General features: G+C 48.4%; 1 long non-coding RNA gene across 1 annotated transcript; it reads right to left on the minus strand.

Moving 5' to 3' along the window:
- Nucleotides 1-23451: 23451 nt before the first annotated feature.
- LOC132245674 (uncharacterized) lies at nt 23452-50145 on the minus strand. The gene is made up of 3 exons (XR_009457376.1): nt 50091-50145; nt 33053-33388; nt 23452-24231 (listed from the first exon to the last, which is right to left on the minus strand). It is a non-coding gene; the product is annotated as an uncharacterized LOC132245674 (long non-coding RNA).
- Nucleotides 50146-72089: the final 21944 nt, after the last annotated feature.

Here is a 72089-nt window from a genome sequence, read left to right on the forward strand (position 1 = left end):
GACTCGGATCCACGACACGGATTGAGGAAGGAGGACCACAGACTGCTTCCCCCGAACCGCGTGGCACCAAACATAAGAGCTAAGAGACCTAATTTAAAATCTGTATCTGGGGGAAACGTTTGTTCACCAGAGCGCCCCAAGGGATGACGAGGTCAAATGGTCATAAGCTACTTCAAGATCGTTTCAGGCTGGACATAAGGAAGAAATTCTTTACTGTCCGAGCCCCCAAGGTCTGGAACAGCCTGCCACAGGAGGTGGTTCAAGCCCCTTCATTGAACACCTTCAAGATGAAACTAGATGCTTATCTTGCTGGGATCCTATGACCCCAGCTGACTTCCTGCCCTTTGGACGGGGGGCTGGACTCGATGATCTTCCGAGGTCCCTTCCAGCCTTAATGTCTATGAAATCTATGAAATCTCTAATGGGGTTTTGAAGGAAGGCTGCCTGTAGGCTCCCGATTTGCCCGTGGCGACTGGATCCGAACCTTATTGAAAACAGGTCAGTTTAGAACCTTACTGCCGGCTAGAATTGTCCGTCTGGTAAAGGATCCAATTTTGTGTCTGGCGACGTACGTTCTATTCGGGGAGAAACTGTTTAAAACACCTTCATCCAACAGCACATCAGGCTTGTAGTTAATTAAGTAAGGTGGTGCACGCGCATGCGCTTAGAAAAATGAGCCACTGACCAGGTCCGGGACTAAGGCTGGGTCTAGCTGCCCCGATTCTGCCCGATATGGTAGCGTCGAAAGCAAGGGGGCCCAGCTGAAACCTCGTGACCCAGTGGACAGGGCGTCTGAGTGATTTTGTCTTTTCCAAACGCCTTGTCCCAGTAGCTTCTGCTGAGAGCAGGAGTGAAAGGATCCCTCCTGTGTTTCCTCTCCCTGCTTCCACCGTATGAGCCGGTGTCGGGTCAGAAGCCTGTTGTCAGGGCGGTAAGAAACCACGGGGCAAGGCACCGAGTGGCCTGGACGTCCTAAATAAGCCTTTCCTGCGTCTTCCTGCGTGACTGAAAATGGGGATAGGTCAGTAAAAAACAGTTCCAGTCCCCCTAAGGGGACTCCGGCATACTTTATGTACACACACTATTCTCCCAAGACTTGCAAGTATCTGGATAAGTGGAACCGGTATACTAGGGATGATCCTGTGAAGCAATTTCCACAGGAAGGAGCATTTGATCAAGATAAAGTAGTGCACTTACAGGGGGGCTTTAACATCCTGGAGATCTAAGATGTCTCCTCATACCAATTTAAAAAAAAAAAAAAATTCCACTGACTTTGTGACATCTAAAAGATGCTCTGAATCTCAAAATCAAAGTTTGAAAGATTCTCAAAAAAATTTAAACAACAATTAAAGGCTGTTAGGGAGAAATTGGCTGCTCCTCCGAATTATATGCCGGCCATCGCTCCATTGTATCCAGCTTTGCCTGGGGCGCCCCCTCCACAGGAGCCAGCAGAAGACATACTTGATTTCTGCTCCAATCCTGCTCCCATGAGAACCCCACCACAACAGCCAGCTCAACACCAAGCTGCAACAAAAATTTCCTAAACTGAGAGAAGACCTGAAAAATTTTCAGGAAAAGTTACAAACTGTAATAACTTGTTACAACCCCACTTGGGCTGACAAACCAACTTTTACAAGCCCCGATACCTAAATTACCTAAACAAACCAAGATGCACCTTTATATTTCTTGTTCATGGCCAAACGAGGACCCGGGAACTGGTCAGGACTTTATTAACAAAAGAAAAGCTTTGGTTCAGGCAATTCTTACAATCTGCCCAAAGACGGCAGACTGGACCAAGATAAATACTTGTAAGCTACTAAATTTACGGTTTCAGGACAACGAGGTAGAAAAAGAAATGCAGTTGGTATAGGTGGACAATCTATCCCACATCCCGTCTCTGAACCTGTATCTGTCTCTATTGGCCCTTCATCTGAGAATCATGCCTTTCTTCTTAGTCCCTGTGCTCCTGTCAACCTCTTGGGAAGGATTTGCTGTGTAAACTGGGATGTGTGATTTATTGTAGCCCAGAGGGTGTTTACCTTGAGGTACCGAAACATAGGGAAACCGAGCTTGTGGCTTTGCTAACTCAGGAGCGCTCTGATCCCGACACTTCCTTCTTGCAAGAGGAACTGTTGGCACGGGTACCTCCGCAGCTGTGGTCCACCCATGCGAATGAAGTGGGGCACATGCCGAGTGCTGAACCAGTGCATATTACTTTAAACCCTGCCAAGCCATTTCCTCATGTCCCACAGTACTCTCTCTCAAAGGAGGCTGAAAAGGAAATTAAGCCTGTCATTTCCTCACTCCTTCAGCAAGGGATTATTGTCCCAATATACTCCCCTTGCAACACACCTATCCTACCGGTTAAAAAACCTGGTAAAGATACGTATCTTTTTGTACAAGACCTCCGAGCTGTAAATGCTGCTGTTTTACCCGCTTTCCCCGTGGTCCCTAACCCTGCTACTATTCTTTCCTGTATCCCTCCTGATGCTGTCTATTTTACAGTAGTAGACCTTTGTTCTGCTTTTTTCTCTATCCCCGTTCACGAGGATAGCCAGTATCCGTTTCATTTACTTATCAAGGACTCCAATATCAATATTATCAAGGACAAGACTCCCTCAGGAGTATACAGAATCCCAGATCCTGAAAAAGGATTTGGATCCTATCGCATTCAAAGCGGGGTCCACCCTTGTTCAGTATGTTAATCGTCTGTTGTTAGCCTCACCCACTTTGGAAGCCTGTAAGGAAGATACTTTGACACTCCTTACAGCCTTAGCTCAGCAGGGCCACAAGGCCTAAAAATCTGAACTACAGCTTTGTAAGCCTAAAGTACACTATTTGGGGCATGATGTTTCAGCAGGAGAACGCCACCTTTCCTCTGGTAGAATTGAAGCTATCCTTGGTATTCCCAAACCTATAACTAGAAAACAAATAAGGGGATTCCTAAGTGCAACAGGTTATTGTAGACAGTGGATCCCGAGTTATGCTGCTTTTGCAAAATCCTTGCAAGCATTTACCCGTGATACCACTCTGGAACCCCTACCTTGGACTCCTGAAGCTGAGCAAGCATTTGTGGCCCTTAAACAAGCCCTCACTGTTGCTCCCGCTCTTGGACTCCTTAATTACAGGAAACCTTTTACTTTGTTTTGTCATAAACAGGAAGGAGTCGCTTTAGGAGTACTTAGCTGCATGGTGAGAAGCATCACCCAATTGCATATTATAGTTCTGCCCTTGATCCCGTGGCTGCAGAATTTCCCCCTTGCCTTCGTTCAGTGACTACTGCCGCTTTATTAGTTGAAAAGGCCAATACTCTAGTTCTAGGATGCTCTTTAACTGTTGCAGTTCCCCATGCTGTAATGGCTCTTCTTCTGAAGGGCAAGACTCAGCATATTTCCAATTCCCGCCTTACTAAATATGAGAAACTTTTACTGTCAGCTGCAAATGTAACCTTAAATCGCTGTTCAATTCTGATTCCAGCGTCATTTCTGCCAATTGCCTCTGATGGTCAACCTCGTGATTGCCTATCTGTCACAATTCAATTGTTAACCCCTCAAACTGACCTCAAGGACATTCCTATCCTGAACTCTGACCTTGTTCTGTTTGTAAATGGTTCCTGCCTTAGAAATGATGCCGGCAAGTTGGTTGCAAGATATGCAGTATGCACTCAGTATGCCGTTTTAGAAGCCTATTCCTTACCTCAAGCTTGCTCTGCTCAAGTTGCTAAACTCATTGCTTTAACACGTGCCTGCATCCTTGCGAAAAAACAAATCACAACCATTTATACTGACTCTAAGCATGCTTTTGGTGTTGTTCACGATTTTAGACGAATTTGAAAACAAACAGGATTCCTCACTTCATCAGGAGCCCAAATCAGTCATGGTTGTTATATCAAAGAACTTTTGGAAGCTGTTCCATTGCCCTCTGCTATTGCCATTGTTAAATGTAAAGCTCATGAAAAACCCTTTAATGATGTCACACGAAGAAATGATCTGGCAGACCATTCTGCCAGAAATGCAGCCCTTTCTGGCCCACAGGCTCCTAACTCTGTTTTTGTTTGTTTTTCCGCAAACCAGTCTCCTTTGGCTAGCCTCTCAAACCTAGCCTTTCTTCGAGATCAGACCATAAAAAGGGAAAAAGATGGCTGGCTGTGTGCAGGGTGTTCACTGCACCCTGACTCTCTATGGCGCTCCCTCGACGGCTGCCTGGTAGCACCTAGAGAGCTTTTGCCATACCTTGCTCGTCTGACTCAGTCAGAAGCCCATACCAGCAAAGGAGGCATAATTGCTGCAGTACAAAAAGATTGGTTTGCCCCAAATTTTCCTTCCGTGGCACAAAAGTACTGCAGCTCCTGTGCAATCAGTTTAGCTCACAACATTGGGCAACGGGTAAAAATGACACCCGCAGCCCATCCCCCTCCACGGGGACCGTTTGTAAACTTGCAAATTGATTTCGTGCAGCTACCGAACTGCTGCTCTTATGAGTACATTCTTGTTATTATTGATACGTTCTCTGGATGAGTAGACACCTACCCATGTGCACATGCCGATTCCATCACTGTAGCAAAAAATTGCTCAAAGAATTCATCCCTAGGTTCCGGTTGCCATTTGCAATAGATAGTGACAGAGGCACCTAGTTCACAGAACAGATAGTAAAAAACATCTGCCAAGCACTCAACATACAGGAACACCTACACTGTAGTTATCATCCACAGTCAAGTGGTGCTGTAGAACGTAAAAAACTCATATTTGAAAACGCGCATTTCAAAGATCTGAGCTGAAACAGGTCTCAAATGGCCTGATGCACTGCCCATTGCCCTTATGCACATTGAAAACACTGTCAACAGAAAACGCGGTTTTACCCCTTATGAAATACTCATGGCACAACCCATAAGAATGCCGGCTACACCACCTGTTGCCCCACACCAAGCAGACCTACAATTAAACTGATAAAACTGTCCTAAATTATTGCAAAGCATTAATGAAGTATGCTAGGTCTGTTCATTCACAGGTCCAAGAAGCTTTACCTCAACCACCGGCTGTTCCTTGTCACAACCTTGAGCCAGGAGATTGAACCTTTACGTAGGCCCATCAACAGAAAAACGCACTTCAGCCCAGATGGAAAGGACACTTTCAAGTGCTTCTGACCACTAACACTGCGGTTCATTGCCAAGGTCACCAGACACGGACTCACGTCTTGCACTGCAAGAAAGTATCACCACCATTGGATCCCGAGGCCGCTGAGTTCCCACCAAAGTTGAAACCTTTCCTGAGGTCAAGGACAAGGACCCTCAGGACCTCACTCAAGCGAGTGAGGAGTATCAAGGCACAAGTGATAGTGATCTCATTGATGAGCCTAACACCCTGATCCAACTAACTCCATCAGTTGGAAAACCAAGGTATCATCCGCGTCCTCGGAAGACGTAAACGTTTCCATTTGGAAGATCATCGCTTCAACCAGATTAACGCTATTAACATCAAGATGAACAAATAGACAACGAAAACCTGAAGAATTGCCTGCAGAGGCAAGCCAAACAATACTTGCCAACATGTTTGAAAAATGTGTCATAACTGCTATCCGTTTAGCTTAATTGTTTTAAGTGCTTCAAATGTATACTTAAAATTCTTGCAAAAAGGTTACTGAAGCCTTAAACGCATCTGATTGTTGGGTCTGTAGACTTGTCCCCAGAACCAGTGATGAAGGATTTCCAGTGATACTGTGGCCTTTAACCCTTATAAATTTAACTGTGTGGTGGACAGACCCAAACAATGTCGCCCGGACTGAGGCAGGGTACCTTAAGGTGATACCTCTACAGGGAGAAATGTGTTGGGTACGCAACTACTCCCAGCAAAAAAAATATTCAGTGGGAAATGGTAGTTGCAAACATTGCGATATGGGAAGAGGGGTGCGGATGAACCATCACACCAAAGAGAGAACATGGTGCCAAAGTTTTACCGGATGGTATAACCCACATAACCAGACTAGCAGAGCTGGCTCGATATCCTGCAAACCAATGAAGTGGTCAAATATTACCATGTGGGAATGTTATAATTTAGGAGGGCATTGGTATAAAAATGGCACCAAAAAGTCAGAATCTCCTGATGTTTTGGGGAGGCCTTCTCCTTTTGGAGGTCGGTTTGCCCGAGACTGGCATGACAGCTCCTTTAGTAATAACCAAGCTCTGCGAGGAACCTATTGGGTATGCGGGACTAAAGCCTACCATCAACTACCGACAAATTAGTTTGGATCCTGCTATCTTGCCTGGCTAACTCCGACCGTCAGGATAACAAAGGTCTTGCCTCAAGGGGTCACCAAAGTAAGAGAGACAGCCCCGATTTAGCAAACCAAAAACAAAATGCAGTAGCTACCCTTAAAGCTTATAAAAACCCTTTAACTTTAAGAAAATTAATAGGGTGTTCTGTAGCAGGAATAATTCCACCAGTTACGGGCCCAGCTATCTCCTGTTTAGGAAGATATACCCTGCGACTACAAGCAGTAATTGAAATATTAGCCTTAGAAACTGAAACTGCTATAACTAGTCTGGGAAACGCTATAAAAATCATAGCTCAAAACCAAGATGAGTTACGACAAATAGTTATGCAAAACCGATTGACTCTTAGTTATGTTTTAGCTTCTGAAGGGGGTGCCTGTGCATTAATAGGGCAAGCATGTTGCACGTATGTAAACAGTACTTTCCAATTAGTAGAAGAGCAAGTAAATGATGCATTAGCACATGCTGCAAAATGAGCTGAGGTTGCCTTCCTTCCAAAAAATACTTCGGCCGACTGGTTCAGTTGGCTAGACCCTTGGGGACTATTCAAAGGCTTGCTCAGAAAAATAATGCCTGTTTTGTGCCTGATTTTAGTTTTAGGCTTAAGTACACACACACACACACACACACCCCCCCACCCAATTTTGTGTTGTGTCCGCATGAATGTCTGAAGAACTAAGCAGAGCATTTCTAGTATCTCAAAGGAAACTAAAATAATGGTGTTGTAAAGGTGTGAGCAGATTGAAAGTAGAAATGAACGGCTGCAGAACGAAATTGAAGGACTTATGAAATTGGAAGTTTAAAGCTAAGACGAGACTAATAGTCTCAAAGGGGGACTGTGGTATAAAAAAAAAAAAAAAAAAAAAGAAAGGCCTTAAACTTTAATCAAAAAAGGTTGTAAAGATAAAACAAAAGGCGTTGTGTAAAAGCGTGGGCTACAAAAAGAGGAAGAATGTCTGGCCTTGTAGTAATCAGCGGTTACCGAGACAGCAAGAAAAGAGTGTTTTGTAATAAAGAAATGAAAACAGTGTTTTTGTAACTGTTACCAGAGCTAGGTTTCTAAAAATTTCACTATATGTTCACGTGAGTTGTAGGTGGCTGTTAAAAAGGTATATAAGCCTTTTGCTTTAATGTTTAGGCAGGGAGCCCCCTCCAAGTGCATGGTAAATCCATGTCACTTTGGGGCCCCTCCTACAGCTGTCGCTCTATCCAAATAAAGCTTCTGCTAACCTGACCCAAAAGTTTCCTGTGTGTGTTTTCCACAACAAGGTGCTTTGTGAAGTTTTCATGGAAGATGCCTGTGGCTTGTGGATCAATCTTACTTACAGCTTTAAAAAGTATGGGATATGCTGATTGTCTGTTTGAAAAACAGGGGGAGTCCAGTCTCTGTCACAGTCGGTCCATTACTAAAGGCCACTCCTAGGCGTTCCCGGGGATGAGCCACGTGATATTTTAGTGGTTGTCAGTCTGTCCCGCGTGACACGTCCACTATGATTTAATTGGGGGTGAGGGAGGAAGGAAAAAGCAAACCATCTTGGCAGAAAGAACAAAATGGCTGATTTAAAAAGAAAAATGACTCGCTTGGGGAAAAAAAAAGCTTTGGGCTCAGCTCTCCTGAGCGACGCCTCACCAGACAAGCCTCTCCAGGGCACCTGAGCTTAGCAAAGATCTTTTGTGCTTTTTAAAATACAGGAGTGATTGCTGTCCCCCAGTTAAGATCCTGGTGTGTAAATGAGTGGACATTCACATGGCAAAAGGCTGTCCCCTCCATGAAGACCTGACACGCTAAAGACAAAACAGGTGGAAAGGGGGAACTTTGTCATCCCCAGCTTGCAGGCGAGGAATGCCGGGTGCGTCTACACGTGCCATTCACGTGCCTGAGCACACCTAGGACCGCAGCCCATTGAGTTGGGCTGGAGCAGCCCCAGCTGGCAGGGAACCAGGGGGTTGAGCCTGCCAGCCCAAGGCTGCTCCCACCCAGCTTTGTGTGCTGCAGAGGGGCTGGCTGGGGCACGAGGGGGAGCCAGCGTGGGGCTAGCCAGCGCACTTAATAACACCGCCATAGGCTATTACCTGTGTTTACAAATACTACTATCTTCTGGCTTCATTGATTACTTTATCGTGGCCTAATAGGGCCATTCACGTAGATGCCGAGACTTTACTGCAGAACTAATTAGCTCGGCAGCAAACGTCTCCTGTAGACGTGCCCACAGAGATGTGGGGCTAAGCAAGCAGCCAGCGCAGCCAAAATATTTTAGCTTGGGTTTTCTTTTTGGGGGGTTTTAGGGGGGACAGGGGGGGTAAAGAAAAGTTTTCATGTTCCAAGCAAATCAGCCAAATCAATTGCAAAGCCACAAGTGGCCCAAGAACCACATGTGGCCCTACTACTGGCAAACATCCTCCACCCCTGCATGGGGCTTCAGATGCTTCCAAATCCTACATGCAGGCCAAAGCCTGGAGGCTCGGGGTTTGGATGCCCCTCAGTTTCGCCTGCCCTCAGTTGCACAGGCGCAGGGACAAGCTAGGGAGGACTCTCCCATTTCCATAAAGCAGGTGTATAGCCAATATCTTCCCACTGGAAGAGAAAGTGGGAGACTGTGCTTGACCTTGGTCCAGGTACTACCCCATGCCAAGAAAGTGGCCCTCCTCAGCAACTAGGAAAACCGCCTTAGTGGTCGTGGTGTTTCCCCTTTAGCTCAGCTGTGGACTTTCAGTACCTTATCCAAGTCACGGCGGGCATATACGGCATAGACAAGAGCTGACCTCGGAGCTCCTAAGTCACAACCCAGCGCTGTAAGCACAAAGCCCATGCTCCTCGGAGCTGGGCTACATTCAGGACGTGGTGTAATATTTGCTGCGTGACCTCGGCCGAGTTACGCCTTCACCCTTCCGACAGCACATCTCCTGTCCTGCCGCTTTCAGTGAGAGATGATTCGACTTTGTCATTTCTACCATTTCCCCACTGTATCCGGTTACCCAGCTGATTTTACTTGCACCCACTGCACTTGCTTTTCACTTGTCACTCCTGCCGCTGGTGTCGTTGAACTGTTGCCATATCATCTGTCCACGCAAATGCGTTTGGAGGAGACGGTAGGAAGAATGGCAGGGAAAATGGAGCAGGGCTGCACTGAAAGAGAAAGGAAAAAAAAAAAAAAAAGGTGTCCTTTATAAATGAGCAAGGTTCTTTGGGGGAATCTGATAGCTTTCATCAGAGCATAGCTAATCATCTTGATCAACTGTCCCTTTCTCTCTCAGCCACAACTGCTTGCCACAAAGGCAGAGGATGCCAGGGTACTCACGACCCCCACTTAGAGAGTGCCCACAGGCAAACGGTACCAGGAAGCCCACAAGCAGACCGTGGCATCAGGGATAAACTGAGCCGCTTATTTGGCTTCATACAGAAGACCACCACCGAAGGCTTAAAAGGGAAATGCCAACCCAGATAAAAAAAAAAAAAAAAAAAAAAATATATAGAAGTAGCCAGAAGTCGGACCATGCCAAAAGGCTCGGTAGAAACTCAGGGCCAGATTTGCAGAGAAGCTGGTCTCAGCTGGGTTGGGAATGAAAAATGCCAAGCTGCCCTCGAGCGGTGCCCTCTCCCTTCCCAATGTAGCTGTCGGGCTATTAAGCCAGCTAAGCAACATTCCAACATCCCAAAGTTGACTTTCACTACCATTGGTAGCCAGGATCCTTCAAGAGACCACTCCGACAGGTCTGGGTGACAGATGCAGCGACGCCCGGGGCAACCCCCTTTCTCTCGGCCAGACCCCTTCTTCCTCAAAAGCCAGGAAGCTTTTTGCATGCAAACTTACCCAAAGTCTTGGTATGACCAGAGGAATCCCCGGCTCAGAAACAATTCTTCCTCACTCGGGTTCTGCCAGCCTTTAAAAGCTTCTTTGCGTGGCCCGACTGGGTTTTGAGTCCGCTACGGTGGCGTGGGCTCCAGCCTCAGCTGGGCCCTCTAGTAAAATACGACGCTGAAAGTATATTGTGAAAGGACAAAGCGATGCATGGACAGTAGCAACTCTGACACGTTTAAGACTAAGGAAAATGAGGGAGCCTTTAGCAGAGACTGGCAAAGAGCATACACCATCCGCCTCTGGGACCGTAACCACACACCTGCTTTCCCACGCACCCAGCTGCGAGACACGCATGTTGGAATGAGACGGGGAAGCGTGCACGGGCCGGGCTCCCCCAGACACGGTTGTTCAGACTTTCAGGCTGCTGCTGCTGCGGCCCTTCATAAAAGGTGGGGTGCCCACGTGTGAAAGAGTAAATGCAATCCAGTTCTCCTGTAGGATGTTATGAGGCTCTGTTATAATAACGGATGCAAGGGAAGGGAAGAACAGCATGGGAAGACTGTTCTAGCCTCCTTTGGAGAGTTCGGGATTGAGAGTACGGTCGGGGGTAGAAGGCTAAGAAAGATGTATTGATTTCACAAAAACACAACTACGCATAGTAATGAGACAAACCGTGACAGACAAGAATAATTTGCATCAGCAACTTATTGGCAGTCCCCTTCAATGCCTGACGCATGACAAGTTTCTCTTTCTCTAATCTTTACAGAGCCTTCAGAAGGCACCTTTATCACACAGACAATTTTCAGCTGTCACAGAAGACTGTATTTGGAGTACAGGACAAAGCCCCTTTCCTTGAATTCAATCAACAGAGGACACGAGTCAGGGACGAGACACAGTGGAAATGTCAAAAGAATTTTTTACTCCTCAAAACCAGGACACCTGTATAACACGTTAACCATGGGGGCAATGGGGAACGTAGCTCTTCAGATGACACGTGGCTGGTACGGGAGACCTTGCCAGTGAGGGCCACGTTCAGAAACACCAGCCAGGCTTCGGGTCTGCTCGTGCCAGCACGCCTCCTTCTCTTCCCACATCCATTTGTTGCGCGCGGCATGCCTGGCAGCTCACACCGCTTCATGAAAGGTAAATATGTCTGCTTTACGGCGTGACTCCAACCAGAGACCTCTGCGGGGAAGGAACTGGGATACGGGCGAACAGATAACGGAGAGAACTTTACTCCGTGCTCGCAAGACGCTGTCAAACCAAATAGAGCCATTTCGGGCACAGAACATAAACTCAAGATGCACTAGAGAGAAAGCATACCGGATTCTCTCTCTGCTGTTTCCGACGTACTGCTTTTGAAATGTCCGTGCAGTTCATACAGGATAGGGATAGATGCGATTGCTTCACCTGGCATCCTTTGGGATCGATATCATGCAAGTTCAAGGAAACATACAAGAGACAGTCTACGGTGTACCCACACACAAAAAAATACGCGTTGGTTCGAGAACCTTTCCGGTAATACTTGGGAACAACAGGGAAGGGTGTCCACGTGCTTTAGGGCATGACACCATTGTTGGTCAGGGTCAGGAGGAAATGGTTCCCCGATGAGGGTGCAGTGGAAATCAGGCAGCACACTGGCTAAGGTACTAGAGCTGGTGATACCCTGGGGAACCCACAGCCCTTAAAAAAGGTAAGCCAGCTGGGAGTGCAGTCCTGCCAACAGAGTAGCACGTGCCAGCTCAGGGCCAGTCTTTTTAAAGCAACTCAGATGACAAACTTCCTGTGATTTTAAGGGGAGCTGTGGGCCTAAATACCATTTAGAAATCTGGACTCGAGTGGCTCAGTTGCATGAGGTGTGACAAAAAATACCTTGAGAGAGAGAGAAAGAGAAAGAGAAAAAGAGATAGAGGAGAGAGAGAGCTCCTGCCCTGAAGAGCACGCAAGCTAACTTAGACAAAGCACAAGGAGTGAAAGGTGTGGGAAGAGAAACCGTTGGCATCAAGTTACCAAGCAGACAGAGGCAAAAGCCAGGAACGCTCACAGGGGTTGGGGTGCTGAGTGGCATTTCCCAAGCATCCGTGTGTCTCTAGCTCCTCCTTAAAACTCCCTAGGCACCCTGGAAAACCTGTTCCCAGCTTCCTAACTTCTGTTCCGGGACTCCATGCTCCCTTCCCGGCTTTTCCCTTTTGTTCCAAGGCAGACAGGCTCGTGAGTAAAGCAGTACAGGCATCCCCCACTTATCACTCTCCATCAGTCCCTGGAAAAACCAGGGTGAAGCTAAACGAGCGCTCTGCAAAACTGAAAGTATCTGACAACCCCAAATGACACCCATGATTGTTTTTCCTGAGCCGTCATGGTGACGGCGAGCGTCATCACAAAACACGCCGAGCGCAATGTGAAATGGTGTATCCATCCCAAAGTAGCTTCCCAGGGAAATAGCGCCAAGTGAAATGGCGTGAAGCAGGGGCTGCTCGTACGGACAGCGCCGCAACCTCTCTCCCAAAAAGGCACAAGCCCAATTTTTTCAATGCCGCATGCAATCTCTCTCTTTTGAGCAATGCACATTCAGGATGGTGAAGCCAACAGTTTTAAGCGGAGCCCATTCAGTGAGGTAGCTACGTGAGGGTGGGCGCAGGGGCAGGTGAGCAGCATGGCGCTTTCTAGCTGTTACTTTGCTCCATTAAGATATATTCCCTTACCTTGTGAACATCATTTATTTTTCCAAATGTTACGGGAGCAGCTTCAGATCAACCCCAGATATCAGTTTATGGGCTCAGCTCTTTACCTTGACTGAAAAGAAAAGAAAGGAAAGGGGTGATGTCGCTTAGCAATGCATCAGTAGCATTGCTTGAGATAAGAAATTGCATCTCAAATTTCCTTTTTCCGGCACCTGTGCATTTGTTCCTTTCAGCGGTGACTGTTCATCCATCAGGCATCAGATCTCAACAGGCACATAACCTCGTGAAGAAGAGAGATCATCTTGCTAGGCAAAACCAAGCATAGGTAGTGTGTGAAGCTATGATTTGGTGATCTCTAACAATGGGACCAAATATTTGAGTCTATCCAGGGGAACAAGATCCTTAATCTAATCTCAACTAGGCACAGGGCTTTGATTAAGGGTGCCTTGAAAGTGGATTTTCCTCACCTCTGTTTTTAAGCAGGTCCTCAGAAACATGTTGCCATGTTATAATTAGAATTAGATTCCTGGAAAAAAACAAACTAACCATGATTCTTCTCTTATCCACATTTGTTCTAACTGGGTCACGATGCTCAAGACTATTGCTGGCTGCCCCAGTAAAAATGCCGGGTTTTCAGACCTATTTCAGCTTCCCAAGGAACAGGTCCAAAGCCTACGTGGGCAGGCTTGCAAGGGCATTGACACGGTATTGGACATTCGGCAGGTGTTAGCCACGGTCTTTTGGGCACGGTATTGCTGTTTTCAGCACGTCATTTCCAAGGCCATCTTTTCTTCCCCATTTTGACACAGCCTCAACTAGAGGCCAGATTAGATGCAGCACCCAGGAAATTGGAAACAGAAAAAACCAACAGTGGGACCAGAAAAACTTACTTGACGAGCTCTATCGGTTAAGTGTACAGATCACTCTCGACTGCTCGTGTCAAGATGCATCGCTGAGGCCACATCCACGCAAGCACGAACGTTTATTTCCCCGGGAACAAAAAGCAGCGGCACACCTTGGGCCACCGCTACTGGAACAGTTGCTGGCCCCAGCAACCTTACTTGGGGTTCTGGGGGATTCAGAGAGCTGCAGCCACAGCAATCCTGCTGCTCAGAGCCTGGCTGGCAGCTGGAGCATGGGGGGGTTCACCCACGGCTGATCTACGTGCCCGGGGGAGGAGATCCCCCCTGCAGCCCATCCTGTGATGCTGCAGCCACTTCCAGGAGTGGCTGCGGCTGCTTCTGAGAACGGCTACAGCGATCAGCCGGTGCTTGCAGCAATTGCAGCCAGTCAGGGTGCGCTGGCACTCAGGGGGTGCACGTGCGCCCCCATGCACCCCCTACAAGTCACCACTGTCCCAGTCCCTGCCCAGGTAGTCTGTTAGGCATTGCTCCCTGCACCTTCCTGTGAAAAAACAGAGGTAAGGCAGAGATACAGACCTCTTCTCTCGATAGCCCAGTCACCAAGGACTGCACTGGTCTAAGAAGGCCCCATGGGCCTTACGGGATGCGCCTTCCGGCGTGCTTGCTAAGAGACTAAACCTCACCCGTAAGAGATGTCTGGGAGAGATGGTTCTTGCAATTTCCTCCTTGGGGCAGGAATTAGCTGGAGCCTTTGACAACACCCTCTCCCCCCAGCATCATTGCTGTTGCTGCCTTTAGCTCAGACAAATTGGCACGAGCATCCTATTTTCCCTACCACAGTCAATTACTTGCTTGGGCAATGGTGCCAGGGACCAGGTGCGCTCGGCACACAGCACCTGGTGCCCCGCCAGAGAAGCCTGTTCCATCCCGACGGTACATTTCTTGGAAAAGATGTCACACGGCGCAGGCCTAGGCAGAGCAGCCCCTCCCTCTGTGCAGCCATCCCCCGGGGTGGGTGCAGGGGGAGGTGGCATTAGGAGCATTTCCTTGTGCTCACTTTTGGAAGGTTCCACATTTTAAGATCATGCCCTTTCCTCCCCTGTCCCAAGGGAGGGAAAGACAGGAGGCCATCCTGCCCCCATGACCTCTCTTCCACAGGCCCAGAGGATGGAAAGTCCTACAAAGGGTGGCCTAAATAATGCCTGCTCTCCTGGCTCAGTCTGCCCACGCTCCCAGTCTACTGAGCATCAGCACCAGCTCAAAGTTGTAGGGGATGTCCAGACAAGCTGATCCTCAGGTTTAAACTATTTGCACTTCTGATGGCATCGGGTATTCTCAAATTCCAAACGAGACAGCTCATCAGCAGTTGGAGTGGAGAGACTGCTCTGGAATTAAAAGGGTGAGAATGTTTTAACAGGTCCGTGCACAGAGCACAGCTTAGAAGTAGCCTGGATGAAGATACATTGCAGCGTGAAATAGTTTCTTGCCTCGGATCAAAATCATCCCCCAAGGTCTCGCCACTAGAAGATTCCTATAGGGATGAAATCCAGCACAATGAAATTAAAAGCTCATGGCTCATCATAGAAAAAGAGAAGTGATCTACAGGGGGGTTTAGAGATCCTCTCAAGGTACATACCAGGGACTCCACTTTCTAGTGCATTTCATAGACATTAGGGCTGGAAGGGACCTCGGAAGATCATCGAGTCCAGCCCCCCGCCCAAAGGGCAGGAAGTCAGCTGGGGTCATAGGATCCCAGCAAGATAAGCATCCAGTTTGCTCTTGAAGGTGTTCAATGTAGGCGCTTGAACCACCTCCGGCGGCAGGCTGTTCCAGACCTTGGGGGCTCGGACAGTAAAGAAATTCTTCCTTATGTCCAGCCTGAAACGGTCTTGAAGTAGTTTATGACCATTCGACCTAGTCGTCATCCCTAGGGGCGCTCTGGTGAACAAACGTTCCCCCAGATACTGGTGGTCACCCCTGATAAACTTGTAGGTGACCATCAGATCACCCCTGAGCCTGCGTTTTTCCAGGCTAAAGAGCCCCAGGGCTCTCAGCCTGTCATCGTAGTGTCTGCTTCCCTGACCCCTGATCATGCGCGTGGCTCTTCTCTGCACTCTCTCAAGCTTCTCCACATCCTTTTTGAATTGTGGAGCCCAAAACTGGACGCAGTACTCCAGCTGCGGCCTCGCTAAGGCCGAGTACAAGGGGAGAATGACGTCCCAGAGTTTGCTTGAGAAGCATCTATGGATGCAAGCCAGCGTTTTGGCTGCTATACTAGCCGCAGCATCACACTGCAGGCCTATGTTCATCTTGTGGTCGATGATGACCCCCAAGTCTCTTTCTTCCATAGTGCTAGCCACATAGCACTGCCGAGCCTATAAGGATGCTGCGGGTTTCCCCCCCCCCCCCCCAACAAGGTGGAGAACCTTGCATTTATCGGCGTTGAACACCATCAGATTCTTATCCGCCCACTTGCTGAGCCTGTCCAGGTCAGCCTGCATCACCCGCCTGTCTTCTGGTGTGGATGCTTTGCCCCAAAGTTTGGGGTCATCGGCGAACTTGGCCAGTCCGCTTCTGACTCCAGTGTCCACATCACTAATGAAGAGGTTGAACAGTATGGGTCCAAGGACAGAGCCCTGGGGGACCCCACTGGTCACAGGACACCACGATGAGTGACTTGCATCAATTACTACCCTCTGGGTCCGACCCCGGAGCCAATTTTCCGGCCAGTGGATCGTGGGGGACCCAAGGCGACAATTGGCCAGTTTCTCCAAGAGACGATCACGGGACACCAGATCCAAGGCTTTTTTGAAGTCAAGATATATGACATCAATCTCATCTCCCTTGGCCAGGTGATAGGTCACCTGGTCATAGAAGGACATGAGATTGGTCAAGCAAGACCTACCCGCAACAAACCCGTGCTGGCTATCCCTCAAGATGTTGGCGTCGGCCAGTCCATCAAGGATGGCTTCTTTAATAAACTTTTCTAAGATCTTCCCTGGGATAGAAGTCAGGCTAACGGGCCTATAGTTAGCCGGATCCACTTTCCTCCCTTTCTTGAAGATAGGCACCACATTGGCCTTCTTCCAGTCTTCGGGCACTACACCAGAGCGCCAAGAGTTTTCAAAGATCCGCGCTAGAGGCTGGGCTATGATGCTCGCCAGCTCCTCGAGTACCCTGGGGTGAAGATTGTCAGGGCCGGCTGACTTGAAGGTATCCAGCTTCTCAAGATGTTCCTTCACGAAGTCAGCATCAATGGAGGACAGGGGATCACCCTCACCCGGACTTCCCTGTCCCGTAGCGGGCACGGGCATCCCATGGGACTGATGAAAGACCGACGCAAAGTACCTATTTAATAGGTTGGCTTTTTCCTGGGCGTCAGTTGTCAGTTGCCCCATCTGGTTCAGCAGGGGTCCAACGTTGCCCCTGCTTTTCCTCCGGCTCCCCACATATCTGAGAAAGGACTTTTTATTGTCCTTGATGCTCAAAGCTAGTTGGAGTTCAGTTGCAGCCTTGGCTTTCCAGGACCGGACCAGTGCAGAGTAGTCCTCCTTGGAGGTGACTCCCATCCTCCATCCTTTGTAGGCCTTTCTTTTTAGCCTCAGGAGGTCTGCTAGGTCCCTGGAAAGCCAGGGGGCTGCTGTGCCCCCTTGCTGCCTTTCCTCTGAGATGGAATAGACTTAGTTTGTGCATTGAGGATTGCTCCCTTGAGGAGCAACCACTCTTCTTGAACTCCCCGTGGTCATGGTCCCTTAGGGACCCACTGACAAGCCTCCTGAGCTTGTCAAAGTCGGCTTTCCTGAAGTTAAGGACTTCCGTGTTGCTGACCGACTTGCCAGCTTTTTGGCGGATGGTGAAGGTGATCAGCTCATGATCGCTGTCACCCAGCTTCCCATCGATCACTAGGTCGCCGACTAGGTCATCCCCAGTAGCCAGTACTAGGTTGAGCAGCGCTTTGCCTCTCGTTGGCCCATAGACTTCTTGAGTCAGGTAGAGGTCATCCACGCACGAGAGGAAGCTTTGACTGAACATTGACTGAAACATTTGAAAAAAAAAAAAAAAAAAAAAAACCAAAAGCAAAAAAAAACAAAACACACCCATCCACCAGCAACCCTCAAGCCAGCCAAAAGACTGGGCCAGTCTAGCTTACTGAGGAAGCAAATAAGTTGGGACACGGTAAAGTATGGCCACAGAAACAGAGGGCAGAGAAGGTCGGTAGGGTATTTGGCACTACCAGTTTGCACTACACCAAATCTGGGGTCATGCCATTCCACATGTGTCACTATCGGGGATGTTAGCAGTACAACAGGCTTCAGAAGTCATTGGATAGTTACCAAGAGTATCCACAGCTACAATACTAAGGGTCAAAATAAACCAGTACATAAACCCCTAATAGCCAATCTTCTTGAAAGGGTTATAGGCTCACACACTTGCTATCTTTAATTTCTGGAGGCTAGAAGACACGTCTCCTTAGGGTTTCTAATCCCATCGTTTCCTATTAGGATGCTTCTTGCACAGCCTCCTGAGGACTCTGACCATCAGAGGCAGGTTAATGAATGAGATGGACCACAGGGTTTGTTAGTCCAGCAGTTCTTGCTTTACAAAGGCCGCATCTTCCAGAAGGGAAGAAAGAGAGGAGGGCTCTTAGTTAGCAGCCAAAGTTGGGAAGGCTGAACCAGACATCACTTAGTTCTTCGCGTAACTATTTGGGAGCAAGGCTGCAATAGGATTTGGCAACATTGTTCAATGATGATTTCCTGAAGAAAAAGAAACAGACGGTTCGGTTCGACATCTGCAAATGTAACGAGGCTGCTCAGGAAACGTGCCAACAATTCCTTACCAAAAGGAACCGTCACATGCATCGACACACGGCAGAGGTTTATATTTGTCTAGCAAGCGTTCGGCGCTATCAGCCTGTTTCTCGTTGATGCTACCGCCGCTTTCCAGCGGCCTGGCCTAGTAAAGGAGCCTGAAACTGGAGATAAACTACGGAGTAAGGCTCCTTTATACTGCCAAGCTAGGGCCATGCTGTAAATCAAAAGCAGGACCTATCTTCTTCAGAGGAAAGCCCCGAGTCAAGATCCTCCAAGTGGCATCAGTCAGCGTAGCTCTGTTTAACGCACTGGGAAAACGCTGAGTAACGGCGGCTGAAAGCGTGGCCCTAAATAGTTAAGAACTCTGAGGCATCCATCCTGAAAGTCCAAATGGGGGCAAGCCGTCCTTACTCGCCAGAGGAGTCCCATGGATTGAAAGAATGATGGCTTGAAAATCCAGCCCTTACTTCTCAAGCACCTTGAAAGGCAAGGAAAGGACAGAGCCCCATGTCAGGCCACTGTGCCACTGCTAGAAATCCAAAGCAACCCTGCCAGAGTCACACTCTTACACAGACTATGTGAAAATGGAATCAGCTCCTATTCCCCCTCTGTTGGAAAGAGAGATCTCAATTAAAGATAGGTGCTTATCCCCTTCTTCCCCCCCCCCCCCCCCCCCGAGGCTGTACATGCAGACAGGAATGTAGGAAGGCATTACATTGCAGACCAGATAGGGTTTTTCCCCCCAGTTAATATTCAGCTTATCTCAGTTGGCACCTAATGCTTGTAGAAATTGAAGTTAAGTAGAAGCGACTGCAAATTAGGTTCAGGGATGAAGGGACAGAAAGCGCCCGGGGGGGGGGGGGGGGGGGGTCAGATTCAGTGCTACTTTGCACCTGGGCAAGTCATTTGCACTTCATGCAAAATCTCGCTCAAGCTCTGGAGGGTCTAACTCAGGCGTAGACCATTCTGGGTACGGGGTCAGCCTGCAGGGTGGCTCTGCAACCTGGCAAGCCAGAACAAGTGTCCCTTGCAATAGGGCCAACTCCTCCAGGTTAATGGAGCAGAGTGGGAGCTGGCTCAGAGACCTTAACTCAGGTATGCCGGCTGGTGCTTGGCTGAAAAACTAACCCGCCTTCAAAAGCGGAGACAAGTCTTGGCCAGCATTCAAATGTGGGGGACTTACCAAACGTGGAGATGGCTTCGACCTTCCTGCCTTGCTCTTGTTTTCTATAACGACATGACCAAAGAGCAACAATGTCATTCCTGGAGTTGGGGGGCAGGGATGGCAATCATGCCCAGGAGAAAAAACTGTGGGTGGAATCAATGCAGAGTGTTGGTTACACGCACCCAGAAAAAGTGAGCAATTGGAAGTCAGACCCTTAGTCGGTGTACAATGGGGTCATTTCCCATGACTTCTGTGAAACACTGTTCTTTTACACCAGTGGAGAACCTAGCCCTGGATGCAGGGGTGTCTAGGGTAACATCTGACCCATTTTGCAAACGTGCCCTTCCCACCTGACTACACCAACCCTCCAGCCACTACCAAGTTCTTGACCTCATCACCCAGCGCTCGCAGCCAACTGCTGGGCTGTCTGAATGGTTACAAATGGCAGGTATAGAAGAGGGCCACTTTGGCAGAACACAAGCCTTTATTATCGTGAGTGAGCTCTAAGCCAGCAGCAGGCAGGGAGGGAGGGACAGGCTCTTCTGTCGAGGAAGGAAGATGTTTCAGACATGTGAGAAAGCTACTCGCTAGTCAGAGTTCCCTCTAACATACCAGGGAGGAGTTACATGCAAAGTAGAAGAGTAAGCTTCTTAATGGAGGCCTAGGACTCATGGGTTTGCTGAGTAGACAGTGGGTGTGGGCAGCAACAGGAGCTTGATTGCTTGCTCAGAAACTCCTCTTCGATGGGTCGATGGTACCAGCTGTCCTCCAATTTGCACGCATGACCCTGGCTGATGCTCAGTTTTGGATGGGCTATGAAAGCGGGCTCCCGAGCCCTCACGGTCCTTGAGAGAGCCGATGGCACGTAGTAGACACAAAGTTCTCGACCAATTCCAGTCTGCTTAGTCACCTCCTAGGATCTCTGCCTCCCAAACTGCTTAGAAACTACAGCTGTCTGCATTAGAGAGGGGCCCGACTCTTGCAAATTGGAGCCTTTTCCTCTTCCACCCCCCCCCCCCCTTCAGACTTTGAAAATTTCATAGATTTCTTAGACATTAGGGCTGGAAGGGACCTTGAAAGATCGTCGAGTCCAGCCCCCTACCCCAGAGGCAGGAAGTCAGATGGGGTCATAGGATCCCAGCAAGAAAAACATCCAGGTTTCTCTTGAAAGCGTTCAGTGTAGGTGCTTGAACCACCTCTGGCAGCAGGCCGTTCCAGACCTTGGGGGCTCGGACAGTAAAGTTCTTCCTTATGTCCAGCCTGAAACGGTCTTGTAGGAGTTTATAACCATTTGACCTTGTCATCCCTTGGGGCGCTCTAGTAAACAAACATTCCCCCAGGTCCTGGTGAACACCCCTGATAAACTTACAGGTGGCCATCAGGTCACCCCTGAGCCTGTGCCCACGGCTCTCAGCCTCTCATTGTAAGGTCTGTTTTCCTGTCCTCCGATTATGTGCGTGGCTCTCCTCTGGATTCTCTCACGCTCCTCCACATTCTTTTTGAATTGTGGAGCCCAAAACTGGACGCAGTACTCCAGCTGCAGCCTCACTGAGGCCGAGTACAACAGGAGAACGACATCCCCGGATTTGCTCGAGAAGCATCTATGGATGCAAGCCAGCGTTTTGCTCGCTTTACTAGCCGCAGCATCGCACTGAAGGCTCGTGTTCGTCTTGTGGTCAATCCTGACCCACAAGTCACTCTTGTCAGTAGTGCTAGTCAGCGTAGCACTGCCGAGCCTATAGACATGCTGCAGGTTTTTCCTACCAAGGTGGAGAACCTTGCATTTTTTGGTGCTAAACACCAGGAGGTTCTTGTCCACCCATTTCTTGAGCCTGTCAAGGTCAGCCTGGATCACCCTCCTGTCCTCAGGTGTGAATGCTTTACCCCAAAGTATGGTATCATCGGCAAACTTGGCCAGTCCACTTCCGACTCCAACGTCCACATTGTTAGTGAAGACGTTGAACAACATGGGTCCAAGGACAGAGCCTTGAGGGACCCCACTGGTCACAGGGCACCATGACGATTGACTTCCATCAACCACCACGTTCTTGAACATTTTTATTGTAGTCAACTAGAACCTCAAGGCCCCAGTGAGACCAAGCCCCTACTGTATGACCGTTTGTCACGCCCCGAGGCAGGAAGACTGTATCCTCTAAATGAAGGCAGGCACAGCTTAGAAGCAAGTAGGTATTGTTATCAGGAATACGTACAAGGGGGCAAGTGCGTACAGAGAGAAAAAATTGCCAATGGCTACCCGAGACATCTGTAGTGGTGCCAGGACCAAACCCAGATCGGGTGAACCCCGTGCGATTATGTTAATCACAAAACCAACAAGCTGGGCACTGAAAAAATGTTTAACAATGATCACAAGGAAACGCTGTGACCTTTCCTAGTTTCTTTTCTTCAGGGGCCAGTTTCAGCTGGTTAGAGGTGACAAGAAAATCACAAATGCACCAAGCTGACAAGTTAACAAAAGCCATTGCTTGAACCAGGATTTAAGTTAGACTGGATCTGCTTCTTCCCCAGAACTGCACCTTGCCCAACATTTGGTGTAACCAAAGCTAGTCTGTGCCATTGGCCCAATGCCAGAGCTCACCAAAGCCACTCCCTTTGCTGCTTGCAGAATTCACATGAAACCGTTCAAAATTAAAGTCCAATTTTTGTGCAACAGAAGACCGGCATTTTTCCCCCACACACCTCGCTTTGGCCTCCATTGGGGCGATAGGGTGGTAGCACCTGCCTGTCTTACAGAAGCAGTGGAGAAAAAGGTATGTCTGAGATTGCAAGAAGAAGGTGACAACAGAGTGTCTGAGACTGCAAGAATAAGGAGTCATGTAGGGGATCTCCTCTGATTAAAATGCCCTGTTCCCAGTTTCAATGGGGACCCGCCTAAGACTTAACAATTCTTCACATGTTTTTTTTTTTCTGCAGCAAAATGCGCCCCTTCTGGATCCCTCATTTCCCAGCATCCTTATGTTTCCATTGACATGAGAGAGATTTGGAGGGGCCTGCTTTACTGCGATGATGTATGATTCCCATCTGAAGTGCATCCCCAGGAAGCCTACAGAGTCAGTTAAAAGGCTGAAAGTGTTTAACCTTTGGAAACCCTCTCTACAATATCACGTATCAAATGCTGCAAGAAACCCAGCCAGCCAAAGAGGAGCTACCTTGAGGCAGGGCTGGGGACTGGTCTGGATGGAATTGTTGCTCTTCCTTTCACTCCAGCTATGTGCACACTAGTCCCGCTCAGAAGGCTTCAGCTCAAAGGTTACCATTCATGAAAAGAAAAAAAAAAAAAAAAAATATATGTCAAAAGGATAGATATCTCTAGGCAGGCATTTCCCCCCCCCCCCCCCCCCAACATGCACCGATAACATGTTTCCAACCCCAGCAATAGCAGCAGACAATGTTTGTGATGACACGCATTCAACCTGCTGCTTGTTATAGAAGGGAGCCAAATGTTGGGCATGATATTGTTGTGCCTGTGAAGAACCCCGTGCTACCAGCTACTGCAGGCCTTTTACAGGAAGTGTGTTTTCCCCCCAAAAGCAAAGGACACTTCCAATAGATGCAAGAGCCACGTCCAGACGAGTGTGGCCATGTGGCATGGGCCACATCTGCAGTTCCACACACTGCACATTCAGCTCTTCCCCATGCAGCAAGGGAGTAAGGCAAGGTATTGGGGGGGGGGGTTGTGTGTTGTGGGCCCTGGATATCCAGGGGTCACATAAAGCTGCCCAAAACAAAAGCACAACAGTGCACGTGGGGGTAGCATGCACCGCTGAGAGCCAGAGGCTGGCTGGCTGGAGCCACACTGTGGCTGCCGGCTAGTCTCTTAGCAGCAGGATCACCGCCGCTGCACCCCAGGAGGCACCTGGGACCCCAGGTTAGGCTACTGGGGCCAGCCCAGTGCTGGCTGCAGTCTCCCTGGCCCCACCGGGGGTAACCTGCCGCGCACCTCCGCTGGAGACTTCAAAAGCATGACAGTTATAATGCAAGAAGAGAAACCGTAAAGCAAACATTAACGGAGACAGACCTGCACAACTACCAGTCTCTCTGCAGGTTTGGGAACTTCAACTAATGCTCAGTTGAAGAGATGTGTTGGGGCCGACTTGTTTTCCCCTCCGTTCCCCTTTGACTTGCAAGAAGCAAAATGGCTACACCACCGCCACAAACACCGCTGCGCTCACTGTCGCTCCAGGATCCAACAGAATACAGAAAGTTGACCTTGGTTTGCTTGAAACCTAGCGTCTCTGCTTCTCCTATGTCTTTGGAATGGAAGGGCACCGATACACGTGGCGGACCTCTGCTCAGGCACAGGCTAAAGAGTACACATTGGAGCACGCTCAATTCATCGAGTCTGCTAGAGCGTGCCAATTAGTGTGCTCCGGCAGCATCTGCATCATGCGTATTCAGCCTCCCTGCAATTCAAAAGGGTGGCGAGGGCCCTTTACAGCTTGCTAAATGAGCTTTAGTTGAGCTACCTACCCCAGCTGCTGCTTTGAAGGGTGGGATGCCAAATACAAGGGAGGCTGCGGGTGCTTTACTGCATAACTTTGTCTGGGCCTCTTACGTACAAGCCGTTTACATCTTCCCGAGCATTTTCCTGCTGACAGGCACCATTTGCAAATATTGTTTGCCTAAGGGAGGGAAAAAGAGTTTGACCAAGGTAACGGTTATTTTAGCAAACACGGGGCAAGCTTTGCAATACCAGTCTGGCATCTTTAAGGTCTTTCCATTGCTGTTATCAGGTTGCACTTGGCTGATAAGCATTGCCCCTTTTTTCGCATCCTGTTGTGTGACCCGATTTATTCAGGCCAACACAGGGCCTTGTCTGTGCCATTACATCCCTTTCCCGTGGCCTACAAAGACCGGGGCAAGAACGAGACTCATACCCAGCAAAGATTTGGCTTGTCAAAACTGCAGGCTTCCGAGTGCCAGTTCCGTGCCCTAATGCCACCTGGGAATTACCTTACTATAAGTGACTGCGAGCCCACCTTGTCTGCTACCTTGTCTCTGAGAGAGACAGCTACTAGATTGAAATTCAGGCCCAGGTAAGACTGTCTGCATTACTCTTGTTAGTATCCACGCAGGTCAAGTGACTCAACCTAAAGGAACAAAGGATTCTTCTCTCATCTTTTGCGATCACCGTGACTAATCCCTGGTGAACACTTAGTCTTTACTGGTGTTACCAGTTCACAGTTTGACAGCACTGCTCCTTTAGTGGCCTCCCCCAAGTACCCAAGTGTTATTTCTGTAGTACATAGGAATTTCTGATTTATTGAGCACTGACTTGCAACAGAGACAGGCTGGACCATGTGACTGTGTCAATAGAAGACATCTCATAGCCAACCACTTGGGATGACCTGTTAAGCATTTCCGGTTCAATGGCTAAAAAAAAAAAAACCCGCCCAGGTTACGCACAGTAATAATATAATGGTAATCTTTTCATCAAAAATCCATTCCAATGCTCCATGCAGTTCATTTTTCCAGGCTGCCTCTTTGTCCACGGTACCCCTCTGCATCTCTTCCCGTCATTGCGTTATCATGCCCTCCCAACCCGTGTTGCTCAGCTTGTTGCTTTTCCTTCCCTGTCCTCTCAGATTGTACCTACCTTGTTTTTTGGGCCGACCTCTAGCAGAGTGGGGACCTGGAAACTAGAGCAGTTCAACCCCAAATCCTTCCCACGGGGCACGTCTACACGTGTGCATTTACTGCACGACAACCAAAATCACCACACGGTATGAGCATGTGTCTACATGCGCATGCCCATACCGTGCAATAAATATAGCAGCCTACAGCAACGTGAGCATCAATTTGAGACTTTTATCACATTTCTGCCCGGCGAGTTACTGCATGGGTCGACTCCTCGCTGCAAAGTAATCCTATGTGTGTTGACTGACTTGGGACTACCTTTAGTCACAAGTCTGTCCACATGCAGCGTCGACGAGCTCGAATGCCTGCGTGTGTAGACGTCGGCATATTCCCACTTACCACGCAGTTACGTTAACCCGGTGCACGTGCACGCGCAGACATGCCCGCAGTCAAGTCATGCCAGAAGCATGACCGAGACTGGGTTCCAGGACAGACACGCGGTCTCCCAAGAGAGATTCTCCCAGGAGCCATTTTGCTCAGCTTGCTCCCAAGTGACTCTTCTCCATGAGCAGCACTTTGTGCTGTGGGCAAAGAAGAATGAATGGGCTTTCACGCCTGGGCTTTCACTTAGGAGATCAGCGCCTCCTCCAGGAGGAAATCCACGTCTGTACCTAGTCTCTGCTGTCCCGGTCTCAGCTCTGCCACCCAGTCCATATCCTCTGCGTGGTGAAATCCCCTCGATTCTCAATTTCAGCAGCGTCTAGGGGAGGGGCGCCATCAGCCAGCCCCTCCCAAATGTTCCACGGGCTGTGCAACGATGCTTGCAACGGAGTCAATACTCGGGTTTTTCTTTCGGCTGCCTCCCAGAAACCTAGCTCTTTCGTTCCAGATGACTTCGGCAATAAAACCTCGTTGAACTCCCTGACAAAGCTTGGCTTGTGATAGAAAGCCATTCTATTTATTTGCTGGTATTTCTCTTTGTTTTTGAGCGTGTCCAGATGTCTAGATCACAGGCGGATTTCCACCTCTCGTGGCCGTACGTCAGCACGAAAGCTGTATTGGAACTGAAGCATTGCAGTCTGGGTGTTAAACAGTCGACTGTGACCAAACCCCATTTAAGCCAGTAAATGCATCTCATGCACTGCCGAGTTGCAAAAGAGACTTGTCTTCCTGACCGACCTGCGTGGCTCTGCCAAGTTTTTAAAATGGATTTGCTTCTCGTGCTGCCCTGCCTTCTAAAGCAACGTGCTCCCATTATACAAAGACATACTAAAACAAAATGACAGCGCATCTGCAATATTCATAGCAACCTTTGTGCCAAGTATAGGGAATGCCATTGCAGCTACTGTAAATGCTTTGGGGATACCATTCCTGTTTTAACAGTAAGCACCAAGGAAGTCTCTACAAGATGGTTCCCCACAGACCCAGCCATTTCATACACTCCACTCAGGGCAAGGAGGGCTCCACAGAGGACATTGCTGATGGACAGCAGATCAAACTGACAGTTTAAGCGCATCGGGAGCCCACTGAGCCTAAGGACCGGGCATTCCAGACCGCCTCTCAATAACTCCCAGTAACCCAGGCTAGCAAAGCACCCACACCACACACAACAATCTACAGCGGGTCTCTTGGAACAGCCGTTTCCTGTATATTTCCCCATTCATAGCAAGGGAAGCTTTAAATGGTTGTTGTTCATCCCTGAGGGCCTCCTTACTCTGCGTATTCAAGCCTTAAGCCACCTGGCCTTGGGCATCCTCCACAGGTGTGAAATCAAAATAGTTTCGCATCCTGACAAAGTGCCAGGAAATACTACTTGATTGGAGAAAGGGCTCAGTCATTAACATCTTTGATTGCAAGGAGAAACGGCGGGATTTGTCAGAACACATTTTAAATGCAGTCTTTTGCATTCAACATCAGGCAGAGGAACGAAACTTCCCACAGTAACCAGAGGTGCCACTCAAAGGTTCACGACTTTTCCAGGCCACCGGGCACCAAAAAAATGCGAATCACGAATTCAACACCCACGTTCCTTCTCCGGTCAGAAGGAAGGCTTATTTTGTTCATGAGACAAAGGACTGTTACGCTGAAGATCTCGACTACCGTTATCAGGGGGAAGTATTTAAGTTGTGGCTGTACACACATAGTCCAATGAGAGTTGGACACTACTGGGCTAGGCCCCGGGCAAAAAAAAAAAAAATCTCTCGTTTGTCCGTAGGACTCGCACTCTGAAGAGGATCGAGTCTGATCTTCTGTTTTAAGACCTGGGCCAAGGAGACAATACTAGGATTATGCATATCATCTCTGACACAAGAGTGATGGCTCTTAGCATCACTTCCTGTGACACGGCACAAGTTACTTCATCTCTCTGCACTTCAGCTCCCCAGTTGGAAAATAGGGACAGTGATACTTCCCTAAATGACTCCTGACATTCAGCTAGTCCACACGTACCAAACTTGAACAATTTAAGTAGTGCTGGTCTTCTTAAGAGCCCCAGCTCTACGCTAAGAAAAGGCGTGAGTATTGAGCAGTCAAGCCAATCACTTCAAGTCGCTATCGATGCTCCCGGTCCCCAGATCCCACAGCATCCCAGCAGCTAAAAAAAACTTCTCCCCGTTATAGAAAACCTTTGAGAACTTCCAAGCGTAGTTCTGCATCGGATACCCGATTAACACGGCTCTGGCCTTTACAGACCCTGCTTTGCCACGGTCAGGGAACAGGAGACATACCGAGATGGCTATCTAAAGGCAAGTGGGTACTAGAAACTTTCTCCAATATAACGAGGGCTGGAGATGCAGCGTCTTCTGCTCCGTACCGGCAAACGGCCCTCCTGCAAACAACATTAAATTGGCAGACTCTGTTGCTGGGCAGCTCGGTTCATCTCTGGGGCTGGTATAAACCTCTATGTGCTGCATGTCCACTAGGGCAGGTTGCCTGCATAAGCTTTACACGTGAATATTTTCAGCATAGCTGAGGCCTTCGGCAAAACAGAGGCCTTCAGAAAGAAATGGTTTGCTCCCTCTTTCATCTGGCTATCAGCCGGAAAATAGTCACTGGACCAGAACCCAGAGTTGATTTCAGCAGGGATGTCAGAGGGGAAAGAACACAAGAACGAAGGCGAGAGCACTCGCAGCCACAGAGAAGAGCTGCAAAATGCTCTGAGGGGGATAGAGAAATATTTTATGGCCAGACAGAGACTAAACAGCTGAGCCTGTTTAGCTGATCTCAAGAAGCTAGGTAATTTCATCGTGGTATACAAGTTCATTCACAAGGAGGAAACACCAGGTCCTAAAGGGCAAGAAAGCAGAACTGAACCAAAGATTACCAGCCAAAGAAGTAATGTTGTATCTACAAAAAAAATATAAAAGTCAGCCAACTAAAATATAGAGGGAAGTCTGGATGACAGCGACCGTGAAACCATCGCGTTCTCTGTCCAACCTAAGGCAGACCAATCGGACAGCAGGATTGGAGTCTTGGACTTCAAAAATGCAAACTTCAACAAGCTGACATCACCAGCAGGGCAAGTGCTGCGGGACCAGGGACCAAACGGGAAAGATGGGCACAAAGATTGGTTGTTCCTTAAGGACATGATCCTTAAAGCACACAGCAAGTCCATTCCCAGGTGAAGGAAAGGTAACAGAAGGGCTGGGAAGCCCTCTTGGCTAAACAGATGAAAGAGGCTTCTAAAGAGGACTGCAGGATAGCGCCCAAAGAGTCGCAGCGAACAGATCCATGTCGTCCTGGTGACAAGTGGGCAACCATGTCCCACAGGGGTCGGTACTCAGTCCGGTACTTTTCCACATCTTTATGAACGATCGGGATGTTGTTACCTCTCGGCTCCGTGTTCTTGGGGAACCCTGGCACAGGACGCAGCCTGTCTGACTCGCAAAGAATACCCCACCACCACCTGAACAAGAACGGATTATGAAAACAATGAAGATGCAGTGGGAGATGTCACCCTTATCTGGAGGGCTTTAGGTGCAAGAGAGAAACAACTGCCCCAGGTCTCATTTGCATCTGACATGGAACCAGATGACAATTCAGTTACATGGGAGATGGAGAACAGAAATCCTGAAGCAAAGGCCGCAGTGAATTCTGGGATCAGAAAAGCAGAGGAGCACTGCATGATGGGAAATATGTGCTCCAAAAGCTAATCAACCCACATTTACAAACACCCAGCTCAGCATTTATCAGACCAATTCTAACCTGGATTTACAAAGGACCTTCCCACCCCCCACCTCATCTACCCAGAACTAAGCAGAAGTAAAGTTCAATAGGCTTCTCGGGCCGTACCTTCCCCAGTCCCACCACGGGAGGCCTCGTTAAACTCGATCGACTAAAACTTGGTTGCTGGGTTAGGGAACGTCGAGGCAAAGAGACCGAGTCAGAGCAGGTATAGGCAACATTTGAACAATGGTTAAGGGTTCATCACAGCGTCCAGCCCGTTGGAGCCCTGACCACAAGTGTTGTCATACTTTTCCCAGGAGGATTGGTGGAAGTCCTCCCCACAACGTTTATGAATGCTCCAAATAATCCCCTTAATTCTGTTAAAAGACTACAGTAAGATCTGGAAAAGTCGTGCTACTTGTTCACAACAAGTAAAAATCCAAAATCCTGATGCTGCAAGCTATCTATTGTTTCTGAAGAAACAATGAGGTATCCCAATCAGTATATCTGATATCCATAGAAATTTCAAGCTGGTTCCTAAGCGTCTGGTTACCCCTTAAAAACTTGTATTTTTCCTGGTGGTTAATCAGTTTCTTGAGCTGTTCCAAACCAGATACCCACTTCTCAGTAGAAAAGACAATTATTTACACTATTAAGAATGCTGTCACAGTGGGGTCCTCCAGGAGGGCCGTGATCTCCTTAAGGCCCCCTCTCCGTGCCTATTCGGTCCAAGGGCAGCCTCTATTCTCGCCCGCCACGTCTTGGATCTTAAGTTAAGTTGGGAGGCTGCCTTACGTCTCCTAGGCACGGTTAGCCGGGACCTCCGTCCCCGTGTTCTCCCGGACCCACCGGGGGTCTCCCTGTACACTGGGCGCTGCCCCAGGCACCCTAGCCTTACGGGCTACGCATGGCTCCTACCAACCCCTAATACCACGCCCCAAGCCTCGCAGATGTACTGGACGTTGGTCTGTCAAAATACATGCCCGCTCCCCCGGGCCGCCTCCATAGTCTAGCCCACTCTGGGCCCTCTCTAAAATAATCTAGCCCGCTACGGGACTTCCTAGCGAGTCTCCAGTCTTTTAGGCCCACCGCACGGCTACCCTCTCTTACCCAGGCTCACTGCACTGCTATCCCCTTTTGCCGGGGACCACCGCAGCACCTTGCCTTTCTCCTGGGGCGTTGTACTACTAACCCCTTCCGTTGGGGTCCACCGCAGCACCCTCCCCCTATCTGAGGGCTATCGCCGTACTAGCCTACAGCCGGGTTCGCTACGCCCGTCTCGGGCTTCTCGATAGTCCCCTTTCTCTGGGACCTTACCTGCCCGCGCCGGGCTTCCTGATAGTATCGCCCCCTCTCTGGGGCTTGCTGTGCCCCTGCTGGGCTCCTTAACAATGCTGCCCCCTCTCTGGGGCTCGCTGTGCCCATGCTGGGCTCCTTAATAATGCCACCCCCTCTTTGGGGCTGGGGTCTACGCACCCCGCAAGTTGCGCCTCTACTGGTGCCAGGGTCCCCTCGCTGCTGGGGTTGCCCCTGAGAACACTACGCCTTCCCGGGCGCTAGGGCCCCACACCCTGTGGTTCCTTATAACTACGCTGCGCCCTCCTCGGGTGCTGGGGCCCCCACTACTCTGGGGGTCCCTATGAGTACGCTGTGCCCTCCTCAGGCACTGGGGCCCCACCCCTCTGGGGTCCCTATGAGGCCTCCTCCAACCCCTTATAGCCTCACCCTTGCCACCGGTGTAATACACACACTAACAAAACAAAACAAAACACAAGCTTCCTGGCTATAACTTAACTCAAAGCCGCCTGGCTATAACAACATTGCTCCAATCTCCCGGAGCCGCCATCCTTTACTCTGCTCAAGCAGTTCTAGCATCTCAGCTTCAGGAGCTCCTCTCCCTCTGGCTGCTGGCAGGGAACTTTATAGGTTTTTAGGGCTTTATAAAGGGCCAGGCCCTGCCCTACATTACCAGCTGACCGCCGTCAGGTGCAAGTCAATCTATCTGGAGTTGCCCTGGCAACTCACAGCTGCGCTCATTATCCCTGCTAGGGCTTTTCCCCAGCAGTTTTCCCCTCTCTAGGAGCAGGGCAGCAAGGTGCCCCGCAACAAATGCTTTGAAGAAGCTGAACGGAGGGTATAAAAATCTGTAAAAAAAAAAAAAAAAAAAAAAAAAAAAAAAAAAAAAAAAAAAAAAAAAAAAGCAGCAAAATGCATGTGTGCGCTTCAAGAGGAGAAGTCTCTCTGACACTATCCACTCTTGTTCTTGAGAAGCTGGAAGAAACAGATCATCTCCCTTCAAGGATCGTGCTAAGAACTTTACCCATCAGCATTAAGAACCAAGTGCCTTGGACTGGTGAGATCCCAGCTCTCCCTCTTTCTTTTCTCTCTAGGCATACATTTCTGAACCTGAACTGTATTAGTTAAGCTTGAGCTAAGTTTGCCCAAATAGCTAGTGAAACCAGGGTAGTATTGTAATTGTTTGTGTTTGTTTCCTTTGCATGGCTATTACTACTAGTACCATTATACATTTCATATATTTAGCAATAAATAACAACTTTTATAGTCAACCTGGTAGTAACTGGGTATACTTTTCCCTCTCTACTTCTTCCCCACTTCCTCTGCAGCAACGCTTCTTTTACCCAAGCTAAAGATCCCTGTAAAGCCCAGAAATACTGCGGGGTCTGCTCATCAAGAGGCTAAAGATCAGGATGTGCCGAATTTGAAACACATAAGGGGATCAGCTTGTACAGGCTGATTGACCCAGTTTGGCTCAGACAGGCCCTGATAGACTGAATGCTGGCCCACGAGGGTGTCAGCTGCACACCCAGCTGGATGCAGAGGTACTCTGTTCACCTGCATGCTTGTGTCTGACTGCAGTTTATTGTTGCTCTGATGAACTGATTCTTGGCATAGGAGGGTGTCGGCCTGTGCATGCTGATCAACCCAGCCGGGTCAGGCGTGTCATATTAATCTGTGTGCGTATGACCGATTTGGTGACTGGAGGACCCCAGCCCCTTTGAAACCGAGTCCTGCAACATATCTCCATTGGGGGTGAGGACTGGCAGAAGGGAAAGATACAGCTCTGTGTAGAAACACAAGTAACACAAGCAGCACACGGACAGAATGACAAAGACCCTAGAAACGTATCCCTAATAAGTGATCACACCCCAAGGTGAGGGGCAAATCTGGTAACACTACTACAAGGTGGAGACGACATGGAAGTGGGCCCAGGGACTGTGCCACCGCTATCTGGAAAAGGACACGCGTTCACAATGAGAACACTTCCTCACATCTCCAAATTATCACCATTCATCGGGGCAGTGTGGAACATCTCAACAAAAACCCCTCATATTTCTTTACCTCTTACAATGCTATCTTATTAAACATAAAACTGATGTTTTCATATACAGACTAATTAGCCTCGATTAAACAGCTTTTCAAGCAGGTTATTAGTTCCGCGCAAATTCCTGGGCAGCCCAGAATTCATTACGAATTGAAAACTTAAAGGACCCTAAAAATAAATAGTAACAGGGAGTACCAGTACTGCATTTTAAATCTTCCAAGTGCTGTTGCAAACATGAATGAACTGAGCAAATGTTAATTCATGAATTTTCCCCCTTAAACAGAGATCTGTGTTAGCTTCATCTTACATCAGGGGGCGAAAAAAGGAACCAGATCTGAATGCAAAGTCTGAAGACTTACAGTTATGAGTTGCGTTTCTCACGCGGTAAACAGGTCCAGGCACGGGCGAGAAACTGCCGTGCAGTTCGGAGGTGGCTTGGGGAAGCGGCACGGATGAGTCGATGCGATGCTGTTCCTTCCGAGTCTGTAAAATATCAGGGTGCTGCTGGAGCGACCGCAGCTCCGGGACAGGACGCGAGACCAGGCTCTGGCCACTTGCATTCGTGAAGAAGCTTACAGTGCTGCTTTTTGGTGGTGTAAGAGTTTCAAGGCCAGGGTCCGTCTGGAGCCATCATGTTCCGCTGACCTAAATTCCTCTGGAGTCCAAAGGGACGTTAGGGAAAATGCCTGAAGAGTCTGGAAAAAAAGGAGAACAGGAGTCAGTCCTATCTTAACCACCTCTGGTTGGTGGCCACTAGCTCATCCTAAACCCACTGAAATTGTGGCGGCTTCCCACTGTGGACTCCAGGGAGCAAAGCAGTTGCACGATTGACAAGAATCACGTCTATCTGTTAGGAAGAACACTCCGCCAGCTTTCCTTGAAGCCTCATCTTTTGCGGGCTCACTTAACGCTCCTTCCTTTTCACACGCAGACAGTCTGATGACTCTGAAACTCATGCTAAGCTTGGGCCTATTCACAAAAGTGAAAATGCAGAATAATAATGCTAACTGCATATTGCAAGAGGATGCGAGTTTATGGCTAGGCCATCTAAGAAGGACTAATGAAGTGTCTCTTCCAGCTTATCTTGCTGTATTCAGAATGATTTCAAGCACGCTCCTAGGTGTCTAGTGTAGAGCCATATGAACTGTCTATCCTTGATTAATTAGCATGGTAAATATTTCTTTTGCGGCTAACTCGTGCTTATGTGCAGGAAGAGACATTCTCCATACGTAATAGATGTCTCCTCCTACTTTAGTATGTTTTTCCTGGCTGTTAATTGGTTTCTTGATACGTTTCAAACTGGATCACCTCTCGTTACCGAAGAAGGTAACTCATTCAAACTAAATATTTCTGATAACCAGTGATGAGCAGGTTTTTCCTGCCGGTTACTGCTTGGGATTCTGTCTTGATTTGCACAACTAAAAGGATGCTTTGAAGATGCTGGACTAAGGGTCTAAAAAGGAAGTAAAACAGCAAATAGCACACGCCCTTCTAGAGTGAGAAATCTCACTGACCCCAGTTCCTGATGCGCCCAACTTACTCGAGAGGTTGAAGAGAAGGAGACTGCCTCTTCGTCACCTGTTTGGTGAAAAATCACCACCTTATAGCTAATTACTGGACTTTGATTTGGTTTGGGCTCACTTGACTTGATTTTAAATACCTGTAGTAAATAAAGCCTTTCTGTCGCTCATCAAACGAGGTGTCGTGTCAATTCCTGGGCTACTCCGGGATCCTAGATTTTTATTGCTAACGAGTCCTACTGGAATAGGTGAGCACCCATATCCCAGCCTCAACAACAGCCCCGTGGTCCCCTCATATATGAAGGCATGTTGCCTTTGTATACTCTCAAGGGGGCACCACAGCTCCACGGAGCCAACTCTTTTGGGATGAGCAGAGCCAGAGAGGGCTCAAAGTGTAAGCCGACGTAAAAGAGGGCTAGTGCTTTTGCTTACGCAGCTCCTCCAAGGCAAAGGCCAGGGATGGAGCTCAGTGTGGGATTGCATTGCCAGATGTTGTTCCTTAAAACATTCCCGCCTAGTCAGAAGGGAACAGCTGTGCAGGGAGCATAAGAGGCAGTGAAAGCAGACTTGACAAGTCAGAATCTACTCGTCAGCTTGTCTAACTTGGTAGCTCAGCAGTAACAAAGAAAGAAAACCCCTTACCCAGGCTCTCCTAACCATCTCCGAGAGGTAGACTTGCAGCATCGTTTCTTTTCTGAGCGTATGCTATGCAAAGAGAGACCATCTCTAGCACCCGCAACAAATTAAAAGACAACTTTCCACACGGTCATTCACACCCTCAGGCTTTGTTGGGCCTTCACCATTGAGATTCAAGCTGTAGAGGCTGATGGACTACACCGAGGGGCACGAATGGGAGCTGGTATCTAGTATCCAGAACTGTCCTAGGATCCGCACTCCCATCCGCACAAAAACCACATCAGATTTCTGTCTTTAAGTTTAAGCTGCGTGCACTGCGTCCCCTCCTCCTGGCTACCCCTGACACTGTTACAGCTGTCAGCCCATGCCCTTGCCTTTCTCGTGCAATCGGTCAAGATCTGAGCATTGATGTTGAGGGGTCAAGATTCAAACCTGGCCGAAGACAGAACTGAAGGTGGGCGATTACACTCACACATCAGCTGTGCTTGTAGAGTACCACTGAAAAGCAGGAAAGACAACAAGAAGCCAACGGAACAAGGAGATGTGTCTAGGACTGATGGTTTATCATTAAACCACACACAAAAAGAACTTTAAAAGTTGCCAAGTAAAGAAGCAGAAGTGAAGAAATGCCAGGCTGAAGATGGCCTGTTCACCCCCCTCTTTCCCTGACTCATGCATGCCAATCCAGTCTTAAGTCACATGGTAACATGCTGGGGCTTTTTCCAGGTGACCCCTGCCTCATTCAGTCCAAGAGATGGGCACCGCTCGCTCTTGTGAGTGGGCATTTTCAATTCTGGTTTTGCTGCATTATTCAGGGTGGTCCTGGGGCCTTATTTACTGTGCGCTCTTATTCAGACCCTGCTCTGCAGGTTCAATTATTAATTTCCCGATAGGTTTTTCCATAGCAGTCATCACGCCACATTTGTCAGAAAAAAAACAGATGAGTTTTTCAGCAGCTCTGTAAGGTGAGGGGATATCGTCCTCGCTTTACAGATGAGACGCTGAGCAAGAGTGATTAGGGTCGCAAGTGTGCGCGAGTTGTGGATGCCTAATTCCCAATGCCTAGGACTGAACTTGCCAGAACGTGAACCATCTTACAGCATTTTCTCCATTCATAAAGGGCCTCCTTTCAGGGCAGCTGCAACTGCGAGTGCACCACACTTCTGCTCTTGTCCTTGCAAGGTTACAGTTGTTCTTTTAAAGCATTTTGTGCATGCGTGCATGCATCATCGCGCACTTCCAGAGATCACTTTCCAAGCACAGCTCCTCTCAGGGTATTAGCTAGGGTGAAAGCTGTCACGGAGAGAGATCCAGCACTAAGTCCTGGGATCCGCTCCGTTCTTCTTTGAAGATGTACATGGCGCACGGTGTGTACCAATGCTCTCACCATGGGAGACTTTCATAATATGAACAGCTCCATTTTCCCTACAGGTTTCCAATCACCCTTCTTTGTACAGCTAACAACTTATTTCAAAAAGAAAAAAAAGCCTTATTTGGGACAGAGCGAGCACAATAATATGGAAGGAAATGATCAGGGATGGTCCGCCTACCGGTGCATGCCACGTTATGTCTGGAGCTGAAGACGTACCATGCAGCGAATGACTCTGGCGCCAGAAGGAAGCGAATATAAGGTCAAATTATGGGAGGGCACAGAGACAAAGCCAAGCTTGCGATCCAGGGAAGGCTTTTCACTTCAGCTCACTCAAGATAGTAAGCCATGTCAGCTCCCTCCACACAATGGGATGCAGCTTCCTCCTCACATTTCCTTTGCTGCCCGTGCAGAAGCGTTCTTCACTGACGTCACGAGGAGACGATGCAATTTTGCGCGTAATCGCATAGGGCAGAACCGGGTTTTGAACCCTAAGGTCCAAGTCTGCCGCTTTCACCGCAAAAATATACTTCCTCTCAGGCCCTCAAACTGGTCAAACCAGGGGTGGACAACTTTTTCGGGCAGAGAGCTGCTTCCTGAGTTTTGGCAAGCCATCGAGGGCTGCGCAGCTGTCAGCCGGGGGCAGATAAATATGCATTGTCTACCTTTTTAGGGGCCCTGCATTTTGCTCGCCCCTGGGTCAGACTATGGCTGACTCAGTAAAGAAGCAGGGTCAGGGCAGGGGAAGGATTAGGACACTGCCCATACAGAGGCAGTCTTGATTTGCCTCTAAGGGCTGGGGATCACAATCAAAGGGACAGCTAACACTGCCATCCCCACAGTCTAGCTGGGAAGAAGCAGGGCAGCAGGGAAAAGGCCAGGACTCGGAGCAAACTTCCCAGCACTTCCCGAATGACAGATTTCATTTTGAAAATGAGGGCACTGAATATTTTGGCATTTTTTCTCTTCCTTTTTCCAGCCAAATCTATTGGTTTTTGGCATGTCCTCCACCCCCGCCCCTGAAATCTAGTTTTTCAGGGAATTTATTGCTTCTCAAACAAAATTTTGCTATGCGCCAGTGCTCGAGGGCATGGGGCATGACACAGGCAAGCCCAAAGGCAAAACAGCAAGCCCTGACCCATCTGAAGTTCATGGGTGCTTGCCCCTGACAGCACTCGGGCCAGCACTGGAGGCCCACACCAAAGAGCTTGCAATCTGATGCGAGAAGACCTTGAGCCCGAGTCTGGTATAAGTTCTAGTAACTAGTGACAGGACAACTTAGTCACCCTGCCGCCACGCTGACCATGGCCAACATAGCCCAATTCTTCTGCAAAGCCACCTTAGGATTCCAGTTTAGTCGTATTGACCGTAGTTTCATTTCTCTAGACTGTAGCTTTACAACCTAAACTACCCGGACATCTGCTGGGAGACGCAGACAGCAAGGTCCCATCGCTCACGCAGGTTTCTAACTTGTGTACAGGACCTCCACCTGACACAGGAGGTGTATGGTCCCACTAGGGGGAATGCCATACTGGATCTGGTATTGGCAACGGGAGATGACATGATAGGGGACCTCCAAATCGGTAGCTATCTGGGAGACGGTGATCACCTTATGATAGAATTCAACATAAGACGGCGAGTGGGTAAGGTAACTAGTAGGGTGAAAGTGCTAGACTTTAGGAAAGCTGATCTCATTGCACTCAGGCGATTAGTCAAGGAAGCACTGCAGAGTAGGAGTTTTGATGGGATGGGTGCCCAAGAAGGGTGGCTGTGCCTAAAGGAAACGATCCTTTGGGCACAAAGCAAGACGATCCCCGAGCGAGGCAAAAGAGGGAAAGGGGCCAGGAGGCTTCCCTGGCTGACCAGAGAAATCCAGGGCAGCCTAAGGGCCAAAAGGGGAGCACATAAAAAGTGGAAACAGGGTGAGATCACTAAAGATGAATATACCTCCTCTGCTCGTGCTTGTAGGGAGGCAGTTAGGCGGGCCAAAGCTACCATGGAGCTGAGGATGGCAACCCAAGTAAAGGACAACAAGAAATTGTTTTTTAGATATATTGGGAGTAAAAGGAAGGCCCAGGGAGGAATAGGACCCCTGCTAAATGGGCAGAAGCAATTGGTGACAGATAGGGGGGACAAGGCTGAACTCCTCAACGAGTTCTTTGCCTCAGTGCTCCTAAGCGAGGGGCGCGACAAGTCTCTCACTGGGGTTGTAGAGAGGCAGCAGCAAGGCGCCAGACTTCCACGCGTAGATCCTGAGGTGGTGCAGAGTCACTTGGAAGAACTGGATGCCTTTACGTCGGCAGGCCCGGATGGGCTCCATCCGAGGGTGCTGAAGGCACTGGCCGACGTCATTGCAGAGCCACTGGCGGGAATATTCGAACGCTCGTGGCACACGGGCCAAGTCCCGGAGGACTGGAAAAGGGCTAACGTGGTCCCCATTTTCAAAAAGGGGAGGAAGGAGGACCCGGGCAACTATAGGCCGGTCAGTCTCACCTCCATCCTTGGTAAAGTCTTTGAAAAAATTATCAAGGCTCACATTTGTGAGAGCCCGGCAGGGCAAATTATGCTGAGGGGAAACCAGCACGGGTTTGTGGCGGGCAGATCGTGCCTGACCAACCTAGTCTCTTTCTATGACCAGGTTACGAAACGCCTGGTCACAGGAGGAGGGGTGGATGTCGTATACCTGGACTTCAGGAAGGCCTTCGATACGGTATCCCACCCCATACTGGTGAACAAATTAAGAGGCTGTGATGTGGATGACTGCACAGTTCGGTGGGTGGCGAATTGGCTAGAGGGTCGCACCCAAAGAGTCGCGGTAGATGGGTCGGTCTCGACCTGGAAGGGTGTGGGCAGTGGGGTCCCGCAGGGTTCGGTCCTTGGACCGATACTCTTTAATGTCTTCATCAGCGACTTGGACGTGGGAGTGAAATGTACTCTGTCCAAGTTTGCAGATGACACAAAGCTATGGGGAGAAGTGGACACGCCGGAGGGCAGGGAACAGCTGCAGGCAGGCCTAGATAGGCTGGACAAGTGGGCAGAAAACAACAGGATGCAGTTCAACAAGGAGAAGTGCAAAGTGCTGCACCTAGGGAGGAAAAATGTCCAGCACACCTACAGCCTAGGGAATGACCTGCTGGGTGGCACGGAGGTGGAAAGGGATCTTGGAGTCCTAGCGGACTCCAAGATGAACATGAGCCGGCAGTGTGACGAAGCCATCAGAAAAGCCAATGGCACTTTATCGTGCATCAGCAGATGCATGACAAGTAGGTCCAGGGAGGTGATACTTCCCCTCTATAGGGCGTTGGTCAGACCGCAGTTGGAGTACTGCGTGCAATTCTGGGCGCCACACTTCAAGAAGGATGCGGATAACCTGGAGAGGGTACAGCGAAGGGCAACTCGTACGGTCAAGGGCCTGCAGACCAAGCCCTACGAGGAGAGACTAGAGAAACTGGACCTTTTCAGCCTCCGCAAGAGAAGGTTGAGAGGCGACCTTGTGGCTGCCTATAAGTTCATCACGGGGGCACAGAAGGGAATTGGTGAGGATTTATTCACCAAGGCGCCCCCGGGGGTTACAAGAAACAATGGCCACAAGCTAGCAGAGAGCAGATTTAGACTGGACATTAGGAAGAACTTCTTCACAGTTCGAGTGGCCAAGGTCTGGAACGGGCTCCCAAGGGAGGTGGTGCTCTCCCCTACCCTGGGGGTCTTCAAGAGGAGGTTAGACGAGTATCTAGCTGGGGTCATTTAGACCCAGCACTCTTTCCTGCTTATGCAGGGGGTCGGACTCGATGATCTATTGAGGTCCCTTCCGACCCTAACATCTATGAATCTATGAATCTATGAAACTCCCTTCACTCAGCTTAGCGTGATCAGCAGCATTGCTTGGATTGTTTGAAATCCTGAAACCCCTTCTATACAATAGCACTGATGCTGCTTGTCATGAGTCGCACACTCCCCACCCCTCCCCCCACCTTCCCCAGTCTTCATGAGTCACCGATTCGTCTTGCAGACTCGCTGAGCTATCGCAGGTCCTACACTTTCCCATGGGGCAGAGCACTGTTGGACACTCGCACAGTCTCTCGTGTTTCCATCTCAGCAATACTCCTTGCACATATGCAGGGAGTTGCACCTCGTGCCCTGTGCAGCTTTGTATCCCATCCCAATCCTGGGCTCAGTCTGCCAGTCAGCCAATGCAACTCAGAGCAAACTGCTCCTGGCCTCGGTGACAGCCTTTGTCCTCTGCCACATCCATCATGCTCCGTGCAGCAAAGTTTTTGGCAAGGGTGCTTTGCGTCTCTTCAGTGCTGCCTCCGTTGCGTCCAAGCCGACAAGGAAGTTCCTATCGCTTAGTCCAGATCACGCCTTAGCAGAGCTTGGCAGAGGCAAATACACACCGTCCACAAGCATTCTATAAATAACAGCGATGAGCCGGAAGAGAAACATCGAAAATGAGGGTGGGAAGAGACCTCAGGAGGTCACATCTAGTCCAACCCCTCTGCTCAATGCCGGTCCAGTTCCAACTAGATCATCCCAGCCAGGGCTTTGTCGAGCCCGGCTTAAAAACCTCCAAGGACAGAGATGCCACCATGCCTGTTCCAGCGCTTCACCACCTTCCTCGTGAGAAAGTTTTTTCCCCCTAATATCTAATCTAAAACTTCCCTCGCTGCAACTTGAGCCCATTGCTCCCGGCTCGGTCATCCGCCACCACCGAGAACAGCCCAGCTCCATCCTCTTTTGAACCTCTGTTCAGGTAGTTGAAGGCAGTATCTGAAGGCCGTCCCTCAGTCTTCCCTTCTCCCTATTAAATAAGCCCCGTTTCCTCAGCCTGTCCTCACAAGTCATGCCCTCAGCCCCCTCACCGTTTTCACTGCCCTCCGCTGGATTCTTTCCAATTTGCCTACGTCCTTTCTGCAGTGGGCGGCCCACAACTGGACACGGGGCTCCAGATGCAGCCACAGCAGTGCCGAATAATCACTTCCCTCAATCTGCTGGCAGTGCTTCTAACAGGGCAGCCCAGGATGCTGTTAGCCTTCTTGGCAACAAGGGCACACTGCTAGCTTATATTTAGCATACTGTCCACTGTCGCCCCCCGGGTCCTTTTCTGCAGAGCTGCTGCTTCAACAGCCGGTCCCCGGTCTGGACCGGTGCACGGGATCGTTCCATCCAAAGTGCCAGACTACGTGCAATGACCCCATCCTCCCTAGAGGCAAGCTCTGAGGAACTTCCCGCTGGGGTGCCGTTGGCTGCGGCATCTCTCCCGAGCCAGACAAAGCCTCTGAACCAAGCACCTCCGAAATCTGGGGGCAGTTCAGATATGGATACAAACTCTGGCTCAGGCCCATCGCTAGCAATGGGAGTCCACCCTTTGTGAATATGCCCGGTGATCTGGGGTACTGCTATTTCTAAGGCACACAGGCCCGATTTCAGTGCCTACATCACCAGCAAAAGTCAACAGGCTGTGGATCCTCCACCCTTCCGCATACCAGGTGACTCTGTTTCAGTTCTCAAAACAATGATAATAGTAGCTTGACAGATATCGCATTCTTTAGGTGGATAATGATAAGATGGCCCAATCCAGGCCAATAGGAGCTGGAACAGGTCCATAGCTGTCATTTGTGGTGTTCTCAGCTTCCTCCCGCCCAATGTGATGCTATAAGAAGGCCACCCATAGTGAAACAACAGGAAGGATCTCCGAGCACAGAAGAAGAGTGGCATTTCTCCTTAGCGACTCTTTCCTAGTGACGGGCCCTGAAAGGAAGAATTTGCTCCTCAATGGCCAAGTCATTCTGGCCAATCTCTTCCACTCTGTGGGTGCATCGACAAATAGGTTTCCTTCAGATCTGCCTAATTAGCTCCACAGTAAAGTCTCAGCATCTATGCGTGCAGCCCTATGAGACCTCAGGAAACTAACTCTGCCATAGGTACTAACCTATTTGTAAATGCAAGTGCAATCCTACGGCAGCATTCTTCAGTGCACAACAATGCACGTGTAGGCACTGATGGGTCTAGCACAGGGGCGCGAGGGGCTGCCTTCGAGGGCAGCACGTTGAGCCAGGCTGGAGCAGCACCGGGCTGGCAGGCTGACCCCCTTGGCTTCTGCCAGCCAGGGCTGCTCTGATCTAGCTCAACGTGCTGCAGTTAAAGTTTGTTGGTCCGCATTAATTGCGCGTGTAGCCGCAGCCTGTACCTTCCCATCACATCCCAATCTCCGTGTCATTGAAATACTCTCATTGGCATCACATCATAGTTTCGTCCCGGGTCCCCGAGTTGCAGCAGCTGGCCAGTAGGACCACTTCCCTTTAGTTTCATCCTTCCTGGCTGCTCTAGTCAATCCTTAGGCTTTGATAGTATCGGGCTTTCCTAAAGCTCCTTGGAGGTCAGGTCAGCTTGGTGGTCCAACCTGGGATGTACCCAGAAGAGATGCAGCAGCATCCTTGTGCCTGGTAAGCGTGCCTCCTCCCTCCGCCATCTCTTGGGCCTCCATAGAGTCCCTGCTCTCGCTCCGCCATACTACACTGGTGCCAGCATATCTTCCCTGCTAGCGTAGCAAGCTGATCTCCCATTGCAAGGACTCCTCTGCTTCTGCTGAACCAGGGCTTTCCATGGGCAGTGCTTGCCACTTGCTGCTTCCTCCTATGCAGGCTTGAGTGTGCAGTCACAAGCAACTTTTCTGCATGTGCTCATATACGTAATACAGGCCCTGCCTAATCAAGTTGTGTGTGTGTGTGTGTGTGCGCGCGCAGAGTTAGGAAAGACTACATGGACTTAGATACCAAAGTATCTTCCCAACCAGGTCACTGAGGGAGCATGTTGTGGAGGTCCCGAGGGTCCGTGCTTGTAAACGAGACAAGTTTACAAAGCCTTTGTCAAGCTAGCTGCACAGGCTGCACATGAGGGCTGCGTTATGCAGGGTGCCCAAAGCACACTATAGATATTTAATTCTGTGCACTAGCATTCCTCCCATCTTCCCAAGCTCCTCTTGGGCTGGCTCAAACCCCAGATTGTTTCCTCATTTGATAGAAATGCTGGTAAGATGTGTCCTTATGAAGACTTGGTGCTTCAGCCGAGAATTTTTAACTTGTCATCCTAGCTAGCCTGAGTCTATTTTCTTGGCTTTCTCAGGGTGAACTGGCCTGAGGGCTGGACCAGACGCTTTCCCTCAGCCCTTCTGTATTCATCAGCACAGACAGGTTGGGTTTTATTCTGGATCCTGGTCATTTGCAGTGAAAGGTGGAGTGAATGGACAATTTGCTTGATGTGATTTGTGAACAGGCCCAGTGCCGAGGATCTGTGTAAAGCTCATTCAGTGCCTTTTGCCCTGCACAAAGAATGAAGGAAAGATAACACTGTGCGTGAAATCTCAGTATACCCTTGTACATATAGGTATGTACCTGTACAGAGCACCAGGCAATAAAGAATGGCAACACCCCACCCCCGCAATAGACGCCCTATAGTGCTGAAAGAAGTGGGGGGGGGGGTGGACCAATTAGAGAACGGGAAATTAAAAGTATGTAAAGCTAGAAAAGCGAGAAATCCCAACAGTAGTAACCACAACTCAACACCCAATATGCATATTGGGAGCCAACGTCCTGAGTCACTATGTTATAAATAAAACCCGCCAGAAAGTAATAGCTCTAAAAAAAAGGTTCCCATGCCCACAAACAAGCCATGGGTCTGCTTGAAGTAGAATGTGGGGAATACCAAGGTTAAAATACAAATCAAATTGGAGAAGGGAGTAAAGCCGCCTTTTGTGCATCCCTATCCATTGATGCCTGAGGCTGAAAAAATGCTAAGTGAAAAGGTGCAGAAACTATTATAAGCCAGATGGGTAGAGCCCACCATTTCTCAGTAAAAGTCCCCTTTGTAGCCTGTGCGAAAGGCTAGTGGAAAGTAGAGAATGGTAATAAGTTATCGAGAAGTGAATAAAAAAAACAAGGAAATCAATCCCAGTAATTAGCACACTTCCCAAAACGTAAAATGAAGCCCAAAAGGCCAGCGCTTCCCATTTTACCGTAATTGACATCTCAAATTGTTTCTGAGCAATTCCAGTAAGGAAAAACAACTGAAACATTCGCTTTCGTGTTCAAAAGGAAACAGTATCGGCCATTGCGCCTGCCCCAGGGCTGGTGCAACTCCCCGATATTAACACATCAACAGGTACAAAAGGCCCTTAACTCCCAGCCACAGGTCCATAGTGATGTACATGACACATTAATTTAAACAAACTCTCCTAAGGAGCGTGCCAGTATCTCCCACCAAATGCTACAAGCGATAGAAGCAGCTGGGTTCCGAACAAACAAAAAAAGAAATGCAATAAATACAGCGCTCAGTAAAGTACCTAAGTATGCAATTCAATGCACAAAACCTAAACCTTTTAAAACAGACCAAAAAAGCGTTAACTCAACTTCCTCCACCCCGCACCCGAAAAAAACTACAGTCCCAGTTGGGACTGATGAAGTGGTTTAGGGCAGCGATACCAAACTTTGCAGGCCTAGCACACCCACTCTATCAAGCACTAAAAGTAAAAAATAAACCATGGACATGGGAAAAAAAAAAAGTTTCACCAAAAAATGCTACAAGCCATTTTAAAAAACCCTCCCCTACTCCCTCCGAACCCTAACATCCCTGAGTATTTAAGAGCCAAAGTCCAAAAAGACACCATCAGTGCAGCATTATATCAGCAAAGTCACCAAAAATGAAAAAATTAAAAATTATTAAAAGCATTAAACCAAGCACTATCCTAAACAAAAACTCACTATAAACCATTGCAAAAGAAAATATTAACTGTAGTTTTTAAGCTCAAGAAAAAACAAAAAAAAAACTAAATTAAAAATTCCCTTTAAAAATTCAAGCTCAGCTGAAAATTAACTACTTTAAAAAAAAAAGCCTGCCCACAGGGTCTCCCCACCAAACCCAGTAGCTAAAATAAAATTTACAGTTAACTAAGTACTTGCATTAAAAGGCAAAAAAAACAAACAAAAAAACAGTGCTCCCGTGGCTAAAAACCCCTATAAAAAGAAAAACTGTAAGCCCCATAACCTGTGCCAACAGCTTTAACCCTGCTAACCCCCACGCTCTATTCACTAACAGAACAGAAAACAGACCAATGGCTACATAAACTTAATATGCCCCCCCCCCCCCCCAAATTTAGTGAAAATAAAGTGAAAAACACAAAACACTCAATTAGCTAAATTAAAAACAGTAAAAAAAAATTGCTCATAAAATCAGCCAAGGTTAAAAAGAAGTAAAAGTGTACACAAACAGCTAAGTATATACAAAAAAAAATCCTAATAAATAAATCCCCTATTAAAAAAAGGCTAAACAACAGGCCAATCTAAGAAATAAAAGCTTAACAACATATCTGGAAAATAAGTAGCCAAATTAAGATAGCCATTCAACATGTAACCAAACATCAAAAAAATAATTCTCCCGAAACCCATGCAAATGCTAAGGCAAACACATTAACTGACCCCTCCAACATCAGATCGTTAAACTAGCCCAAGCTGCCCATGCCTTTGCACATAAAAAAAAAGAAAAAAAAATGCAAAAAAAAAAAAGCTTAGGCAAGAAGAAAAAAAATGCTAGAGCACAAAAAGTGCAGCAAGCTCTAAAAAAATGCCCAGCCTGTAGCAGTTCTCAGTGGTCCCCATACCCAGAAAAAAGGCAAATAAACATTCAGGTTTTGAAGCCAGAAAAAAGTGGCAAATAAATTTTATCAAACCTTTAAAAATGAGCAAGGAAAAGAAATATATTAGTGGCAGTAGACGTAGCCATAGGCTAGCCAGAAGTGTGGCCTATGGCCAAAGCAACCAAAAAGGCAGTAATACGAGCTTTATTTAAAAACGAACAACGTCTCATTTTAAAAATCCGATAGTAAAGCAACAGTGTAAAAAAGCAAAGGTAGAACATCAATTCTGCATCCCTTATCATCCGCAAAGGGAAAGAAAAATAAAACATTTAAATCAGAAAATTAAAAAAAAATTATTACTCAAAAAGTTTAAAAAAAATGAGTTCAACAAATCCCTTAAATATTATGAGCCTTGCAACACGTGAAGAAAAATTAAAAAACCAGCCCTTTCACCCAAATAATAGACCAACCCTGTAAATTCTGCCTGAATAAAAGCAAAATCAAGTCTAAAACAAAAAGACAAAATCAAAATCACTCTCTCCGACCTCCGTTAAAAATAAAAGTAAAGTTCACTTCCCGGCCCAAACAAAAAAAAAAAACCAAAAAAAAGAGTCTAGTTCTAGCGTGAAAACAAAGCAATACCGTATTAGTCAAAATCCCCACCAGCAAATACTGAGTTCCTACTGACCAAACAACTGTTTTCCAGAAAATGCCATAAAGGCTAAGGTACTGTCGTTAATAAAACTAATCTAAACTAGCTATTAAAAATCAAACATCAGAAAGCAACTGTTATTAAAAACAGAATAGCCGTCAGGCTAAAAGAGGCCTGAAAAACAGGCTTATTCCCCCAGTCGTTACCCTGGCTACTAAAAAACAAGGCTTAAAATACAGCCACTAAAAGCAACCTGGCCCAATACTTCTTATCTGCCTATAGCCCGACAAAAGTACGTATCTAAAACACTCTTATTTCACACCAAAAATTCCAGCAACCTCCAAAGCTAAAAGCTAACAAAAACCACCCGCGGCCCTTACAAAGCACACGAGCGTGCCTAAATCAACGCCACAAAAACAAAGACAGCGCAACTGTGGAGAACTACCCACCATACAGTACATGTGTCCAACCTCAACAAAAACATTACATTCCTCTACAAAATAGCTGTAGTCCCAAAAACAAATTCATCTCTGTTAGCCCACAACAATAACTATATCACCAACATGGAAGAGTTTCAACCCAGCAAAGCAAAAAATGCGCAGAACTACACAAAAAACCATATAAACATGCCGTGCGCAACAGGCTTCAAATAAAGTTTATTTTAATATTTGCCAGTATCACAAAATCAATAGCAAATTGTATGCCCAAAAAGCATCCCATCCCGGCAAAGGTATAAGAGGCTTTATATAAAACACAGCCCAAAACCTAACCAACTAAATACAAAACAAAAACTAAAACTAGAACTAATATATATATATATATATATATATATATATATATATATATATATATATATATATATATCTCCTTCAAAATTTCTGTAGACCCTACCCACTCCAAAAAAAATTCTCACAATTATAAAAAATAAAATCCCCAAAACTTCTATAATGTTCCCTTCATTGCTTTTAACTTTTTACTGTAGGATTACAATTTTTTGTAAGTCACCCAAGTCCATCCTTAGTACAAGTAAACAAAACCAATCCTGTCTGCTTAGCAAACAAATCCCAGTCTACATCAAAAATGCCACAAAAATGCCACAACTGTCCTAAATTCATTAAAAACTACCAAAATGGCACTTAACCCAAATAAATATAAAAGTAGTAAAAAATAAGCTTGCTAAAATAAAACAGCTTACCCAACAAACCTTAAAAAAAAAAAAAAGTCAAATAGTAACCAACGCAAAATACCAAAAAAAAAAAAAATGTCAAAACCCTAACTGTAACAGTCCAACCACTCAATGACACACCACAATGCATTCAGTGTTAAAAACAATACAAAACCTCACAAAACAAAACAAGTTCTGCCATATCTTATATTACCATACAAACCTTTATATTGCACCAAGATAAAAAACAAATGCTTTAAATCACATTCAAAAACCCAGTGATTATATCCAGTTCCTATACAAAATGGTACCCAAAATACAAACCCCTTTTTACAAAAGTTATTTCTTCAAAAATAAAAACACCCTTGAAAAATTATATACATATATACACACAGATAAAATCAGTAAAAGTAAAAACCAAAATTTAGCCCCTCTATAAATATGTCCCTGTCCTTATAGTACTAGCAAAAAGCTTAAACCCCCAAATCCCCTGCAAAGTAACTCTTTAAAAAAGCTCTTAAACCCTAAAACAAATATATGCAATACAAACAGCCCAAATAAATATACTGTCGTAAAAACTCCCTAATAAATCCTTGTAAATTACACCAAAAAATATAAAAAAAAAAATACATTTTAAATAAAATTTTCAACCAAACAACAGTAATAATTAACAATACCATTAAATATCTGTGTAACTTCAGTAACCTAAAATAACAAAACATCTCCCAAGCTCCTATTAAAAAATACCATCGTAATGCTACTGCTGTAAAAAACGTATCTATATTCAACCTACTTATTCCCAATCTTTATCCTTAAAAAAAGTCTTCCCAGTAAATTAAACAATGTCATGAAATCCTTCATAAAAAAAACCTGTTTACCAACAATTAAAAAAGTAAAAAAATAATTAGTACTTGTACTAACACACTAAATAAGACAAACAAACCTGAATATAATACACCAAACAAGTAAACTCCTAAAACTAACAGCAAAATTAAAATCAGTATCTAAACACCACTAATACAACATTTTCCTAAAATATAACCCCACGTAGACAAAATTAATAAATTTTATGTTACATCCTATAATCATTGTTTTATTATACATCATTATCTTATGTTTTTTTAATGTGTATACTTAATTGCTATGCCCAAAGGCTATATTAACAAATAACAAACCTAACAAATTACATCATCAACTATATCACCCTAAAAAATTTTAATCAGCATAAATATATGCAAATGTAACTAGTCAAGAAAAAAAATTGTAAAACCCATCCCAAAAAAAACCTCTAAAAACAAGCCAAACTAACACCCCCCACAAAAAAAACAAACTTCACAAAACCCAAAGACCACTAAATCATAACCTAATACATCTGCTAATCTGCTAAACCCCACCCCCCAAAACTGCTTTATATAACTACTCTAAAAAAATACCCAAGGTAACAGCTATAAAAAAACCCCCTTCAACAAAGCCCAAAGCTTACGCTAACCCATAAAAAAAGTAATAAAACTAAAAACTGCATGTGTGCCTCCTGGGGCCGATGCACCGCTGTGACAGGCGCCACCTCGGGGCCGAACTCTGTTGCCCACCCCCTGTCTGGTGGGGTGACCGCCCGCCTCTCTCGCCTGCCATGCCTTTGATGTTAATTGATTCAATTAGGATGTCAATTAAGCTGGAGGCTGCCCATTTAGTGCCCCCATGCCAGGGGGTGCTCTCTGCAGCTCCTACCTCCCCAATACCGCAGCCCAAGCCTTGCCGATGGCATCATGACGTTCACATCTTCACTGGCCCCACACTGGGCCCCAGAATCATCCACACAGGACCCCTCTATGATCCTCTCCTATCAGGCAGCCTCTCCGCCATCATCCGGGCTACCTAGCCCCCCCGAAGCCACGTTCCCCTCTCGGGTGTGGTCCCCCCCAGGACCTTAGGCCACTTGCCCTGGCCCACCTCCAGGCCAGTCGGGACCCCAGGCCCCCAGCTCTTGGGCATCCCTCACAGTGGGCCCCTAGCCCCTTTGACTCTCCTAGTCCTGGCCCCAGCTCAGGCCAGTCGAGGGTACTCTCTCTCTTTTGGGCTGGGTCTCTAGCCCCACACTCTCTATCCTCGGGCCTCACCGTGCTACTACTCCCTTTCTCCCAGGGGCAACCGCAGCACCACACCCTGTACTCAATCACGCTCTCAGGGGCCCCTCACAACACTGGCCCTCTGGGCCCCTCTCCAACAGGGTTACCCACCCGGTGGTGGGAGCTAGGGGTTAAGGCGCCCCGACCCGCCTTTCACCGGGGTGGTAACTGGCCTGGCATTTCCTGGGGGCTCCCGCGCCACTGACAGCCCCACCAGGCCACCCACTCCCGGCAGGGTGCAGTTTCAGGTCATGCCCAGGACCAGGAGCCTTCTTACCAACCCCTTGCAGCTCCCCCTTACCTCCGGGTTGTTCTCAGCAGCCCTCCAGCCAGGCAATGTCGCTGCCTAGCTGTCCGCGGCCAAACTGCCCTGTTTATATAGGCAGCCCTTGCCTCAAAATGGCTGCCCTCGTCAGGCACCTGGAGGCTGCCAGCTCCAGGCCCTTAAAGTGGCAGGCACACACAGTGCACTGCCACAATATAATTAAAAAATCCCCTAAAAATCAAAAGCAAAAAAAATAAAAATCATAAATACAAAACCTTTAAGAAAACTACTTAAAAAACAAAAAAAAAAAACACAAAACTAAACTAAAAACCAAATAAAAAATAATAATCTCACCACCCTGAACTCCGGGTGGAATTCCCCAAACCCATCAAATAATAATATAAAACAAAGTAAAAAGTGCCTTTCCTCCTACCCAACACGCTAGCAACTTATAAATATAATAATAATAACCATGTATATATATATTATACTCATAACAATATTAACTCATACCTAAGTTTTACCTTAAAATGTAACTTATAAGTTACTCACCTTCTCCCTTTAAAAACAAAAAAACAAAAAAACCCACAGAGAGATCAAGAAGCCTCTACTCAAGCCCAAGCCTAAGCCTGCAGGAAAAATACCAGATTTTGCAGCACGCCCAACAGGGTCCCCGTGCCCACCTCTAGCACACTGCGGGGCCCAGCAGCCACCTCGGCGTGAGCTTCGGGTAAGGAGGTTGACACTCGGAGGGGTTTCCATTTCGAGGACCTTTACAGATAACCTCTCTGTCCGGGCATCACAAAGACCTGCGGGAGTGCTCAGGGGACGAATCCCCAAGCCACGACCAGCAGACAGGAGAAAGACTGCGACAGCGATTCGTAACACGGCTTGTCCCTTAACTTGCCATGACATTTTGGGTCGACACGGGGGTCAGGCAGAAGAGACTCTCAAGCCCCTGGCCGCCTGCTGTGTTAGCCTTGCTCTCAGAGTAGCGATGCTGTCCAAAACGTGCGGAATAATTTTTTTTCCTAGCTAGACACGCTCGTCGTGCCCCTGAATTGATTTAGCAAGTCATCTTTGGAAAGAAACTAGATGTCAACATCCTAGTGGGTCAGCATCACTTCCAGATGGTTTTTAAAATCCAGGAAGACTACGCTTGCAGCACACAACATTGAACTCCTGGACGGACCCCCCCGGTAGAAAACAGGAAAGAAAAGATACTTCCCAACTTCAAGTGACAGTGGGTTTTTTTTTTCCCCCTTTTTCCCTTGGGGTCAGCATCCTCAAAGCCCTCCTGCATGACATAAACAGAGAGATCAGCCAGAGAGACTGAAAACAGCAGCCCTCAGGGGAGAAGACTGAGAAACCACAGAGAAGACAGACTTTTTTTCCCCCTTCCCTTTCAACTACATTTATAACTCTGTGCAGGGGCTAACAATCAAAAAAATTGCTTTAAAGACACAAAAGCAGGAAACAAGGAGACCTGGGGGAGGAAGAAAGGGACAGAAGAGACTGGGTTTGGTTTATTTAGGAGCTTTGCTATTACAAAAGAAATGATCGGTGAATTTGGGTCTTAAGGAAAGTTGGGACCGCGGATGAAATTGCAAGCATGAGAAAAGACCCCAAAGCCTCGCGCAAGCCCCAACAGCTTGAGCGACAATTTTGTGGTCAGCGCGGTTCCTCTGCAGGAGGCAGGACGGAAACCTGGCAGCACTGGATATATTCACACGCAGGGCTGCTGGATGATTTGACATGTCGAGATCACGCCTGGACTGCGCACCCATTGAACAAGAGCCTACAGGCAGGGTGACCCCGCTACATAATGCTCGGGTTGAGCATTTCTGCTGGAAGGCACCTTTGAAACATGAAGTGAAAAAGGCCCAAAGGATGGATTGGGCGCAGAAATGCTCCCGTGTCCCAGCTACAGCAGGACGCATGGGTGGAAGTAGCAGCAAGGGAGCAAAAGGCCTCGGACAGCCTGCCTGCCTGTCTTTTCCAAGAACCCAAGGAGAGGTCGTGGTTCTCCCGCCTGCACCCTAAACGTACTGGGAAAGGGAGGGAAGAACTCCCCTCATGGAATGAGAAGATGGAGGGCAGGAGTCATTTCCAGGGTATACACGGCCAGGGGACTGCACTTTTCCAGAAAAGAGGCCATCTCAGAAGTAGCAAACACACCTCAGAGGCAAACACATTGCAGTGACCAAAACAGCTGAGCGCGCTCCAAAGGGAGCCTTAAGGACAAGGCACGGCAGTAATCTAGCCTAGCGCTAACAAGGTCTGCAGAGCTGGAAAGACATCTCACAGGAGACTCAAGTGAAGCAAAACAAAAGAACCCCTCCAGATCAGTGCTCGCCAACCTTCTTAAGGCGACGATCACTTTTTGAAGTAAAGGGGCAACCCAGGATCTACCACCCGGCAGCGAGACATCAGCCTGTTGGGGTTGGGGGGGAGCCCTGCAGCGGGTGACCACTGCTCTATGTAGATAGCACCAGGTACGCTTTTCTTTTCACGTGATGTAAAACCGGAATAACTCACCTGAGGGCAATGGGGTTCAACTAGGAGAATAAATGAGGATTAAATCAGTTTCTTTTGGTGAGAAGAGCCCATAGCCAGAGGTAGAATTTGGCTCTTTGATCACCTTGACCCAAAACAAACAAGCCTTTATTCTTTTGTGGGATGGGATCAGAAGCCGCTGTAAATCAGGCGCTGGCAAACACCTCTGCTACTCCTCTCCGTTGCAAGAGGGAACTGCTGAGCTTCTAGGAGAGATGTCACGGTCTACACCTGGGAGGGCTCCCTTGCCCGTTTTGTTTCTCTTTCGTAAAGTGCTTTCATGCAACGTGGGGTAATTTTAAAGACCTGCAAACCACAGAGCAGTGGCTCTTGGAATTGCCCAAAGAGCAAAGGAAAAAATCTCTCTTGTGAACTCAGCAATTTTTCCAAGGAGTAAGGAGAGTGTCAATAGAGCTATTATTACAGCGCACTGAGACCCTGACAGACGCGTGCCACCTTCCATCACAAAGTGCTGCTAACTTGCCCGCAGGTCCTCGAGCAGCGGGAGGGAGCTCCATGACGCCAGCTTCATTTGCTCTCTTTGAGGGGACAGCAGAGCGTGGCAGTGGGAGCTGACCCTGTCTCCCCAGAAGCTCTCGCTTGGTGATTTCTTACCGGAGGCTGCATACCGCAAAAAGCTGCCTTGTGACTGTAGCAACACACTGGGCACCCTCCGCCCCACCCAGACCCAGACAGGAAACCCTCCTCCCTCCTCCTTTTTTCTACCCTGAAAAACTTAATCTCAAAATTCCTAGGTGAAATGTTTTGTCCAAATCCATCCTGGCCCAGGATCTTTGATGACTCCCTCACCATTGGTTGTAGTGACATCATTTTTTTTCTCTTTTAAACATGCTAGCCAGATCTTCTCCCTCCAAAATCAGCGGGTGCTAAATATCGCACGCAGATTCATGCCAGATGTCATTGCTAAAGATGGCCTGATGACAGGAGCACTCTAGAGAACATGAAAATGTAACCCTGTTTGCTAGCTAAGATGTTGACGAAGAAGATGTTTTCATGCTGAAGAACAAGCTACAGAGAGAAGTCGCTTCAGCCATTATCTGCAACAGCCCCTGGAAGCACTGCAGGAGTCGGCACTGCAACATGAGGCTGCACATTACAGACCAACAAGCTGAGTGAATGAGGCCACGCCAGAGAAAGGTGTCTGCATTCATCCTGCGTAGGTTAGTGGTGCACGGTTATCATTTCCACCTATTACGCAGGATGCCATCTGGCTCGGTGCTGAAGAAAGGCTAAAGCGTCTTACACAAGACTTGAGACTGTGGTCCAGCAGCAGAGCAATGGAGCGGCCTTCCAGCTCCTGGGAGATGAGATCCTCCTGATCCGGCACTGCAGCAGCTACATCTGCTTTCAATAAGCTAAAAATAACAGAGGCTTTGGTGGCTTTGTCCAAAAACAACAGGGAGAAAAATCTGGAACTACAAATGACGTTACAAACCGATACCGAACACATTGCAAATCTGCTTCACAGTTCATTGTGCGATGCCTGCTCCAACATGCAAGATTTTTGGTTTGAAGGAATCGAGGTAGGTGTCTCAGACCCAAAGCCTCAGACCAGGGGTTGGAACGGGAGGTCCATGCAATGCCAAGGCTTGATCAGAGTCTGTAATTAAATGCAGCAGTATTAGGAAAGATTAACGGTTCCTGAAGTGGGGCAGCAGAGAAGTTCCCCATCCAAAGCAGCTGGGATCCACCCCCTTGCCCGGTCTTGGAAGAAAGGGCACATCATGATGGGGGCAGGGCGTGGAAGGACGGGGTCCTGGCGGTTCTCTGCTAAGTCCATGTTCCAATGTGGCATTGTCCATGAAAGACGCTATCCTGATGTTGCAAGTTAGAGCCATGTGGATGCTCACGATGCTGAAAAGCATGGAGTCGGAGCAGTGCTCTGACACCCTGCCCCCAACGCACCTGCTCAGGAACCGAAGACTCAACCTTACAGAACCTCAGCAGCCACTTCACAAACATGCAAAAACTGGGAGGTGGATAAAAATCATAGTCTCAAAGTCAATGGAGTTCAACACAAGTAAGAAGAACTTCTGCTCCTTCCTGAATGGATCCATATTCGTGGCTGCCATGTCAACTTCAGCAGAAGATTACAAGATGAAACCAGAACGCTTTGTTTTTTTTAAAGGACCCTGAAGAGATACTGCAGCACCTCAACACTATAGGTACATTGGGATTCAATTAATCTAATCTAACTTCAGTCTCATCTTCACTAGTAAAAGGCTCGCTGCACAATGTACTTAAAAAACAAACAAATATATATATATATATATATATATATATATATATATATATATATATATATATTTATAGGGACTGCCACAACCGATCCCTCTATAATTTATTTGGAAACCAACCAAAACTGTCCCCTGGCCAAGTGGAACTGTGAAAGAACGAGCTGTACATGACAGATGCTGATCGTGGCTGTCTAATGCGCTCGGATGCTACAGCGATCAATACGGTGTTACAGTCTGTATAAAACAGAACCAGAGACACCAGCTTCCAAAGGTAGCAGATTGCTGCCAGCCAGTTTAGCAAGAGGGATTAGACAGTAAAAACTGCTCTGGGGTTTTAGTATACGACATCCAAAGATCTTATAAAAGGCACGCCTCCCTGTAAAACAAGGTACTGGGACACCTGGAAGAGAAAACTGATCCAACTTAGATAAGAGTTGAGTTTGCAGAAGAGCCCAGGCAGTCTGTGATTAATTACAGCTGGGCCGCTGAGCAGCTGTCCCAGCCTTGAAGGGAAAGCAGAGATTTGGGAGATGGCACCTGCTGCATGGGTATCAATATACACAGTAGAAACTACCCTACAGATTGCACTTGATCCACGGCCACGCTCCTTCTGAAATCTGTGGGAAAGCAGAGCATGGGTAGCTCTGAAAGCAAACAGTCCCCGGCAAGGGACGGTGGAGGTAGTTTGTTCCTTCCCTATACGGGAGCAGCCGGGAGTCGTGGAGGTCCTCGGCACAGACTATAGCTTTGCAGGAATCAGGGGGCTCCTCCTTAGTTGTGCCCCTTCACCTTGCAGTAGGCTGTCTCTTCCACTCTGAACCTCCTCTGCTGCCCTGCAACAGCTGGAGCAGCTCTCCTTAAGGAGTGCATTTGCACCTTAAGGAGGCATTTGCCTGTTCTGAAACATCTTCTAGCAGATATCGCCCCCAGGCTAGACTGGGCCCTGCACTAGCCAGCAGGTAGAACGGATACGTCGGCAATAGGCTAGCGCATAGCTTATGCAGCACGCTCTGTCTACATGTGTGCGCTTGTGCGCCCACCGCGCAAAGGAAGCTAAATCACTCCTGCTGCATCAGTGCCAAAAACTCCACGTACACAGCTAGAATACTGCTGTCTAGGGCGCTTGTACACACGACAGGGGTTTAGTCTTCAGTTCCCCCTAAATTGAAAGAGTGGGCTTTGAACTGAAACCCACCACTTCAATTTAGGGGGACTATTTTTTGTCACGTTATGGCGAGGGGCCCGATCCTTTTTTTCTTTCCCAGCGGAGCCTGCCTGCAGCTGGCGGGCAAGCTGCCAGTGGGCCGAGCAGCCCCTGAGCTGCGGGGGGCCCCAGTCTTTCCCTCCACGGCAGTGGTGCCTCCAAGGGAAGAGTTGGATCAGGCTGGGTGCTGCCTCCGAGCGGGCAGCCCGCCTGGGCAAACCGGGGGGGCGGAGGGGCTGCCACCATGAAGAGAAGGACCAGGGTCCCCCTGCAGCTCAAGGGCCACTTGGCCCACTGGCAACTCACACCCCAGCCGTGGGCAGGCTCCACCAAAGAAAAAAAAGGATCAGGCTCCTCAGTGCTTCTGCCTTCAACATGCACCTGCTGAAGGCACAAGTGGCCAGGGGCCTGATCCTTTTTTTTGGTGGAGCCTGCCCGCCTCTACCACGGCTGGGGGAGCGAGCTGACTAATAGCTGCAATGCATCATTGCAAACTCAACTACATCAGGGAGTAGTTTAGTTTGCAATGATGCAAACTCATCTAAAACCCCAAAACTCATGTATATGCAATGAGTGACAGCATTAAGCCACACAAAGTGACATTTTTGTCACGTGTCCACCGTCATGTCGTCACGTGTACGAGTGACCCTAAATGCACATAGCGAAGTAGAATGGTACGTGTAGTGCTGCTGAGCTGAAGGTGCCCATTCAGGTCCTAGACTTGGAGCCCTCGGTCTAAAGGCAGCAGACAAACACAAGGAGGAGGAGATGCTGGTGCTCTTGGTGGAAAACTCACCGTTTCCTTAATCCCCATTTGTAACCACCAGAGCCCACCCCGTAAAGTCCTGACTCCTAGCAGCTTATTGAAGGAGAAAATTCAGACTCTCCAAGATGCTGGCTTTTTTTTCTTGATGTGTCTAGCTGTATAAAAGAAGTACGTCATGTCTCATCTGGAAAAGTCTGAAAAGCTCAGAGCTGCTGTGATGATAGGAGGAAGAAACATGTTCTGTATGCAACCTGGATTTTTCTTTTAGGTGAACTTCTTCTAAAGAAAGCATAGAGAAATCCCATCTATATTGCTCAGTAAACAAAGACAACGCACACAGAAGTGTCACGATATTTAACAGACGATGAATCGACCAACCGGTAAAAAGACAAGCTTTGAAAAATAGCCACACACTTGACTTGGTACGCGGTCCAGATTCCAGTTTGGATAACTACATTCTCTCCACCTGACAAGAGCTGGCATGCTCAATCGCAATACTCTGGTTTACGATCATTTCTGTTGCTATAAAGCAGATGAAAGAAGACTGACTTTAGAGCATAAAATCTCCGCCACACCTTTTCTGTCGTGTTTGTCAGCGACACCGAACCCGAAACACAACGAAGGTCCCAGAACACTTTTACAGCAAAGGCCTCAGCACGCTTCTTTGCTTAACATGTAATAAAGCTTTTGATTCACTTGACTCCCGCACAGACTACTCACCTGGCATTGTGAACGTGCTACTCGGTGCTCCCAGTTGAGGACACTTTTGTGATATCACATGAGGTCCTTCCCCTCAGGTGGCTTGATTCTGCAGAATAGTCTCGGGCCTGACTTCTTGACTCGAAAGCTCATTTACATCACCTAGGCAGCATAAAAGAAGTGTGAAAAGGGTTGGCTATATCCCCTTTGAAGCCGTGTTTCAATGCGCTCCTTTTCCTTACAATCATTAGTCATGAGATGGGGAGGGAGAGAGAGAGGAATGAACTGGGGACTGCCGATATGGCCCAGAAGTGAAGATAGTTGACGCTAATACTTACAACAAATAAATAAGCCAGCAAAATGTAACAGCTTGGCGTGCAACAGAAATAAAGGCTACGGACACCTGTCCTTGCAATGTGTTGTGATTTGGGATGGCCTAAAACACCATTAGTCTAATTAGTCAATTAGACATATAGTTATATGTTTAACTGGAGCGTGTCAGTGGTTCTTCTGAGTGCACAGCTGGTCAGAGACAATGAACACCATCTCTCTACATTAAAATACAGTGGAATAAGTAAATCTACATCGCTCACAAACTACAGTATGGCATGTCCCACAGTACAGATCACTGAATCACGTGGGCTGTGTAATTGCTGGCGGGGATAGAACTGTAACCTGGGTATACGTGCCAAAAACACCGCTTGGGTGGCTAGAAAACTGCCGTTCAGTTGCACTAAAGAGAACAGCCTTCTGCCCTTGGCTCCCGCTCAGCACATTCCTCTTTCCAGCTCAGCGCACTCCACGAAACAAGGAAGTATCGACATCCCCCTAGCACAGGTGGGGAAACCAAGTCCCAGAGATTTGACGTGACATCACAGCAATACTTTGCATCTAGCATGCCCGCGTTTGACCCTAGCGCCCTCGGCAACAAGGTGACAGCGCTCGGCAAGGACGCCGCAGTCCTGTCTCTGGGATCGCAAACCAGGATCAGAGTCGGTAGCTGAGGAAAACGGTCCTTTTAACATGTGTCTCTGAAAGAGACTTGGTTATCCACACTGGACCATCCCCAAAGGGTTGCTAAACAAGATGTTGGATCGAAGGAATGATCTCCAAGACTTGAGTCAGATTGGAGGAAATAAGCAGAAACAATAAGCATCTGCTATAAATGCAGGATGTTATTTAGCCAGAAAGAAGCTGGCAAACAATGCTGCCAGCCCTGTGCGCTCTCACTGCAGTCCTGCATAACATCTATTCGCCGAAACGTTTGTTCTGTTCTGCTTTGCTCAGACCTCAAGGGACTAAAGTGCCTGAGCTGAACTTGTCCCGTTGCAATGAATGATACCACTGGTGGATTTAAACACAGTCACACGCTCAACGTGTTTTGCTGGATCAGGGGTTTTACAGTGGCGCGGATCCTGACCACTGAAGTCAGTCATCGGGAGCTAGTTTGAGAGGCGACTTTGGCCAACCAATAAATTAAGGGGTTGCTCTTTCCACAATGTTATAAATGGGAGAGGGATCCCTGCTGCACAGGACAGGAATCCTAGGGACAGGTGTCAGGATGGACATGGCTGAGATAAGAGCTGGCCCCACCACAGATGCAGTGCGTGACCTCTGGCAAGTCATTTTGGCTAGATTTCTAAGAGCGCCTCAGCATGAATGGACATTTCAAATATGCGTTGGGACCTGGCTCCTGCTGATGTTAACAGAGTCACTTTTGAAAACCTCTCCAGGCTCCTGCCCACCTCTTTTTTTATACCCAAATACCTTTATAAATTTGAGTCGGTCCCTCGGTGCTTCATTTCCTCATCTGTAAAATAGGGATCGCATTTCACTATTGTGCAGAACGTTATGAGGAACAAAATACAATCAGAGGCTGCGAGGTACTCGGGCACGATAGGTTTTGGGGACTCAGATATGATAGGTTTGGGGGAGGGGCACAGAAGCCCTCAGCTAGATATGCAAGCCCATGAAAGTGCTTCTCCAGTGAAGTAGGACACTGTAGGTCTCATAGGACCTGGTTTGGGTTTTCTTGTCCCCACGCGGAAAGCATAATTCAGTACAAGTGTTAATGCAATATTGAAACATGAGAACAAGAGGACTATGGATGCAACGGGTAGTACCACTGAGTTGTTATCATTAAAGGGAACATAACTAGTTTTCCCTATTTGTGAACCTGCTGAACAACTAAGCATGCATTTTGAAATGATTTATATGAAAGAAAGGCTTCCTTCCCTCTCTTCATATAACACAAGAAGTGTTGGCTGTAAGAAACAGCCCACGTAGAATATCACTTGGGTTCAAAATGGGTGTCTGTTCCCAATATATAATTACAAAGATCACTCACCCCCTAGAGCTGTTGAGGAGATTACGGGAAAGAACGTCAATTTGTTCGCTTCATATTGCCCTATGATGGTAATCCGTAATACTTAGATAGCAGCGCAGTATGTTTTAATTCGGCCACTTCTTTGTTACTGTACTTTTAGGAAGACAATTATGTATTAATGAGACAACCAGTCATTCTGGCAAGCGTGTTTCCCGAGTAGACCTTTAAAATATAGACATCCCTCACAGAATTGGATTTCATCGTTCTGCAGAATGAACCTAACCCAGAGCCCAGCGAATCAATGAGACAGATTTCAACACAAGAGGGATCAAGGCTCCAAATTGTCAGGTAATTCCAAGGCTTTAGTATGACGCTTGTGCCACTTTGGCCAATAAGCGTGCAGAAAGCCACTTTATTCAAGGGAAGAGCTCGGTGTCAAAGAAAGGGAACAAGGTAATGTAGGATGAAGACATTCATCAAACTTGTGAAGAAAAACACCTTCCTGCATTACCTCTCCAGGCATTTGGGCATGGGGTCTATTCTTGGTACCTGTTAAAATAAGGAATTGCACCAATGAAGATGCACCCGTTTTACAAACAAATAAGATCAGAATTCAGTCAGGCAGGGTTTGGTGAATTGAACCAAAGTAGTCCAAGGAGCTCTGGGACAGATCCTGAGAAGCAAAAATCAGTATGGTTCCCCTGATTTCACTAGAGCAACACCAGTCAGCACCTGCTAAGAGCTGTGTCTCACTTACGTTTTAGAGCAAAGGACTCCACATACCGGAGCTCATAATGTGGCTATTAAAGAGTCAGTATCTGCCAGTTGGTACCAGGCTGCGGTAACTGAGATAACAGTAAGTTGCCTCTACATGCCACTAGGAAATACCAGAAGTATTTCATGTCACTGTTGTGTGGTCTGTTGACTTTTCAAACGACTCCCATTGTACTACCCTGCAAACTACATTACTCGCCAGTGGGCTCCAAATTATTTTTTTTTAAAGCTAGTTTTTAAAAGCAGTTAAATGTTACTATTAATGCTTGCAAGGCTGAGTGCGCCATGCAGGATTAACCTTCAGGGTTATTTAATTCAGCTATCAAGCACTGACCATATCAAGCAATAGCCACGGCATCTGCCAGATAACCAGCAGAAGACACTTCCCATTCGCACACAGAGTACACAACGCTGGAACGCAGCGCCAGGGGTTTTCTCCTCTGCCCTGTGTCAAACAATTATAGCATACAAGAAAGGAAGTCACCACAAGCGGGAACCTAATACAGCACGAGGTGAAGGTCCACAGTTCCCACTGAGCTGGGTAGCAGTCATGACCACCCTGCTCATGGTATTATGAATGCCCTGGACCCAGCTCCCCACTCCTTTCATTTCCTTATAAGATGGTATAAAGCTATAGAAAGCGCAGGAATGAAGAACTCCCCCTTCCCACGAGGATTGTTTCAAACTGAGTATGAGAGCCTGGGGCTCAGCTCCTGAAGTGTCAAATGCGCAAAATGTCAGTAGGAAGTCTTAAAAAGTTCAAAACCATAGAAGATCCTTTCCTCCTACCTCCTGTAGAACATGAGCAAAAAAAAAAAAAAAAAAAAAATCATACAGACATTTCTGTATTGAGTCTCAAAGAAGAGCCACCCGTAGGATCAGAGGCTTACACGGCAAGCCATCCGAGGAAAGGCGGAGGGATCTGTGACTCTTCAGCCTGACAAGAAGAAGGCTGAGAGGCGACCTGGTAGCAGCTTAGTGCTGCACTAGGGGAGCACACCAAGGGCTTGATGAGCAACTGTTCACCAGGGAAACCGAGGGGAAAACCAGGAATAATGGCCACAAACTCCCGGAAGACCGATTCAGGCTCAACATTAGGAAAAACTTCTTCACAGTCAGGGTGGCCAGACTGTGGAATAAGCTCCCTCCAGAGGCGGTGCGATCGCCTACCCTGGAAATCTCAAGAGGAAACGGGACGGTCACCTTGCTCGGGCCACCTGACCCTGGCTGTCTTTTCTGCTTGGCACAGGGGGCTGGACCCGATGATCTTCCGAGGTCCCTTCCGGCCTGACAACCTATGAAAGATAAAGACAATCCATCCTGCAGCCGAAGTGAAGAGATGGAATCACGCAGAATGGGAGTGATGGCAAACGGATCACCCAGCTAGAATAGAAGAGAATTAACAACAGCATAAAGCCTCCATTAATCACCAACGATTTACTGCATTCCTTCAAGTCCCAGGGTTGGCAAAGACTAAGTAGAAGATGCTAACTAGCCTAATTACCCTAATGAACTTATGCTAATAGACCCAATTAACCCAATCAAAAAAGGGTACTCATGTACTTCAAACCAAAGCCCCCCTGTGTGCCACCACTGTGCCCCAAGGATGCCCCTGATGTGTGTGCCCTGGGCAGGGCACAATGAGCTGCTTGTGCAGGCTGAGGGTGCCCAAGCCCTGCTGCTGCCGATCCTCCTGGTGCCCCAGGCTCACCTGCACTGTTGGTTTGGGACCCTGAGCTACAACAATCTGGGATGCAAGCCTGGGGTATCCCGCAACCTCCACTGCCACCCGGAGGGCTATCTGTGGCACCCCCACTACACCTCCCTGCCGCCTGCTACTGAGGAGGTCATAGCTGCCACCATCACTGCCTTCCTCAGGGCGGGAAAGGCCCATGCCCACCGAGCTGCGGGAGCAAGGGCTGCTCAATAAAGTTTGAAACTGTGCCCTGCCTCTCTGTACACTGTGGGGGTGGGAGGGGATGACCCAAGGCCAGGGGAGTGCTGGTGGGCCATGCAGGCAGAGGGGGCAGGGGCAGGGGCTGTGGCCAGGGGCAGGGACTGGGGCTGGAAGGGCCCTCTCCCCAGCATGGCACGTATCACGTGTCTGGGGCTGGTGGCTTGGTGTGGTCCTCCCCATCAGTGATGGCATCTAGCTGTGCCCAGTGTCCATGGTCTGCAGTGCACACCGTACAGGTACCCAGCTGAGGGCACCCCCGGGGAGGAGCTGGTGCTGCTGGTGGCCAGCAATGACGTGGCCAGCCATTCTTCATGGAGGGCCCTGGGGAGTAACTGTGCAGTAGCTGAGGCAGGTGCTGGCCAGGGCTCCCCAAGCTGCTGCTGGACCCTGCAGCTGGGGAGCTGGGCAGGATGGGCTGCTTCACGCCCAAGGGGCCCTCCTATGGTGACATGTCACTGGAGGGGGCAGAGAAGGGCAGGGAGGGTCACCTGTGCTGATGAAGACAGCCAAATTGTAGCCTGAGCCCCAGGGTGCCAGAATATGGGTCGGCTACTGCATAAAGGCCATGGTCTTGCGGGCACAGCTGGACCAACAACTGCAGTCGGTCATGGCCACCCACTGTGCCTGCAAGGCCTCGACCTTTATGTGGCATTGCTGTGCCAACCTGGAGTGCCCTCACTCCCGCATCCCACCCAACACAGCCTCATAAATGTGGGTTCGAGTGCCTGTCCCACTCAAACTGGCGCAGCACCTCTGCATCGCCCCAGAGCACCATGAGGTCACCAACCTCCTCCTGGCTCCGGTTCGGTGGACAGCACAGGTGTGCGCAAGCGGGCAGCGGTGGGCCTGGATGGGGATGACAAGGAGGACACTGTGGGTCCCTCAGAGGTTCTCTGGGCCCCCACATGGCTGTCCCTGAGGTATCCAGTGCATGGACATGGCATATGACAGGGAGCTGCACAGCTGAGGCTATGCCCCGCAGCACCTGCAGTCGCAGGGCAGGCTGCTGGGGGTGTGCGGCAGGGAGGTGGCACTGGGCCTGGTGTACTCAGCTGCCTGCAGGTGGCCCTGGGGGCTGGCAGGCCTGAGTGGGGGCCACAGGCTCAGCTGCACCCCTGCGGTGGGGGCGGGCAGGCACAGCAAGGCTGTGACCTGCCCAGGCCCCTGTGCTGTGTGGCCCCGGGCAGAAAATAGCTGCAGGCTTTTAAAGCCTGCAGACAGGGGCTGCTAGCGAGGCAGCCCAGCCCTGGAGCAGGAGAGGCTCTCAGCCACTATCCTTGGGTCTGGCCTTAGTGGCCAGGCAGACCCAGAAGTAAACTTGCTGCTGGGTCACATCTATGCATACGTTACTGCACACATACTAAGTGCGATTAGATTTGCACCCTAAATTGGCAGCTAGCAAATTTAACTGTAATTCAGGGAATTTACTGTGCAGTAAGTGTATGCATGTATAGACACGTGCACTTACTGCGCAGCAAATAAGGCAACCGTATAATAATGAGTCTCATGTAGACACACCCACTGATGACAATATTTCCATCACCGTTGCTGGCATCATCTCAGCGGGCCACGAGATTGCCGGCAGTAAGATACGACGGAAGAACACTGTAGCTGTCAGAGAGCAGACAGCACCCATTTACTCAACACGTTAGCTCCACGCAGAGGGCCAGCAAGTAAGAGCCATTTAACTAAGGACATAATAATGCTTTATGCTAGCCCTCTGCCTGGGGGGGAATTACACATGAAGGCCATGATCTAGCACTACTTTCAATCACATTTCTCTGAAGTCAGTGGCACTTGAGCAGGTTCTTCAAATTAGGCAAACACCCAAGTGTTTTGCTAAGTCCCTCGCAAGGCCTTTGTTTCTGGATATAGCTTCCTATTTCCTGTGACCTGACAAGCCTAAGGCATGTGATCACAAGCCAGCTTTCTTTTAGCCTTTTGTGTACAGTAATACACTAGGCAGATTTGTACATCCCTGGTTTCCAGTGACAAGACAAAAACAGGCCCAATGCCAGGGGTGAAAACACACTCCAACTAACATCCTCCCTTATCAGCACACAGTCCCCTACGCACGTGCAAACTGAGCCCAGTGGCTAGGCAGCTCTCTGTCTGGCGGGTTATTCGTGAATAAGAGGCAGAAAGAATGTGGCTTCCTAAACAAATCCTGACTGATGACGAGCAAACCAACAAGCCACCTCTGGGACTTACAAGCCAAGCATGTTTCATCTGGGAGTCATAGAGAAAGGTATGGTGCCTGCTGTACATTTTATTTTACACAGCTGCCTTTCTGACTGCAGCCACATGTTAACTGGTAACTGAAGAGAGCCACCAAGCCTGGTAATGCATAAGGAAAAAGCCTCATGGCTACTTCATCCTCCTTGACTGAACAAAACATATTAAACATGCAAAAAGAACATCTAAAAAAACCCAGTAACAAAGATTTTTCATCTCGTCTTATCCATGGTGGCCTCCAAACAATGTGGTGCCATCTGTGCCTACCTAATTTTAGGATGAGGCAATGACTAATATAGTGTCTGGTTATCTCTAGCAGCTGTGGGGTAGGAGGGCTGAACAGCTAGCCCAAAAGTAACTGAGCCGATCGTGCAGAAAGATTAGAGTTAGCGGGTCTACTCCTGATATCACTGCTGCCAGTATACAAGGGGTGCAGCTCTACTGAGATCAAAGTAACGCCTCTTTTACAGAGGTGAGATCAGGTTGAGGCCCACGGGCTCCTGTCCAATTTCTGCTGTCTGTTTTAGGAAAAAATATAGTTGTTGATGAAGTCAGTCCAGCTTTACAACAGCGCGGCTGGAAAGAGCCTCTCCCTCACTCCCAGTCTCTACCTCAAACCACAGAACCGCTCGACTCCACTATTTCATCCACATGCCTGCAAACTTCAAATATTATTTTGCACCCTGCTTTGATTTAATAGAATCACAGACAATGAGAGCTGGCAGGGACCTCAGGAGATTTCATCTAGTCCAACCCTGCGCTCAAAGCAGGACCAGCCCCAACTAGATCATCCAGCCAAGGCTTTGTCTAGCCAGGTCTTAAAAACCTCCAAAGATGCAGACTCCACCACCTCTCTGGGTAGCCTGTTCCAGTGTTTCCTCAACCTCCTGGGGAGAAAATCCTTCCTAATAACTAACCTAAGCTTCCCTTGCTGCAACCTGAGCCCATTGCTCCTTGTTCTGTCATCTACCATCACTGAGAACAGTCCTGCTCCCCACTTCAAGTAGTTGAAGGTTGCTATTAAATGCCCCCCGAGTCTTCTCTTCCCCACACTAAATAAGCCTAGTTCCCTCTGCCTCTCCTCTTAAGTCACGTCCCTCAGCCCCCTCGTCACTTTTGTTGCCCTCCGCTTGATTCTCTCCAATTTGTCCACATCCTTTCTGGAGCGGGAGGCCAAAAACTAGACACAGGACTCCAGCTGTGGCCTCACCAGTGCTGAATAGAGGGGAAGAATCACTCCCCTGGACTTGCTGGCAATGCTCCTACTAATGCAGCCCAGGATGCTGTCATCTTTCTTCGCAGCAAGGGCACTGTCAGTTCATAGTCAGCTTATCGTCCACTGTGACCCCAAGGTCCTTTTCGGCAGAGCTGCTGCTTAGCCAGTCGGTCCCCAGCCTGTATCCGTGCCTGGGATTGTCGCGTTCTAAGTGCGGGGCTTTGCACTTGTTCTTATTGCACCGAGTGAGATTTCTTTCGGTCCGAGCCTCCGGCTTGGCGAGGTCTCTCTGAATCCCAGTCTTACCCTCCGGAGGATCTACTGCTCCACCCGGTTTGAGGTCTTCTGCTAACTTGCTGAGAAGGCACACCATCCCAGGTTGCTGAAGAAGATATTGAACAAAGCTGGCCCCAGGACTGAACCTGGTGCACTCCACTTGAGATCAGCTGCCATCTACACGCCAAGCCGTTGACTACCGGCCTCTGAGCCCAATCATCCAGCCAGTTTTCTATCCACTCTATAGTCCATTCATTCAACCTGCAATCCCTTAGCTGGCTTGCAAAAATGTTGTGGGAGACCATATCAAAAGCCTTGCTAATGGTAAGGGATATCATGTCCACTGCTCTCCACACATCCACAGGGCCAGTCATCTCATTGCAGAAGGCCATCATGTTGGTCAGGCGTGATTCACCCTTAGTGTGGTGTATCCATGCTGACTGTTCCTAATCACCTTCTTGGAAACAGATTCATCGAGGATCTGCTCCACAATTCTTCCAATGGCTGAGGTGAGGCCGACCAGTATGCAGTTCCCTGGGTCCTCCTCCTTCCTTTTCTGAAAGATGGGCACCATCTTTAGTCTTTTCCAATCGCCTGGGACCTCTCCCAGTCACCATGAGTTTTCAAAGATAATGGCCAGCAGCTCCGCAATCGCATCAGCCAACTCCTTAGCACCCTCGCATGCATCCCCTCTGGTCCCACGGGCTTGTGCACATCCAGCTTTTCTAAATAGTCCCTAACCTGGTCTTTTGCCCTCCTCCCCGAACTGTACTGCCCGGTCCAGTAGTCTGGAGCTGACCTTGCCTGTGAAGACTGAGGTAGAAAAGCCATTGAGCCCTGAAGCCTTTTCTGCATCCTCTGTCAATAGCTTGCCTCCCCCATTCAGTTACAGAGCCATACGTCCCTGATCTTCCTCTCCTTGTCATATTTGTATGCGCAGGAGCAGCCACCTCCTCCCCATGAACAGATCGGAGGACATGTGTCCCCCAGGACTCCCCCGGGGCATGCACAGGGGCAGGAGCCCCCTGGCACCCCTAGACAATCTGCCCGGGCTCTAATTGTCCCACGACTCAGCCTGGCTTTGGCCCATTCAGCCCAGCCCTTTCTCCTGCCTGCACCCCACTCCATCTCTTACCATGGGGGCCTGGATCTGGTCCCCCTCTCAGCCCCTTCCCTTTCCCAGAATAGATTGATGCTTGCTGTGCTGGGCAGCCAGTGATCCACACAGGGGGCTGTGATCCTGGCTGCGCACATCCCTCTCCCCACCTTCCACCCGGAGCCTGCTGCCTATGCTTGGGGGGGGAGGGGGGTGGTAAGCCCCCTTAGCCCCAGCCTTCTGCCACCTATATTTCCTCTGCTGCTTCTCCCTCCCCTTTTCCATTGCTTACCATCTAATCCTGTTTGGCATTCTGGAATGTGGGTTTAATGGCAGGAACTACATACAAACCCACAGAGAGCTATATTCCATTCTCTTCTTAACTCACTGATTTTCTGTGGCACACGTGTGAACAACAGAAGTTCAAAGGGTTCAAAAAGGACAAGTATTGGATCCCTATAATGCGTTTCCCATGAGGACTTCTACCCAGGTCAGAAAATGAGGATGATCCACTTTCCACCCTCCCCCTGCTTTTCTGAAGTCAGTAGGCTTTGTCACTCTTTTGCAGTTGAGAAAAGTGAGTGCAAAAGGTGAAGAGGCGTTGCAATGGTCACAGGCGTAGTATTTGCACAGTCATGAATGCACAAAGTCTAGGAGACAACACATCTCATAAAAGTGAGCTCTTAACTTCCTGCCACACATGCCTATCTACCTACACATCCCTGGAGAGGCTAAGTGGGGCAGGCAAAGTCCGGCCCATGGGCCAAGTCTGGCCCACCAGGCCATTCTATCTGGCCCGCAGGGCCCCTAAAAAATTTAGAAAATTAATATTTATCTGCCCCTGGCTGCCTGTTAAAGATGCCAGGAGCCAGGAACAGTAGGGCCCAGGGGAAGACAGGGCAGGATCCTGCAACAGCAAGGATAGGTCGGCCTCCCCACCCCCCAGCCGGAAGACCCTGCCTAGTCCAGCGGTCCAGCCATGCACCCTGGAGCCATGTGGTGCAGAACAGCTGCTAGGTGAACAGGACAGTGAGGAAGGCAGGGGAGGAGGTGGGGGGAGTGAGAGCAAACGGGCAGCCAGGAGCGCAGCAACAGTTGGATGGGATTGCCAGGCTGCACCAGTGTCTGGGCCCAGCACTGGCACAGCCCAGAGCAGGGGCTGAGGGCTGGCAGGGGACTATGGTGCTAGGCCAGGCTGCACCAGCAGGAAGAGAGGGGAGCTGGCCCAGCTCCAGAGAGCCCCTGCTGGCCAGGACACCGCCCTCCTACCGCCCCACTCTGGGCCCCACTGGTGCTGGCCCCAGGACACCGGTGCAGGCCCCACACTTGTGTCTGGCTGTCGCTGGCTCCTGCACACCCATTCACTCCCAGTCCCCCCTACCCCAGCCCCACAGTACAGGTGGGGACCAGCACGTGCAGCCCTGTTCCCATGCTCTCTGCACTTGCCCGTCTGGGTTGAGCAGTGGCAATGTGGGACAAACTGCTGCTCAGCAAGGGGGAAAAGCACCCCTTTCCTTCCCCATGCCCAGCGCTTCCTGGTGCAGCTGCTTGGAGCCCACGTGGGGCTGTCAAGGAGTGGCGCTTCGACATCTTGCCAAAACTCGGTAAGTGGCCCACTGCCGAAACTAACTGCCGGCCCCGGGCTAAAATGTAGATAATCAGAAATACAGGAGGTACAGAATACAGACCCAGTTCTAAAATCCCTGAGAAAGTTAAACTGTGTAATGAAACTAATCAGGAAGAGGAGTTGCCAACTCTTCCGATTCCTCCAACAAGGAAATGACAGGAGAGACTTAGTTGGGCTTTAATGGTCAGTGTTGAAATGAAGCAGACAGCTTCTGGGGTTGATACAGAGGCACGTTCATTTACTTACTTAAGGCTGAAAACAGCTTATGCTCCCATGTAAATCCGAATGAAAGAAAGGAGGAGAGGTGAAGGCAGAGCAGGAAATGCGGATCCGTACATCAGAAGAAGGAATCCGGGCAAAGCACGCAGCACCAAGGTTTCGCATGCATGTGCACACTCATGCACACACACTGAGCAGTATCCTCTGGAGACCTACGGACCCCACTGTTGCATGCTGAGGAATAACCGGGGTTCATACAGAACCTGTCACTCACAAGAATGATAAAGCACTGAATGTACACATGCACACAGGTTTCTGACAACTGCTTCTTGCAAAGCCACACGGCAGTCTCTGAAGAACAGGTACAGGTAAAACTGCCCTGAAGTTCCAGGAAAGCGGAATGGGATTAGCCAAAATGGCATTTAACACAGACATGGAGCACAGAACGCCTGGCTTTTGCAATCAGTGCCACGTGATCTTCCATGACCACTAGGGGCAAGGATAGATCTTGGTTTGATGTCTCACCTGGAGGGTGCCCTCTCCAGGAGAATAGCTCATCAGGAACCACATACAATGTTTTGGCTGATAGTTTCAAAACTGCCTTAGGTGGACTTGGGGTTTGTCATTCCATTCAAAGCTCAAGACTCTGGTTCTCTTAAATCACTTCATCCCTATAGGACATCTCCCCATTGGGCCCCATTTCCATTGTGCCACCAGATCCTTAGATAACCTTGAAACTCTCAGCCCTGATGTGGGAAGAAGGAAAGAACTATGATCAGAGAAATTTGGGGCATAAAGTGCATGTCAAAACTACAGAGTGGGCTGAAAGGATGGACCTTGGCCAAGCCCAATTTAATTTACTGGGCTTGGGGAGCTCTTGACACTAACTGATAACTGTTTGCTTCTCTTTTACCGTACAGACATGCCATGCCATGATACTGTGATGCCATTTCCCCTGAAGCTCCTTTCTATTTGTTGTTAAGAGTATAAAGCAAGGAGGAAACATGACTCTGTTACAGGGTTGACTGGCTCCTGGTATGGTCTGGGGCAGGAATCAGATAGTTTGCCTAATGAAGATCATATGGCTGCTGCTTCTTTGCAGATGTCTCTAATACGGAGTTTAATGATGCAGCATTACACTGCATCTTATAGTGATCAAATACAGCTGAAGCCAAAGGCACCTTGTGCTGAAAATCAGAGCATGAGCTAATAGAAATGGGTCTAGTGGCTTCTGAGATGCATTTCACTGGCTTGGCTGAGCAACTCAAAAGCTGAGCAGCTCTCTGGTTGCTTCCTCCTGATGGCCAGTTATGGGCGAGGAGAAAGCACGCTAAGTTAATCACCTCACTTCGTGCATTTCTTCTGCTAAATCTTGACACCTCTAACTTTTACAGCTTGCCTCATTGATGATACACTTGACCAGCTCTGCTGTTTTCTGCTCAGCTACTGGGACTCAAACAGCCACACTGCACAGGGAATGGCATCCCAAACTATGTGCAAGTGCCAAAAATGGCAGTAGCACAGCTGAAAGGCTGCCATTAATGTGAAATGGATATTTCCTGGAGTGGCTACATGGGCAACCAAGAACCTCTGAATTAGGAGGCATTGGAAAACTTGGGCCTTTATCGTCAGCCATTTGGATTATGCTCCAGTTTGGGATTTGTGTACGATCGGACTTCTTTGGAGTACAACCTACAGCCTTTCTGGTAGAGTTCTCCGTTTATTCTCCATCATTTTCCAATTCATCCTGGCTCCATTTGCATGCACCTAGGACAAGGGCAATGAACCTTTATGACTTCGGGTGACAGTTGATGGTAACAAAACTGAGTTACAAGCTTTTATATAAGAACATTTCAGCAGTTGTGCGAACAGCACTTCAAGGGATCGTAACATAAAATTTTGCCCAGAAGAGTTTACGCTCGAAGGGCCCAGTTCCAAAAAACTTAAACCCAGCAATTTTTAAGATGAATAAAGAAGAAATCCTGCAGGCAAAAATAAGTTCTCTGAACTACGCCTGACACTGAAAGCTGGCTGTAATATTGATTGTGGAGATGCTATCATTTCCCTGTAATAAGTATCTGAAGAAGAAACCCTGAATCCAGATGTGTTGCACACTGGGCACGTCTAGGTTTGGACCCAAATCAAAAGGCCTGGCATTAGCTCTAGCATTAGCCAGTCACCAGCTTGAAATATCCCACCCCAGCGAGAGACAAATGCACCAATATGTGATAGAAGAAATATTAGACAATGCTGCCCTTGGAAACATACTCTTCTCTGCAATGTTCAATGCGTTACCTTGCATCAAGCTACTGAAATGTCACCTTGAGTTGCATCCAATCAGAAGCTGACATGTTGCGACACAACAAGATACAGTTTAGCAGAACAACGCTCCTGTTCACGTTTAATCCAGGCTCCAGTTACCATGGATGCTGATTACCTTTGAGATTTAAGGAAACAGCTGTGATGCATTACTTAACAAACAAGATTAAAATCCCTCATGTTCTTTACTGTTTCCACTTGCTTCCAGACATTCAAGCGCCTGGTCTTGTTAACGGAAATTCCCTTTCGCTCGTTTTGCCTTTATGTGCCGACTCTATTGTTACACCAATTATTTTAAAAGCATCTCGTTCATTGTTCACTTCAAACAATCCCTTGACCCACTGTCATGAGATCACATCCCTTTCCGAGGTAACAAACTATCTTGAAAACTAGCATGCAATCACACGGCAGTGCTGTGACTCAATGGAAAGGCAAGACCTAAAGTAAAACTTAGAAAAAGTGCATCAACTGGATGGAGGAACCCCCCCGCCCCACTCTGTTCTCATT

This window comes from Alligator mississippiensis, chromosome 15, assembly GCF_030867095.1.
Source record: "Alligator mississippiensis isolate rAllMis1 chromosome 15, rAllMis1, whole genome shotgun sequence".
In the NCBI taxonomy this organism is placed as follows: Eukaryota; Metazoa; Chordata; order Crocodylia; family Alligatoridae; genus Alligator; species Alligator mississippiensis.